The sequence below is a fragment of the Amblyomma mixtum genome, chromosome 2 (genome assembly GCF_055824585.1).
Source record: "Amblyomma mixtum isolate Tamu chromosome 2, ASM5582458v1, whole genome shotgun sequence".
NCBI lineage: Eukaryota > Metazoa > Arthropoda > Arachnida > Ixodida > Ixodidae > Amblyomma > Amblyomma mixtum.
Window position 1 is genome coordinate 244,578,389 of NC_143013.1, and position 72,089 is coordinate 244,650,477.

General features: G+C 47.8%; 1 protein-coding gene across 1 annotated transcript; it reads right to left on the reverse strand.

The window, feature by feature from the left end:
- Positions 1-255: 255 nt before the first annotated feature.
- On the reverse strand, positions 256-43,554 carry LOC149363290 (scoloptoxin SSD14-like). The gene is made up of 9 exons (XM_089568450.1): positions 43,497-43,554; positions 41,706-41,898; positions 39,484-39,620; positions 38,145-38,304; positions 28,820-28,886; positions 25,673-25,830; positions 21,382-21,610; positions 2,645-2,752; positions 256-402 (listed from the first exon to the last, which is right to left on the reverse strand). The coding sequence occupies exons 1-9, from the start codon at positions 43,552-43,554 to the stop codon at positions 256-258; spliced, it is 1,257 nt and encodes a 418-aa protein (XP_089424576.1).
- Positions 43,555-72,089: the final 28,535 nt, after the last annotated feature.

A 72,089-nucleotide genomic window follows, 5' to 3' on the forward strand; every position in this document is an offset into this window, starting at 1 on the left:
GATGACCTCGATCTAGCAGTATTTGAGGAACTCAAAGACCTGACTCTAAACCGTAGCCTAGTCTCCCTCGGTCGTTCAATCGGGAGTGTAAACTACGTGTTGTAATTGTGAAATTTTGTCCAAAATTGTGTTTGAAGTTGGCAAAGGTGGTAGCAGTCCGTGCACGCCTAGAGGTTAATGCAAGACATGCACCGTGTCGACTTTTCCGAACATTCAAAATGCAGCCGTCCCAACGTGCGACCAGACAGTGGACATTTAATTTTCTTTGAATTTCTCATAAGCCTGCATCTTTTCATCCACGGTCACCGTCCCTCCGCCGCTACTTCCGTCGCAGTGCACATTGTCGCTCGGAGCCAGCCAGGACACAAATGGCTTTTTGGCAAATATTCCGCTGGCAGTGGGCTGCAAAAAAAAAAAAAAAATGGATGACGCTTTGCTGAACCCACCGATACAAACTGACAGAAACGGCTTGCCCATTGCGTTAACCGTGTTTGTGAATGCATGGAAAATTAGTTTAACTAAAGTTGTCATGCGGCGAAGCGAATAGCAGACGTGTCGAATAGCGAACACGGCTTCCTGGCGCAGTGTCCGCCAGTCATTTCTCCTTTACCCTTGGCCCCTTCCACCAGAAGAATAGAGAACCTTTACTACAAAACGCCACGACAATTAGCCTGAATTAGCTAAACACTCGCGCAAGTGCTGTACAAAGTTAACAGAATATGTATACTATGACAAGATGCACTTCAGACGTATGTCTGCCGTCAAACCCTGACATCAAGCAATGACCTGCGTCACGCCGAAGTGGTTCTCGTAAAGAAGCCTCTACACGAAGAGCAGCAGATGTATACCACTTCAAGATGCACTTGCGGTGTATACTACAGCCAAAACTTATCAAGGGTTAGTCTACGTCTTGCCGGAACGCGTGTTCGCCAAATGCAGCCGGTACAGCCAGCGATGACAGCGCCGCCCACCGGCAGGTAGCAGCCACATTAAGGCTGGTTATAAATATTCATTCAGAACGACGGCTTGCCATCGCCGCTATGGCGCAGTGGATTAGAGGCACGTGTTGCGTATGGAAGGTCGGCCGTTCGACTCCGCTCTCTGTACTGTAATTTTATTGTTTTTTTTTTAATTTCATTTTTTTCAATTTTTTCCCTTTTAGGTCGCAAATCGTGATGCTTAGTGGCATATAACGCCATTTAAGAGGATTTATTATCCCTTTTAGGTAAGCCGTTGTGACAATCTTCAGTCACCGTGATCAATTCACCGTGGTTTCAAGCCTTGTGGCTGTACAGGCTGCAGTTGGCGAATACGCTGCCGGAACGGTTCTCGTAAACAAGCTGCAGAACCTTCGGTTCTCAGAAGCTTGCGATCACTTGTGTCCCGCCAACAGTGCGCTAAAATAGAGAACTTCGCAGCAGCTTCGATATGCACTACTTGTGCTCTGGACGATCTCTACTCTCATTTCTGTTGCTGCATAGCCTCATAGGCTCCACTTGTCTAAGCATGGCGTTGAACTTGAGTTGCGCCTTGGAAAATTTTTCTAGTCAGCCTTGGTAATGAAAATGACGAAAAAGTTGTAACTTCAAGAATTTTGTCTTTACTGGCGTTCGTATTGCAGAAATGTGAGCAAGAAACTGGAATATTAACAAAGAAAAGCATTACTGTACAGATAAAAAATATCAAATTCAAACAATTTTGTGCTTGACAAAGAACAGTGAAGTGCTCGTACGTGCACAGACGGGTTGAGTCCTGGATCAAACGTTAGTAAATGCCAGTTCGCTGTGATGTCAGTCAAAACAACTTGCTGAAAATCCCAGAAGCCTGAGGGGACATAGCCCGACACAAATACGAGCAGAGAAAGTAGCAAGAGTACGCAGAAGTGAATTTTCTTGCGCGCCTGCATCCGAATAATTTTTTTTTTCGGACGGCGAAATACAGAAATAGTATATTTTTAAAAAAGTCATCATCTAGTGATCTCAGTACACCAGCCGAAATTTTAGATTTCTTTGTCTCGGAAATCTGCGTCATACGGGGTGTACGGCAGGCATCATAGGGGTAACTGTGCAGACGTCAAAAATGTAGCAAAATATCTCCACCCATACAAAAATGGCTGCGGCTTAGCTCGGCTAAGCCCGGTTATGCAAGCGAAAGCTTTGATATGCCGCGTTACTAAGCTAGGTTACAGTGTTTAGCCTTCGAGAACACTGTAGCCAGGTTGTACTCAACCTCTTCGTCCATCACTGAAGTATTGGCTGGCGGAGGCAGAAGCAGCAGCGACTGCCTCCACAGCTCATCGCTGCCGCCTTTCGGCATCCTTCAACAGCCGTTGAGCCAGTCGTTTTTCAGTACTTACAGTTTCATGTTGTAATTGAACAGGAATAACTGGATTGGTCACGATATTTGCTCCTTCTAAATGGGGTGTTGTGTTTTTTTTTGTTTTTTTTAACAAAGACTTCTCCCGACCTCCGTCTCGAGTGGTGCAAATGCCATCAAGCTGCCCATAGCGCAATGCATTGTCCCCAGAGCCCGTCCGGATTCCGGCAACTTTTACTGGCCAGCAAAGAATGTGGAAAAAGAAAACCCTGCTGGCAAACCCGCTCAGTGTAGACGCGAGGGCTGAACGGATGCGTACACAACGTACCTGGATATCCTTAACCGTGTCGTCCGTGCCTGCTGGGAATACGGGTGCCATTCTCTCTTTTTCTCGGACGCAGACGGAAGCCTGGATGCCCTGTAAGCAGCCCAGAAGCTGCGAGGAAAAAAAAAAAACGAGGCGTCCGCTGCAGCGTCTGTCGGAGCAAAGTGCATGCAATACGAAAGCTGTGTTTAGCGGAAATTTCGTGTCGCTTATTTCCCGAACAAATGACGGTTGATTTGCATGGTTAGGCCAAATGCGAATTAGGTGTGCTAGCAGTTCGGTTCCGGTGTTCAGATCCAGTGTTCACCGATTGCATTTCTTCGGATAGCGAAAACGGGCAGATGTCCATATGTGCGGAATAGGTCATGCTCTCCATTCGCAGATCCCCGGGAACCTTCCTACCACTCCTCCTGGCGCAGTGGTGCAGCGGTGAAGCGATGCGCCACTGCCCTTCCAAGGTAGGTGCTGCCATCGGACGCGTAATTCGGAGGTCGTGGGTTCGGATCCCACCGGCGGCATATGGTTGTTTTTTCTTCTGCTTTCCTAATCAATTAGTTTTAAGCGATAACATATTCAGTGATATTCTAAATTGATCAACACCACAAAATAAATAAATAAAAAAATTGAAAATCCCCTGTGCCCCTTGGTTTCTGTGGCTGTTGGCTTCTTTCATATTTATAACGAGCCCCTCATTCCCCTTCTCTTGTTTGCTTAATTGCTTAGCGAGGGCCTCGGTTCTGGCAGCCTTGACGCCATAGGAAGCATAAGAGGGTTCTCACGCAGCTTCCACCCTCTCCGTTCGATGACGTTCTACGTCACACCTGCGGTAACTCAGGACGTTCCACGTCCGCCGCTTATGAACTTGGGTGGCGCTGATGAACACTCTCAAGGTTAGGTTACTTGTAAACATAAATACCCCCGAAGGCAGAATTGACAGCCGTCGCCGTAGCTCAGAGGTAGAGCACCGGACGCGTAATTCGGAGGTCGTGGGTTCGGATCCCACCGGCGGCATATGGTTGTTTTTTCTTCTGCTTTCGTAATCAATTAGTTTTAAGCGATAACATATTCAGTAATATTCTAAATTGATCAACACCACAAAATAAATAAATAAAAAAATTGAAAATCCCCTGTGCCCCTTGGTTTCTGTGGCTGTTGGCTTCTTTCATATATATATATATATATATATATATATATATATATATATATGACGTTCTACGTCCGCCGCTTATGAACGTGGGTGGCGCTGATGAACACTCTCAAGGTTAGATTACTTGTAAACATAAATACCCCCGAAAGCAGAAGATTTGACAGCCGTCGCCGTAGCTCAGAGGTAGAGCACCGGACGCGTAATTCGGAGGTCGTGGGTTCGGATCCCACCGGCGGCAGTGGTTGTTTTTTCTTCTGCTTTTCTAATCAATTAGCTTTAAGCGATAACATATTCAGTAATATTCTAAAAGTGATCAACACCACAAAGTAAATAAATTAAAAATCCCCTTTGCCCCTTGGTTTCTGTGGCTGTTGGCTTCTTTCATATATATATATATATATATATATATATATATATATATATATATATATATATATATATATATATATATATATATATATATATATATATATATTGTTACGGGATTGGAGAAACGCAGGAAGGGCAAGGCCGGAGAACAAAGGAAGAAGAGGTTGAGAGTGTTGTGCCCCGCTGGACGCTGATTCCCGCTCGCCGATCGAACCTCTCGCCGCTGGCCTGTTGAACCAGCTAGAACACCCCGGCTATAAAGATTATAGCCGTAACATCTTGGTGGAGGAGCCGGGTAACGATCTCAGCAACAAAACGGCGCAGCAACAACTGGAGCAGCCCCGCCGGCGTCGTCGCCTTGCCGGCCTGGAACCGCTGACCGAAACCATGCAGTCTCCCGAAGAGCCATCCGCAGCACGAAGTGACGCTGCGATCCAAGTTTCAGACCAGCGTGTGGCCACAGCGACCGGTTCAACGCAGCACTATCGGGAGCCTCGCAGTTTCGCCGGAGCAGCAGGCGAGGACGTGGAGGAATGGCTGACCCATTACAAAAGGGTGAGCCGCTATAACCGCTGGGACGCCGCCACTCAGCTAGCCAACGTGGTCTTCTTTCTGACCCATACAGCTTTGGTGTAGTTTGAGAACCACGAGGACTCCTTCACCACCTGGGACCGCTTCGTAACTGAACTGCGACAGTGTTTTGGCGATTGCCTCGCGCGCCGCAAGCGGGCCGAACAAACGCTGGCACACAGGGCTCAGTTACCGGGCGAAACTTGCACGACCTACATAGAAGAAATACTTAAGTTATGCAAAACAACGAACGCTAATATGACCGAGGATGATAAAGTAGGACATCTTCTGAAGGGAATTGCAGAAGATGTGTACAATTTTCTAATCACCAAAGATGACTTGGGGGCCGTCTCAGACGTCATTCGGCACGTCCGCACATTCGAGACGTTGAAGACTCGTCGTATTACGCCTAAATTTGGGCGACTGGCTAACGTTCCAACTGTGGCCAGCGTCGAAGAGCGTTTTACGGATCTCTCAACGACGATCCGCCAGATTGTTCGCGAGGAACTTCTGAGATTCGAGCCCCATGCACGGTGTCCTCCATCTGTGCCGTCTGAAGTTCCCGTTTAGCGAGCAATAGCGAGCAATGTGCCCCTCGATGCCGCAGCGGCGGCAAACGGGAGCGGTGCGACGACGAGCTTGTTCGCTTGAAGACTCTGACGAGGCGGGAAGCACTGAATACCCACGCGCGTCCTCAGGCCTTCTGGCTGGGCGCCGGAAGGAGGGTGCAGGCGGTCTTGAACGATGTTCATAATCTGGATCGTAGTTCAATTCGAAGTCCGCCGAGCGTGGGTAGGAGTGATAGGGATGACTGGGTCCACCGAACCTGGACGTGTGTGCAGTGTTTACAGAACTCAGCCCAGGCATCGAGGGGACTACTAATGGAGAACTTTGATAAACGGGAACTTCAGACGGCACAGATGGAGGACCCAGTTGTGGGCCATCAACTGTTCTTCGCAACCAGTTGTTTTACCAGTTCACATGAAGGTCGCCACGTGTAATCAAGATGTCCCTGCCTCGGTGGCTTTAGTTGCTGACGCACCAGACGCAGTAGCTGCTACTCCAGCCACTGACTCACAGCTGCGTCGGATGATCAGCAAGTCTCTGAACAGTGTCGAGCGTGATGCCTTAGAAGCCTTGCTGGTCAAATACTCGTCTATCTTTGACTTTTCAGAGCCCAGTGGTTCCCGTAGCATTCCCGTGTCACGTACACGGCATAGGATTGACACCGGTTACTCACACCCAATTCGACAGAAGCCGTACAGAGTGTCCCCAACAGAACGACAGGTCATCAATCAACAAGTTCGGGATATGCTGCAAAAGGGTGTTATACAAGAGTCCTGCAGTCCTTGGGCCGCTCCTGTCATTCTGGTCAAAAAGAAAGATGGTACATGGCGCTTTTGTGTGGACTATCGCCGCCTGAATGCTGTAACAAAGAAAGACGTGTACCCGCTTCCTCGGATTGATGATGCCATTGACTGCCTGTTCTCTGCATCGTACTTCTCATCCGTTGACCTACGGTCGGGCTACTGGCAGATCCCTATGCATCCCTAGGACAAAGAGAAGACCGCTTTTATCACACCGGACGGCCTTTTTGAATTTAACGTAATGCCTTTTGGGCTCTGCAATGCTCCTGCAACGTTTGAGCGATTTATGGACGCGATCTTACGGGGCTTGAAATGGCATATTTGTATGTGCTATCTCGATGATGTCGTCATTTTTGGCCGGACATTCAATGAGCACAACGAACGCCTCGCCCTTGTGCTGGATTGCCTGAAACGCGCTGGTCTGGTGCTTAATTCGAAGAAATGTCGTTTCGGTGAACGTCAGACGTTGGTGCTCGGACACCTCGTCGACAGTGAAGGTGTCCGCCCTGACCCGCAGAAGACCGCGGCTGTAGCATCATTTCGAACACCTCAGACTGCAAAGGAACTTCGCAGCTTCCTCGGACTTTGTTCGTATTTTCGCCGCTTTATTCCCCGTTTCGCTGACATCGCTCACCCGCTCACGAGCTTGCTCCACAAAGACGCTCCCTATGATTGGACGTCTGAGTGCGATTCTTCTTTTCGTCAGCTTAAGTTTCTCCTCACATCGCATCCAATTCTCCGCCATTTCAATCCTTCTGCCCCAACAGAAGTGCATACTGATGCCAGTGGTGTTGGCATTGGTGCCGTGTTAATTCAGCGTTATGGCGACAAGGAACACGTCATTGCTTATGCCAGCCGTTGCCTGAGCAAATCTGAGCGTAACTATACCATTACTGAACAGGAGTGCCTTGCGGTAGTTTTTGCCGTTCAGCGGTTTCGCTGCTACCTCTATGGGCGACCTTTCACAGTGGTTACCGACCACCATTCCCTCTGTTGGCTGATCAACCTCCGTGACCCATCTGGCCGTCTTGCACGGTGGGCAATCCGTTTGCAAGAGTTTGATTATACAGTGTCGTACAAGAGTGGACGCCGACACGCTGACGCAGACTGTCTCTCTCGGTTGCCGCTTGCAACGACGGAATGTGACGCCGACGACTTTGACCACTACATCGCATCCGTAGAGCCTAAATTCCCCGATGCCTGTACATTCCATGAGGAGCAACGGAAGGATCAGCATCTCACGTCATTCTTTACCGCTGCGCAGGCCCCTACAACCTCCTGTGCATTCTGTGTACGCGATGGTTTTCTCTACAAGAAGGTCTACGCCGCAACTGGTCTCCGTTTCCTTCTGGTTGTGCCTGAAAGTCTACGCTCATCTGTTTTGCGTGTCATGCATGACGATCCCACTTCGGGACACCTGGGTTCTGCGAGGACACTCCACCGCATCCAAGAGCGCTTTTACTGGCCACGTATGCGCGATACGACTGAGAAGTATGTGGCTAGTTGTGCACAGTGTGCGAGTCACAAACGTTCCACCGGTCCTACTCCTGGTCTTCTTCACCCGGTGACGCCTCCCAGATCTCCTTTTGAGAAGGTTGGGATAGACCTCTTGGGACCTTTTCCCAAGTCCCATGGCTGCAACCGTTGGATTGTCGTCTGTACAGATTACCACACTCGTTACTGTGAGACAGCTGCTCTCCCCTCGGCTACTGCATTTAACGTCTCTGTCTTTCTGCTGCATTCTGTGATCCTGCGCCATGGACCCCCGCGAGTCGTAATCAGCGACCATGGCCGCCAGTTCACCGCCGATATTGTTGAAGCACTCCTTCGATTGTGCACAGTGCAGTTCAGACATTCTACCCCCTATCATCCACAAACCAATGGTTTAACGGAGCGAACCAACCGGACACTCACCAACATGCTTTCCATGTACGTCGCTCCTGACCACAAAAACTGGGACTCCATCCTACCTTTTATCACATACGCATACAACACCGCTCAACACGAAACTACGGGTTACAGTCCGTTCTTCCTCCTCTATGCCCGCTCTCCACGACACACCCTGGACACTATACTTCCGTTCTCCACCGACGATTGCCCTGGCATCGCTGAGATCCTCTGCAATGCTGAAGAAGCCCGCCAACTAACCCGCCTGAGAACTCTCGCCTCACAGGACCGCTCCAAAGCCCGCTACGACGACCATCATCGCCGAGTCACCTACCTCCCTGGCGAGTTGGTCTGGGTTTGGCGTCCACTCAGGAAGCGTGGCTTAAGCCAGAAACTGCTCGCGAACTATACCGGTCCCTATGTCATCTTGGAGCGACTCAGTGACCTCACTTATAGGATTGCGCGCGTCACCGCAAGCGGCCGACGTTCTGCCCGCACAGAACTCACCCATGTCGCGCGGCTGAAACTTTGTCATCCACGTGCCGATGCCTGACTCGCCCAGCGGGCTTCGCCTGCGACGGGGGAAGTGTTACGGGATTGGAGAAACGCAGGAAGGGCAAGGCCGGAGAACAAAGGAAGAAGAGGTTGAGAGTGTTGTGCCCCGCTGGACGCCGATCGAACCTCTCGCCGCTGGCCTGTTGAACCAGCTAGAACACCCCGGCTATAAAGATTATAGCCGTAACAATATATATATATATATATATATATATATATATATATATATATATATATATATATATATATATATATATGTCACAAGCTGCCTCACTTGTAGAGCGGAAGATATGAGATCTCGCCGCTCCTCTGAGCAGCGGAAACTACGGGATCTCCCAGCTCCTGCGAGCATGCCTCGACATGATCCTCGGGGGCAGCGACGGGACGGCGCGCGTCCGGACGAGGGGGCACCGCTCGACCCGGAGAGGGAATAAAAGGGGAGACCGCCGCCTGCCCTGGCAGTGGGCTCTGGGGAGGTGTAGCCTCTCGGGTCACTCAAACGGCCGTTCGCTCGGGGAAAGTTTTTTTTTTTTCTTCGCCGATCCCGCGATCAACTCCTCGTTCTTCCTCCTCTGGCACGACCGCCGCTACTGAACTCTGCAGCTACGACGCTCCATCGAACAAGAAAGCTGTGAGAACTCTTTTTTTTTTGCAAAAGACTCTCGTTCAATTGAACAGTGTTTTCGCATTTGTTTAAACCTTGATCTAGCTTAGTATTTTACAGTTTTATTCTGTGCAACCCTTGCCCCTACTTACTATATCTGTTAAATTCACTTCGTTTTCGTTACATTCTTCTTTCATCGCAGTGTTTGTTCATCGTCGTTTTTTTTCTGTTTGTTCGATTATTATGCAGTGTAATTTGGACTACCAGCTGTAAATATCCAATTGTTTAAGAGAACGGTGACTTACTGTGAACTTATTCGTCAATCCCACACCGACACACGTGCTTCACGGGTTGACCGGCCTAACTTTTAACTGTGTACTCAAATTTCATAGAGGTTCGACGGGTAACCGTAATGGGGATCCCGCGCCTCTGTTGACCTGAATGGCGGGGGTTTGCGACAATATATTAAGAGAAGCCAACAGCCACAGAAACCAAGGAACACAGGGAATTTTATTTATATTTATTTTGTGGTGTTGATCAATGGAGAATATTACTGAATATCTTATCCCTTAAAGATAATTGTATATATATATATATATATATATATATATATATATATATATATATATATATATATATATATATATATATATATATATATATATATATATATATATATAGCCCCTCATTCCCCTTCCCTTGTTTAATTGCTTAGCGAGGGCCTCGGTTCTGGTAGCCTTGATGCCATAGGAGGCATAAGAGGGTTCTCACGCAGCTTCCACCCACTCCGTTCGATGACGTTCTACGTCACACTCTGCGGTAACTCAGGACGTTCTAAGTCCGCCGCTTATGAACGTGGGTGGCGCTGATGAACACTCTCAAGGTTAGGTTACTTGTAAACATAAATACCCCCGAAAGCAGAAGATTTGACAGCCGTCGCCGTAGCTCAGAGGTAGAGCACCGGACGCGTAATTCGGAGGTCGTGGGTTCGGATCCCACCGGCGGCATGTGGTTGTTTTTTCTTCTGCTTTTCTAATCAATTTTCTTTAAGCGATAACATATTCAGTAATATTCTAAATTGATCAACACCACAAAATAAATAAAAAAAATCCCCTGTGCCCCTTGGTTTATGTGGCTGTTGGCTTCTGTCATATATATATATATATATAATATATAATCTGAGGAGTAGTCTTAATGGAAAGGCGCACACAAGAAGGGCGAATCAAGAAGGATGCAATGGCAGTTTCAGACAGACCAAGATTGATTCTGAAATTTAACGCCTTTAAGTTTGGAGCGAGGGCTACGTAGCGCAAACTATATTCGGACACTAGCTAGGAACAGTATCAAACGCTGTAGCGGTAACCTTTAAAGGAACACTGAGAATTACTCAACCTGGTTTTTGTTCTTAATAAGATGCGAGGCGGTCTTTACTCCGCTCTGTTAACGTTTGTCGGGAAGCGTAAGTCACTTTCATTGTTTAGAGTTTTGGAGTAAAATGTTTGAGCATTTTTTCACATTTCTCAAGCCAAATTTCTGAAGAAGCCCAATGCGATGAGTTTGTCCGTTTTTTTGTTTTTTTTTCCTTCCGTGCCCGATAAAAGTCCATCAGAGGCAGAGATACCAAAGCTACCTCAATATCAACGCGTTTCCTGAGCGTTTTTAAGTATGCTGAATATTCAGTAGCATGTTGGGGTTTACATGTGGGGTTTACAAGAAGCTCCCATAGATAGCGACAGCCACATCAGGGGCGCATCGGATCTTCAGCGATCGGAGCAGCCGTGAGCAACGCGCCAAGCGCACGGGCCATCGGCCGCCGTCTTCCTCCTATCCAGCTGCAACGCGGCAGACTCATCGCTGTATTCCTAATAACCGCGCATATGTAACTTACACACGAATCGAACCCGTGACCTTCGGGTTATGAGTCAGACACGCTACCACTACACCACGCAGGCACGTTCGTACGGTGATGCGGGGGTTTGACCAGATTCTTTTACCCTCACACGCAGGCTGCTGGCGCGCTCCTACTCTCGACACCAGCCGCCATCTATCGGCGCGCGCGGCACGATGGACTGCGGGCAGGGTGTCGAACCGGAACTGAACCCGAACCCGAAACCGGAACCGAACCCGAATTTTCGCCCGGAACAGGAACCGAACCGAACCCATATTTTTTTCGCCATCTTGGAACTGAACCCGAACCGGAACGATTCAAAGGAACCGTTCCGAACCGGTTCGGGACCCGGTTCAGCCCCACTTTTTTTGCATCCCGGCATACGTCTTGTTTTCCGCCAAAATGATATGATCTATCGCATAGACTTACCCACCCGTATAAGTCTGCGCTGGGAAGTGCGAAAATGGTACCCAGTATATGCGACAGCAAACTTACAGGAGGTCTGGTGCCTGGGAAGAAGCTTAATTGACGCTTCTGTAATGTACTGCCGCCAATTTTAAACACTTGTACATCAGGTGTATGCGAAATCTTGAGTTATTACTCCTCCCTTTTACATATTTGCGTAAATCTTTATTCAAAGTGTTAGGACTGCTCTAACTCAGTAAAGTACTATAGACACGAACTTTTTCTTGCGTGCTTTCTTCTTTCAAACGATGCTTTAGACGTCGGTGTACATGGAGCACCGAGTGGTATTCACCAATACATAATAAATAATTTATGCTTGAATTTCTTCTTGATCCTGTTTCGGGTTCACCAACATAACAATGGCTGTGACGTGTAGTGGAAATTAGGTCGCGTGAGGTGCTGTAAACGGCAATATAACTGCTGATACGTCGTTCGTTGTAATCATATGTGTTGAAGTCGGCTGATATAAGTGCTACAGTGAGTCAAAACAACGTATCAGCGTTTGTATTAGTTTTCCCGTGCCTCACGTGACCTAATGCTGAACTCACGTCAAAGCCATCATTCGGTTGATGAAACCGACACAGCATGGGAGAAAAAATTATTTTCTAAATTATTTAGTGGCAGTAGGCGAATACCACCCGGTGATCCATGTATTCTAATATCTATGGCGTTATTTGAAAGGAGACTTCCAGGTAAAGTATGCGAAGTCCTTTTGGCCTAGTATTTGAAACGGTGACGTAATCACCTATTGAAATTGCGACGGCCTTCAAACTTCTCCGCAGCGCACAACGCTAAGTGGGGGACGCATGATGACGTCATCGAACCTACCCGTACATTTTCAACGCATAAACGCCTGCTTTGAAGGAAAAAAATACCAACGGAACCGAAGTCAAAGCCCGCCGAACGTTGTATGGAAGCGTCCAACGAGGCACGGCAGGGCGTGGTTGACGGCAGCAGTAATTTAAAATCATACTGTTGTATCGCCGGCTGGCACACGCAGAGCAGCAGCCAGGCAAGCAAGCACGACGCCAGTAGCCGAACGAAGAAGACCTTTTTAATGGATTATTTGCGTCATTATATACACAGCTAGGGTAGCCCGTGGCGCCCTCCAGGATAGGTTAACATAACTATAACACATACCTTCCGTGACATCACACTGAACTTCCCCGCACTCCTTTGTTGCTTTGAGGAGAAGTGCAAAATTTAATCGTCGATTACGTCACTATTTTAAATGATAGTGCAAAAAACTTAGTATCCTTTACATACAACCTGTGTAGATTTGAGTCCTTGAGTATCGCGAAATTCTCAAAAGGTGACGCAGTTGCCTTTTAGCTTGCACTGACATCGCGCAGCATACGGTGCCTTTTGCGTTTCGCCTCCATCGAAACGTGGCCGCCGGGAACGAGTTCGAACCTTCGTACATCGAATAAGTAACCGAGCGCCCTTACCACTGAGCAACCGCAGTGGGTAGTGCAACATTTACTTTTGTAGGCGCTCATTGTCTTAGACAGCAAGTTCTAAATAAAACCCCTCACAATGAGCCTGTAGGGCAATAAAGAAAAAAAATGGGTCAATGGCTGTAGAGCTCGGCTGCTGATTCCAAAAATACAAAAACCAGCGTGCTCTGTCGCGCGTCGAAAATCCCCAGCTGGTCTCCGTTAATCTGGAGCCCTCCACTACACCGTCTGTCATATAGCCCCAATGTCTACTCGACACGTTAAACCTGAGATATTACTACTAGTATTACCAAAAGAAGGATGTATAAATTAGTGCAGCTTCTTTTTTTTTTTAGAATCCGCATATTCTTGTTTGCGCGCGACGGAAATAAGCAATGAAAGGCGGGTTCTTGGCAACTGCGGAGATGTACTAAAGAGGAAAAAATTAAATATCGATTACACAAAAGGGCAATGCGGAAATACATGTGCTCGCTGGCATGCGATGGTGATTACGCAGAAAAAGATGCTACTGCGATGCAATGTAAATACGATGAAGTGATTTCGTTATGCCGATTCGCTGAAATTGTTCTGCTTCTAAGAAAAAATGTCTGCCAGTCGCCAGCGCGCGGCTCCCTCCGCTGTTCTCGCACTGCTCGATCTTGAATTCTCTGTCTGGCGACTTATATCTACTTTTCGCAGTCATATTTCCCGTTCTTAGTGTCTGACGCGACAGGCTTATGATTGTTAGTGTTTTTTTTTCTTAGAACGCTTGGGCGATTGAATACGTTGAGCCTTCAAAACAATCTGCCTCGGCTATATCGGGTACAGGTGGGAATTGGGGGGTCCTGAGATGGGTGGAAGTTCTTGAAGGTGCATTTTTACCAGTGAATGCCCTGATGTGTCGTCCACCGGAGTGTGCGTCAAGGATGGAGGATGCACGCACGCAGCGGGGTTATTTTTGGGAAAGCAGGCTATACTGCTAACGCAGTAAAAAGAACAACTAAAAGAGTATGCATAGTCTTACCTCTGACTCCTAGCGAGATTCGCACTAATGGAGGCGCAACAGAAAACTCTGTTTGCAAATGCTTTAGGCTATTCGGCTATCTTGTAGGCTTCTTTTTATGGTTATTGCATGGAATATTTGGAACCTCTCTGACCCTCCTCATGCCTAACTTGACCACGTCGAATTCAGCGATCTCGGCATAAGGCCTGATGCCACCATAACTCCCTGCGTCCGCCCACACGTGAAAATACCAAACGGTGCACACGCCATGAAAGGGGAACCAGTCAGGAGGTTGAACTTGCGCAGCACATTCCTCCTGCGTTAAAGTGCACTGTTGCCTGAACAGTGACCTCGTGGAACGCGATGGTTCTGCGTCCTATGAGCACGAAGGGTTCGCACGGAATTCTGGAGTTTTTCATCACAGACATAAATGTTATAGTGAAATGTATGATGTCAATGGTTTTTTTAAGAGACTGCTTAGGTATGTCCCAAAAGAATACAGCATCATGACAAAAAAATTATTTTATTGGTGAAATTGTTTCTCGTTGCTCGCACAGGTTGAAATGCACTGACTACGGCACAAACGCCCCTTTGGCGCGAAGGTAGTACGTCCAAACATGTAAGGTTTATGTCTGAAGGGTGAAAAGGTTTTTGTGGCCGATTAAAACTAAGTCGAGCCCACTTATAGCGAACCTGACGGTCCCGCAGGTTCCATTCGTTATATCTGATGTTCGTAGCATGTGGATTCTTCTTACAACAGCTAAAAATACTAAGGCCGCTAAAAGTGGCAATTATTTCTTACAAAGCTGCGTTATGCGTGCCTACTTGTGCAAAGCAGAGCCTGCCGCGGCTCTTTCCAGGCTATCTAGGGCGGTCATTGATTGCTCGTCGAGACCTTGCTGCCAACTATCAAATTTAGGGACGGGGTATAACTAATCATGGATGAAGTGTGCATGGCAACTGGTGGCAGGTCGGCCACGTAAATGAGATTCCTGGCAGTAGGAAGAGCTCGCACTTGGTGTTCAACGTCTCCGTTAGAGCATGCGCTTCTGCGATTTTGTGGTCCGCAGGAACGTAGTTATCCGAGGAAACATCCGGTCGGCTATGGATCAACGAAGCGTTGCCAGAAATCTGCAATCATCTGGTCACGCGTGTTTTCTAGTTTCTTCTGTCGTTACTGGGCTTATGCAGCGACGAAGTAGTGCAGCGCTTGTGGCGCAGAATGCATCCATTGCACTGTCAGCTATATGACAATGCCTGCACATTGCAGCGGCGCCAAAGACTGAGACGACTGGGCAGGCTATACACACCACGTGACTGGGATGGCCAGCAAGGATTTCAAAAATTATCTAATCGCTCTTTTAGTTGACCCGCGAGACTGGTCAGTAGCTTCTCTTTTGACGATGCCCCTGTCTCACGCGCACCGCGCTTATTCTACGCAGGGTGCTTCGCCGAGCCGGTGAACGCGTAGGCAATGGTTGCCCTCGTTGGCCATCGACGCGCACAGCAGTGCCGCCTCTTAATTCCATTTCTGGGTTTACATGTTCTTTCCGAGGCGGTGTAATGAAGGTTGAGAGGCGCTATGTCATCTGCGTGCTTAGCGGAAGAACGACCTCTACAACCTCGGGGTAGTTCACCACGCCACCTCGTCGGCTATAACCGAGTGGTGTGGCCAGAGTTGTTCGTTGTATCTGCGACGAATTTCCGTTGCCCTTATGCATATTTTCACGGTAGCACCACACCCGCTCGAAATAAGCGAGCGTTCGTTATATCTGTGGCCATTAAAGTGGGCTCCACTGTACATCCGCTGACTTCGCTTTAATATACTAGTATCAAGAAAGTTTAGGTAAGACTGTAGATGTATGGGTAGAGGAAGTAATGACCGATCGCAACATTTGTCATCTGCCTTGTGGAGAGGCAGTACAGGTAAGTAAAAGCCAAGAGTGAGAAAACAGAATGAGTCAGCACTCGCGAGCATATCCCGAAAAGCCAGGCAAGCGCTTACTCACCTAATAAGCATAGCTGCCAGAAAGGAGTTGTTTGTAGCTTTGGAAATAAATGCCTGAAACAAGTTGGTGGACAAATGGTGCACGCCAGATTAACCCCTCTGTATCACTCTGTCAAGGGCGCAAAAAATTCTGTGGACGCAACGGTTGCCTTTGATAGCGCCCCAGGAAGAGTCCCAAACATTCTATCACGAACAAATGTCTTACTTTACTATAGTGAGAAGCCACGATTAGCTGAGTTTTTGAAGATACTGAGCTATAGGGGTTCAGGATATATAACGTGAGTCATAAAGGCGATGTAGAGTAGGTGATTTAAATAAAATATGTTTGGTAAGTTCTTTATGTTAGGGAGAGCCAGTGCTCCCACGAGGCTCTCGTTGGGTGGGGGATGGGCGGTGGAGGGATTCTCGAACATTTACCATGTAGTAAAGGAGGGGGGACTGGCAAGTCGGTTTCGATGTGACGGAAAGGTATCTGTCTGTATGTATACCTGCCAATACATGACAGTTTCATTTCTCAGTAGCGCGCGGGAACGTAGCGGGCGTGTGCGGCGGCAATTTTGGGGCCCCGTAAGTACACTGCGTTCAAGATCTATTACTCGCGCTACGGGGTCTCCCAAACTGCTCAAGCAGAAGGGTCTTGTAGGTGCAGAATGTATCGGCTTTTCGTCCTACACCTCATAAGGAATATTATAGCGTATATACACAGCCGATTTTCATTTATTTCAAGTTCATTTTATTTTGCGGCTCTTACCGTAAATTCGTCTTTTTTCTGCGGACAATCAATAAAATGGGCGAAGTGAGAACATCTCGCATTAAACAATTTTTTCGTTCTCAAGTAACGCAGTAAACACCACAAAAGGAAGAAAGGAGATGACACGAGCGCTGACTAGCAACTGGTTATTTTATTCTGGAAAAAGTATATAAAGGAGCAGGGCACAAGAAGCAACCCCCCCCCCCCCCAAAAAAAAAAAAAACAGAACAAAGGCTAAAACTTAAAAACCATACTGCGCATGTACATCACAGTCGAGTCGTGACGTCTTTTTCAACGAAATTCGAAGAGTATCCTCGATAGTAGACGGCACTCCCCTATCTCCTGGACCTCGCACAATGCCAAGAAAGCCTGACCCCTTAACTACCAAACTGATAGATGGTGTAGCAACACGCTCATCTGCTTCCCCACTTAGAAAGACAAGTCTCCTGTTTAATCGCTCTGATCGAACTTTTAGGGAGATGAGGGAGGCCTTTATGATCAGGAAGGATGCAGATGATTCACTTGCCACATAGCGCTAAAAAGACACGGACACACAGGGAGACACACAGGACGGGCGCTAGCGCCCGTCCTGTGTCTCTTTTGTGTCTGTGTCTTTTTAGCGCTATGTGGCAAGTGAACCATCACCAACTCGCCCAAGCTTCTACCCTGACTATACTGATGCAGATGAGCGTGTTTCTTCACCATACATCAATTTCGTACATAAGGAGCCAAGCTTTCGTGGCAACTGTATAAGGTCAAGGAGATAGGGGAGTGCCGTCTACTATGGAATATAGTCTTCGAATTTCATTGAAAAAGAAGTCATGACTCGACTACGATGTGCATGCGCAGTATGTTTTAGTTTTAATTTTTGCTCTTATGTTTTCTGGATTGTTCACTGTGTACTGCGCCTTCATATACTTTTCCGAGAATGTAATAACCAGTTGTTAGTCGGCGTCTGTGTCGTCTCCAGACTTCCGTTTGTCCTGTTTCCTGCGCTACTTAAGCAACCGTCACCAACTAGCCCACTTTTATGTTCTCGTAAATAAATCTCTGCATTTTTTATTTTGTATAGCAATGTGCAAGAAAAAAGAAAGCGCATATCATTGAAACCCATCTGCGTTCTAATGTTTTTTGTCCTGAACCCGTTTGAACCCGTTTGAACCGGTTCGAGACGGTCCGAACCGGTTCGAACCGGAACGGAATGGCCCTCTGGAGCTGAACCCGGAACTGAACCCGAAAGGCGTGAACCCGAACCCGAACCGAACCCGAAAAAATACCGGTTCGACACCCTGACTGCGGGTCGCGCCGGCGCCGCGCGTAGAATGCATGTTTACGTGTTCGCTTCTGTCGTTGTAGTGCTTCATCATAACGTATGAGGGTGTGTGCTGTGCGTCACTACTCATATTTTCCCTCTACCAGACAGTACTGCGGTTATCTTGCGCGCAGTTAGGCGTTAACGTAACATCTCCGAGTTTTTTTTTTCGTTCATTTGGGTGTGAGTGAGTGCGGCGAGGCAGTGCGCGTCTGTCTCGTTGTTTGTGCCCACCATGATGATATTGATATTGATGATTAGCGCTCGTGTCCTGTCGTCACCTTTTCTGTGTCTCGTTTTTCGCTCTACGTTTTTCAATGATGATATTCTGCTGACTCAGGATTCTAAACGCTGGCACCGCAGCGGCGACGCTGCTCCACCAAGCCGCTGGCGCAGCGGCGCTGCTCAGGGAAATTCTGGAATACTTATGCAAACAGCAAGGATTTTTCCCGCGGAGTAGTTGGCCAGGTAGCGTACGGACTGGAAACCGGCACTTCTAAGTATATTTCTGCGCTGAGTGTCGTTTGTTGCCGTCTTTTACGTGCGCTATCATCTATGATAATTTTAGGCACAGAAATGTGGATTTATTGATTTGATTCAATGGTGTAGTAACTGGATAGTCGAGCTGCAGACTGAAGGTTGTGACGAAGCGCGTGTTTTCGATCACCTCCTTGCGCTGAGCTTGCTCTAGTTCCCATTAAACTCATTTCATGCACAGGATTATAAGCACGACCGCTACCGATTTCAGTTGCTCTTTCCGCACGCATGTCATAGGGATCAGGGGGGGGGGGGGGGGGGGGGGGGTAAAGTGTTTACTGTAGTGTCTTTCTGCTTTTGGTATCTACCTTAATCATAGGAAAATATGCGCGATTTTAATCCATTCATTCACACTTAGCCAAACGCCTAAGCAACGCTGTCACACGCGGCGAGAGCTACCGAATAAAATGAACGCGACTTCGGACCTCAGATTTCGTGAAAGCTGGATTCGCAGCTAATATCTATTCAAGCTTTGATAATTTGAGCAAAAGTACGTTTTTATGCACAGGTTGCATAAACCATGACAAATTTTGTTTTTTGTTGGCGCTGCGACTCAGTTAAGCTCACAGCGGTAATTTGTTGATAAACCGGCGCACCACGCATGCATGCGACAAGAAAGCCCTGTTTGTGGGTGGTACTTTATGGCCGAAGGATTAAGAGTGCATGGGAATTGGAAATGCATGCTAGCCGCACACCTAATACTTGATATTGAACGAAAAGTTTTTTTTTGCAGTGGAGCACTAAGACGGTAGCGATATAAGCATGAGCGCGTTCTAAGCGTCAGCACAATTCACGTGAATGTCAAACTAAATGTCATTCAAACGCATCAATGTGCTCCCTTTGATAACGTGAATACTTACTGCAACACAGCCACGCTGCGGAAGTATGCTCGGCAATTTTTTTTTAGCGCCCGAAGCGCGGCTATATGCAGGCGCGGCCGCGGAGTTGCCGCAGCCCCGCAGTCCCCAAAGAAACGCCCGCACCGCGGAGCGCCAGTCGGTGCAAAATGGCCGCGCCCAGGAGCGGCTCTGGATTCTGGTCTATATATTGTCAAGGAGGCGACAGTGTCCACGTCTGCGTGGGCAAGAGGAACCGCTCTCGCGTCATGCCCTCAAAGCCGGGCTTAAGTGCCTCCCCAACTTTCCTGCGAAGTCGGCTTCTTTGCAATTCGAAAATGGCAATCCCTTAACCAAGTGAAACTTCAATTCGTGTTCAGGGTTAGTTTCGCCAACATTTCTTTACTACCTAACCCATATAAGCCTAGCGTCCTACGTGTTCTAGGACACCACTTTTTTGCGCAATACCTCTCAAAGTTCATTGCTTAAAGGACTATAAACACTAAAATTTTGCTTTTTTGTTTTCTTCTGTCAAAAGATCCATTAGACGATGGTATACATGAAGCACTCCGTGGTTATCTGCCTGCGACCGTAAAAATAATTTCTAATTGAATTTCTTCTTTACAATGTATCGGTTTCATCAACCAAACGATGGGTGTGGTCACGTAAGGTTACAAAACGCATTATAAATGCTGATACGTCATTTGTTGTAATTCTAGCTCTGGAAGCAGGCTGGAACTACTCATAAGCGTTTATATTGCAGTTTATTTTTCCGTGCCTCACGTGGCTTAAAGTTCGACTGCACGTCACAGCCACCGTTCAAGCGTTGATTAAACCGAAACAGCATGAGAGAAGAAATTCGGTTGTAAATCATCATCATCATTATCAGCCTGATTACACCCACTGCAGGGCAAAGGCCTCTCCCCTGTCTCTCCAATTAACCCTGTGATCCATGTATCCATGTATCGCGATGTGCAACGCATCATTTTAAGGAAAACATGCCATAAAATTAGATGTCGATAGTCCTTTAAAAGCTCGAGCCCGCTCGTGCAGGTAGACTCTCAACTTTTCCTATGAAAGCGTCGCATTGTGTGCGTTCAGATTTGCGCGTTGTGTTCGTTGGGAGAGAACCGCCAGTCTTCTCTGGAAGCAGGGAGCAGATTCGACCAAATCAACCTCACTGGGATTCCGCAGGACAAATAGATAACATGCGCATAGTCATAAAACCACCCCGCGTGATGAGCCAATGCGATTATAAGGTCAATGAGTAATGTTTGTGACTTTACCACGCGTGATAGGTAGCGTATTTCCCTAGTATTCTGCAACGTATGATGGCTCAAAAGCCTCTGTTAAGAAAACTATTTCCATGAATAAAAAGACTCATTTCAACGTATATGCATTCTCTGAACAACAAATCAGTCTGTCGTAACAACAGGGCCGTCTTCTTTCGAACCAGCGCCTCGCCTATTGTAAAAATAGAGGAGGCGCTGGTCGAACAAAAGCTTAATCTGTCGTACAACAGGGCAGTATGTCGTATGAACAGGGCACGGCCCACTTCTGTTGTACAAAACAGCTCAGTCTGCAGTACAACAAAGCAGTGTTTTGTCGTACAACACAGGTTTTCGTTGTAACAGGACCTTGTGTCGTTACAACAGGATATTCTGTTGTTTTTTGCGATAGGGTGGGCTAAACACGCGCCAAAGAATGTTGAGGCCGGCTCGCGATTTAGGTGACCAAGTTTTAGGGCTCCCTTTTCAAAACGGAGCATTTCGTAGGGTAAGAGTGAGGGCTGGTTGGTGATCCATTTTATATGTCACAGGCAAATATATTTTCTTTTTGTTGTTTAGAAATCAGTATTTAAGCACTTTTTTCACCCATTAAACGTCCATTGGAAGTCAGCGCTTGTGTGTCCTCGTTCTTCGTCGTGTGTCTTGCTGGTTTGCGCTGGCACTTATATGTAGCAGAGCATTTAGGGTTCCTTCAAAAAAGAACTCTCTTTACTTACCTCAGCCAAGGCCCACATTCCTTTGAGGCCTCCGCCGGCTCCTGCTGCAAGGCGAATCATTTTCTCACCCTTACGCTTCGCCATAAGGGGGATAAGCGATGTCCTCGGCTCCTTGCCTGCCGCCAGCTCGTTCGGTATAATTTTTGTCTCATCAGCAGCTTTCGAGGCAAAGGCGTTGACATAGTTGTTCATGATGAGCCCATCCAGCACAACTTTCTTGCTTCCGAACCTGCAAACACAGTAGGAAAACCTTAGGTGTTCCAGGGAATTTAGTTAATGTACTGGACATACTGGGTAAGCGAGCATGTCAGTGATTTAATGAATGAATGTGTGCATGAAGGGTGAAACGAAACGATAAGGCATTTGGAGCACTGCACAAAGTAAATAATCTTTGTTATGTCTGACCTTGTCTCAAGCACATTGCCTCGTTGACATTACCGGGGACAGTACAGTAACAAACAGGATTAGAACATGAACATCTCAAGGCTCTAATTGTCGGGCTGGTGCGCTACACGGGACTATGTTTTTTCAGAGGGGCTACAATTCTGCTCATAGAGCGCGCAAAGAACAATCACACACGCACATTCACGAGGAAAGGCTTTTTTGGGCTCGGTTACGTACAGGGAAGGAAAAGGTCAGCCGGGTCAGCGAACGATGTATTGACTTTTCAACCGCGAGACCGGCCTTTCTGAGACGGCCGTTCCTAACAATGCGACCGACTTTAACACCAGGCTAACTTGTGTGTATATTGGGTTAAAGGAAAAATAAATATTTCAAAAGCTAGTTTCCAAGAAATCGTTACTTCCTGTAGAAAAAAAAGATATGATAGTTTTACGATGGTAAAAACTGACAAAATACAGGACAAGAGATTCCTTTTTTAAGAGTATCCTCTAAATGCATCCTCGAATGGAAAGCGGTGTATTCGTCGCACAATACAGTGAATTGTTCTTTTTTTTTTTTCATAACTTCCCAGGTTTTCTGCACTTAGGGATTTTTGGCAAGCGTATTTTTTCCCAATAGGAAGTTGTTTATGAGAGCAGTCTTTTCTTTCATATCGTAAGATTGCAGCATAACAATATATCCGGAGATCCCTCCTTGGAGCACTTGCAGTTTACTCCTGTTTATTCTCAAATATGAATCCTATTGGTTGACCATGGCAGTCTTAAGTACGCGGTACGAGCTCGGGACAAACTTTAAAAGCAAGGTTTCGCTACGCACCGGAGGTTAGACTGTTCTAATCAATTTGTGCATAACAGTATCATATAATATTTCACAGTTGCCTCTCAATAAAAAGTGATGCTCAAGAGAGCTAGACTTGTGTATACACAATGTTTACTCTGACCAAGCCTTCATGTGCTTCACGTAGAGGTTTCTCTTTTACTGAGGATGAAATTGATTAAAAATTATGATAGATGCGAAGACAGCACAGTAAAATCAATTCAATAAAACGTTCATGATTTCTCGGTGCCTACATCTCTTCCGTTCTTTCCAGATCGGCCTTGCTAGGTAAAGCTTACTGCATTCTTCATGTCCCACGTACTTTTTTCTCGAACTCATTCTCTACTAGCTTTTAGCAGTCTTTGTGGGGCGTGATGCTTTCTAGACTGCCAGCAACTGACAGGTGCCCTCACTGCGGCGCTGCACCGGACATTTGTGATGTGCGGCACCTGTTGTGGACTTGCCCAGCGACGGCCCCAATTAGAAAACGGCTCCTCAGGGAGGTCGGCCTGTGGTGGAACCGCGACGGGGACTATGTGAAGTGGACTATGGACAATCACTTCACCAGCAGCCTATGCGAGTACCTCGCCGAAACTGGTCTACACTCCTTCTTTTAACTTTCTGTAACCTACATTCCACTCCCCCTTTTCTCAACTTATGCCTCATGGCAGACTTCTCGAATAAAAAAAAAGGAAAGATAGGTACAAATGGTCGACTTTTGGCTTAAGCAAACCATATATTAAAGATGCGAGTACATCTACATGATTTGCCGATAAATTTAGCTAAAAATATCTGATTTCGGTGCTGTTTTAGTGTGCTTAAGTGCTGCATCAGTTTTAACCTCCGCGAATTATGCAAGTACTTGTCAGGCCTTTTCTTTCATCAGGGGCACGCCTCCAAATCTGGCGCCAAACTCTCGAGCATACGTCCCTTTTCTCCGCTACACAGCTGTTCTCTTGGTTGTCTTCACTTATGAGACCTTGCAAACTCTATGCGACAGGAACCTGCGATGACGGCCAATTCAGAGCCCTAAACGTGACAGAAAACATTCATTAGTAGCCCAACCTAGATCGCAAGATTCGAACTGCAACATACGCACCAAATTAAAAGTAACCGCAAGCATTCTTGTGATTTTCAATACGTATACCGCTTCGGCTTCCAACCGAAAGTTTAAAGGTTTGACTCCCGCTCACCCTGCTTTCTTTCCTAAAGTGCCCCGGCTGAGAGAAGAGTAATTTTACTCTTTAATGAAGTGCGTTACACGCGCATTTCTCTCCAGTTCAAGTACAGCGGAAAATATAGAAAAACGAGTTAAATATGGCGAACGCATTTACTTCCCTAATAGAATCTCTGGAGTTTTTTTTTTTTTTTACTTCTAACAGTGTACATCGTGCAAGCCATTGCTAGCTGCAGTGACTGCAGATGGGTGATGATAATTTTGTTCCGAGGAGAGGATAGGAGCAGTGTCTCTCATTCAGACTGTACACTTGGACTGCGCCTTGAGGGAAGTGATGAAAGATCGGGTGACTTTCGCCGTAGTGGAGAGGTGAGGATTAATTTAAACCGCTCGACGTTCTTTAAAGTGCACTGCACACGGGCGTCTTTTGCCTTTTTGGATTCAGATTTGCGCTCTGAAGTCGAACTAGCCTATATTGGTGGTGGTGGTGGTGGCGAAACTTTATTTCCAGGGGATACAGAGAAGCGACCCGAAGTCGCCCCCCGCTAAACGGCGGCCGCTATCCCTTGGGCAGCGGCGGCGGCTTCAGCCAGCTGGAAGAGCTTGATCTGTGTCCCCGGGTTGGGGCTAAACGATAGAGCCTGCCAATGATAAGAGTCGGTAATGAATTGACTCTCGGGTAGGGACTGCGGGCAATTCCAGATCTGATTTAGATCGGCTTTGGTATCACAATTTTTGCATTTGTCTGAGTAGAATCCTTCCGAATAGAAGCTACACAATTGGGGATTTGGATAGGTGTTAGTTCGAGGTTAACGCCAAGCTTTGGCCTGTTAATTGGAGAGCGTTTTATCTGCTGGGGGGAATCGGAGTCTTGCAAGTCTGTAGTACTGCAGGATTCCTCTGTAAGAAAACAACCTTTCCTTGCCGGAGTATAGGGCGGGTGGGCTGCACGACCCTGCGGCGCCTGTGTTTGTCTCTGTGTCTCTTCTTTGTGGTTCGTACCGTGTTTGCGCAACCTCCACCTTCACAGCAGCAACATGTACCATCTAGGCTCAACTGAAGTTTTATTGACCCTGCTCGGCGGGACAGTTCTCGAGCTAGGTTATGAGCCGCCCATGGGAGTAAAAAGTGTGTAAGCGGTCCTTTAGCGCACCCCCTATTGGGAGCAGGGTGCTCACGCCCAAGCTCTGCGGCAGATTTTAATCACTAAAAATACGGAATACTCCCTGCAGGCAACGGAAGCTTTTCTGCCTAGTTACGAAGGAGTTAAAAAGATTTTGTCGCAAGTTTCATTCCCCTCTATATGCTAACATCACGACCCCCGATGCCACGTTTAACAGCTTACTCCCTTTTGCTAATTGCACCAAGTTATGCTTTGAGGTGGAATTATGTCTCCATTGACGCCAGTAAACATTTCGCATTTTTAGTGATTGAAATCCACCCCTGGACTTGGGCATCATCATCATCATCATCGTCATCAGCCTGACTACGCCCACTGCAGGGCAAAGGCCTCTCCCATGTCTCTCCTATTAACCCTGTCCTGCGCCAGCCGCGGCCACCATACTCCCGCAAATTTCTTAATCTCATCCGCCCACCTAATTTTCTGCAACCCCCTGCTACGTTTGCCTTCTCTTGGAATCCACTCCGTTACCCTTAAGGACCAGCGGTTATCTTGCCTTCGCATTACATGCCCTGCCCAAGCCCACTTCTTCCTCTTGATTTCGACTAGGATGTCATTAACGCGCGTTTGTTCTCTCACCCGCCCGCTTCCGATCTCTTAACGTTACACCTACCCCCTAAAAGGGTGGGCGCTAGATGATATCTCACTTTCTTTTTACTCCTGTAAAGGGGGTGCTTAGAGTGTGAGAAGCCGTGCTCAGTAGCTCAACAGCTTACGGTTCGTTCAGGCCTGACACGATGCTCAAGGCACCCTCCTCGTTGATGATGGAGAGGTGGACGCCGCCGTAGTCTTGAACTAGGGTGTACTTCGGTGGTGTGGGTTCCTTTTCGCTCTTAATGCCGTCCATGATTTGCTTGACCAAATCTGGAAAGTTCTGCAAAGGCGCGTTTATGGGGGAATGAAAACACGCAATAAGCCAAATGGTCCTTCTGAATATACAGCGGAATCGTTTGGACGTCTCTGCTAGCAGAGGAAACGAAAGAAATCAGTCACGTGAGCTTGGGGTTTCTGGCAGCGCCACCGGAAGGAGGAAAACTTGGTGGAGTGTGCCTCTACGCGGTAAGCACTTGAGGTCTTAATGCTCGGCTGCACGCTGAACTGAACAATTATAAAAGCAGTTGCATAATCATGCGCGCGAAATTTAATTCTTTAAGTCTGTTGCAAGAAAAAGCCAACCTATACCAAAACTGGCGCACGCACAAGTAGTAAGACCTTACGGCATATCGACGATGCGCGCACTTGGTCAACCTCAATATGAAGGCGATCGTTTTCCTGCCGGCTGAACAGAGCCAATAATTTTTTTTTCTGGTCTGACGATCTTTGATTTTTCAGAAAGCGTAGCAGGAAGGAGCCGGCTATTCTTGGGTATTTTGTTTAGTTTTCCTCTCAATATGAGCGACGCCGGAGCACTTAACAGGTTTGCCCTAAAATGATTCCCTTCATATTGGTTCCCACCGTACACGAAAAACACTGAGCTACGCCTCTTTTCTGCACAGGCAGACCTGTGTATTTAGGCGAAAACATCAAGTAAGGCTCGCTTAAAACGCCAGAAGCAGTATTTTAAGTTGGAACCGCATGGCGCAATTTCAGGCGCGATTGCCGCGTGGATGGTGGGACGCGCGCGTCATTCTGACGCGTGCCCAGCATAATCCATCACGAAATCGCGCCGCCGCGCGCTTCTACGCGAAGTAGAAAAAAACGCCTCGCGCGGCGCGTCCATTGACGTCACGGCCGGTGACCACCAATCAGCGTGAAGTCACGTGCTATTTTGGGTTTTAAAGCGAAAGCTTTACTACTTGCACTTTCAGCCTTTGCCGTGGCGCGGCGGTGCCACCATTGACCTTTAGTTGACCTCTGTGTGACGTCATGTGTGACATCACGCCGAAGAGAAGGGCGACCGACTCGCGCCGTCGCAAGCCGCGGCGGTGCCACCACCGGCGCCTAACTCCTGCGCTCTCCGCTAGGAGCGCAACAAGTGCTTTGTGACGTCACACCGAAGAGAAGGGTGACCGACTCGCGCCGTCGCAAGCCGCGGCGGTGCCACCACCGGCGCCTAACTCTTGCGCTCTCCGCTAGGAGCGCAACAAGTGCTTTGTGACGTCACACCGAAGAGAAGGGCGACCGACTCGCGCCGTCGCAAGCCGCAGCGGTGCCACCACCAGCCCCTAACTCCTGCGCTCACCGCTAGGAGCGTAACAGGCGTTGTGACGTCACGCCGAAGAGAAGGGCGACCGACTCGCGCCGTCGCTAGCCGCGGCGGTGCCACCACCGGCGCCTAACTCCTGCACTCTCCGCTAGGAGCGCGATTGTGGCGTTACGTTGAAGAGATTAGGCTCGACTCACGTCGCTAGAAAGCAGTAGCTGTGCCAACCACCAGTGGCTTAACATTGCTTCGCGATCTCGCGCCGTCCGTGTGCGACGGCGGTGCACATGAACGGCGGCCTGACTGGACTGGATTGTGCTGGTCTGGACTGGATTGGATTGGATTATAATAGATTAGGTTAGATTACATTAGATTACATTGGATTGGATTGGATTGTATAACAGATGCATCGCCACAAGTCTAACCACAAGCATCACCACAACAAGCACTACCAGCTGAACCATGGCGTAGGTACGGATGTTGCTTTCGCAATTACCGGGCTTAACCAAGCTAAGCCACAGCGAATTTTTTTTGGATTGCCCACAGATGGCTCTGCTCTCCGCTCATCTCTACTCATCTCGGCGGAATTTTGTTGTTTTCTCGGCAGAGCTGCGAGCTGGCTAAAACGCGCAACTGTCGCCCCGGCCTTGTCCCAACCCGGCGGCTACCTGCAAGAAAACTAAGCGACAAAAATAGTCGATGTTGGAGGACCAAGCGCTAAAATTGTCCTGTCGGATCACCCAGCCACAAAAGCGGGTGGCGGGAGTGGCATGTGCCCAATGTTGGTGGCGCGAAGCCCGTGGGCACTTTTGAGCCGCTACACTCTAAACAGAAAGGAAGAAGACGGGAGTGCGCTAGAGGAGCGCTTAGTCACTCCAATACAGGCGTATTCATGTCTAGGGTGTGGGTAGCGCAGCGGGTAAGGCCGAATTACTTTTAAGCAACACCGGTGGAACGTTTAATTCGACTGAATAAAGAAATCGGCCGCACAGGAAGTAATTCGCAGTTTCTAAGAATGCTCGGAGCGTGTAGATCGAGTTCCCGCGGTAAAAAGACGAGCTCAGAATCCTCTTTAGTGCACCTTGAGCAGTGCGTTAAAAGGGCTCTGACAAAGTTGCTGTATGCCTGGGATGTTAAAACACGACTTAACGAGTATTCTCCAGCAAGAATTTTTCTTAGTGCGTTTTGTGGAAGCTGAGTTATCTGTATTCAAAATTTGAATTTCAGCGTCTTCGCGCCTTTCTTCTTCTCTCGCCACTTTTTACACGTCGGAAAGTGGGCGCACCTTTCTCGGCCCCACCTCCGGGGGCGGAGCTTCCTGACCCGGCTGAGCTACGCGGCTTATTGGCCGCGACCATGGCAGCTGCTTGACGTCTAGAAGGATCTAACCAATCGCCAACTCTCAAATTGTACACGCAGGTGTGAGTGACGGCGGACGGTGCAAGCATGAAAGAGTCGCCGGGAAGGGCTTTCCAACTTTCGCGCCTAAGTGTGGGTTCTCTGCTGCGTGTAGAAGGGTATTATTGGGCTCAGGCGTTGATGGCAACACAATGTATTGTTTCAGCGAGTTGATGTGCTCTCGTCGGAAGGTGTTTCAGAGCCCTTTTAAGTGTAACCCAAGTTGTTAACGTACACACACCAGTATCGGCAAGAAAGTTGTTCGGAAAAGCCGTTTGCAGTAATAAGAAACCCAGGCATAAGTGATGCGCTGTCAACTTACTACGTCTGATCCTTTTCCATCCAGCTCAGGTATCGCGGAGAGCACGTGCTGCATTCGCTTCTGCCAGCTGGGTTTTGAGTGAAAGCAAAGATCAGTGCAGGCGCCCCAGTAACGAGAAATGTTGGCGGCAAGGCAGTTTTCTTAGCACGATGGGCTTCTATATTCGCAAAGAACAATGTCTCCCGCATGCATTTTTTTTAGAATCTGCAATAAGAGCGTAAATACTGGGACCATCGACAATGCACTTCGGGAATATATTCTACTCGCTTATTGTACAAATTTTTTGTTTTACGCACGCCATTCCTGTATCGTTTTGACGTCATTCTCATCGTACTGCCCGAAAGTATACCTCGATATCTAGACTTTTTCATAATGATTGAGAAACATTTTCTGTGTATGCTGAGCAGGCCTAAGACTAGCTGTACCTGACTACGACGGCAGGAGAGCAAATTTTTAAAACAACATGTAGCCGTGGTTCGGGCGTTGCGTTTTAAGCGGAATAAATCAGCTTGGTTCTTGCGACATCACAACGTGTTCCTGTACAGCAGTACCATCAGCGTTGAGTACGTCATCAAAGATTTACTAATGGCTAGTGACATCATAATTAGGAACAAGTGAAATGAAAGGAAGCCAGCTTTCCAAATTATAAAAAAAGATCTAGATACAAAGAGGTACAAATTAGTCGGCCCAGCGAAAACAAAATAAAATTCTGTAAAACTGCAGCATTGAAGACATACAGTACAAAAGAAGCATCAAGGCGAAGTCAGCTGATGTCCGTGTACAAAATGTTTTGTAGTTGTCTCTTCAAATTCAGATGCAGTGACAATTTAGTTTGGCAGCATTTTGCAGTCGGTAGTATTTTTCGGGTAAACTGCATATTTAAATGCATTAATGCGACACCAATAGCATCATAGTTCCTAGTACAGCCTATAAACACCGTAATGAGGTTGTTGAAAAAGTTTTTAATGCGTTTGCATTACAGCCCTCAAGTTGGGGGGAAGAATCTATTAGTCCGTCTGTATGTCTAAAGCATCAGTTGGCGGGTGGGTGAGCGGAGGGAGGGAATACCCATCTCCACTTTCAAATGAGATAAGGGAGAGGAAAAGTGGAAGAGACAAGAAGAAAATGAGAGGGTGGGAGGCGACGGTTAGGGAGAGGGACAGTACAGTGGCCAATCAGAGTCGGGAGGTTGGAGGGAGTCAGATGAAGGGGGAGGGAGTAAAACACATATGTACACCCAGTTTCACTGCTGTCGTGTGCTGCTTTGCGCGCGGATGGACGCATCAAGGGGCTGAGCAGCTGCTATCCACGTGGTGGCATAGTGCGAGAGAAACTGGTTTGGTTTGGTTTTTGGGGTTTAACGTCCCAAAGCGACTAGGGCTATAAAAGACGCCGTAGTGGAGGGCTCCGGAAATTTCGACCACCTGGGAAATTGGATTGAAATATATGGAATAAAGCAGTTGTATCGCATTCGCAGTGAACATGCAACCGCCATGCACTCACTCTGGGCGCAATCGTTTCAAATCTCCGGCTCCTAACTTGTTTGGCTCATGTTTGTTTGTGAACCTGCGAAGGAAAAAAAGAAATGTACTGGACGATTGCGATACTCGATAATGCAAATTTTGAGCGCCGCTGTCGAGGTATTTTCATTTCGCGATATTTTGAGGTACAGATTTTCAGAGGCATGAACATATGTACAGCCTTTGTCAAAAGTTTAGAGCCAAAGGGGTTTGCTTCTGGGCCACTTTGCTTCGCTCGTACTGCGTCCCCAGCGTCCCAGATCTCCTGAAGGTAAGAAGATTTTTGGTCCTGCTCCCTCCGATGCGTAGGACTTTCAGTAGTGCTACAGGAGCGCCACAATAGTGCTTAGAAGCAAACCCCCTGGGCTCTAAACTTTTGACAAAGGCTGTACGTTTATAGACCACTCTTTTTTTTTTTCTACACATACTGGTTAGTCGACTAGCACGCCTCTCCATTCCTGTGCGGCTGAGCCTCTCCACTAGGGGGTGCGTTTGGCGCGGACGGAGTAGGGTGCCTAGGGTGCCTCGATGCCAGCGCTGCTTTTCATGGTGGGGACAGCCTTTGTATCACCCTGCGCCGCCTGTCGTCGCCATGTTGGTTCTTTCGAGCCGACCGTCGACCCGAACCAAGACCCGAACGGACCTGCGTGCGTGCGTTCTGTTTCACTGTCCTGGTGGCGTTGTGGAGCGATAGATCGTGTTTTGTGTAGCGCCTTGTGACGTGCGTGCTTGTTAACAAAACATGACTGGCTGTTGTGTCCCTCTGTGCACTGGATCGAGCGCGAAGGGCAACATCTATCTGCGATGGCTTAACACTACTGAAAAAACAGCCTAGTGTTACGCTAGCAAGATTGTAGCAGGTACGAGTCTACAGTAAGGCAAGCACATTTTAACCAGATAACCTTCCCGACAGCTTATAATTTTGTTTCTTTTTATTGATTTCTAATCATATTTCTGTAACTGGAAGAAAAATGACACGTTTCAGGAGTAGGCTGACAGAAGGGCCTATTGAAGAGGAAAAAAATACTAAGAACATTTTTCAGCAATCAGACACAATTTATTCGCAATATTAAGTAGTCATTTCACTTTATATGCTCTCAGGAAGGTTATCTGGTTAAAATGTGCTTGCCTTACTGTAGGCTCGTACCTGCTACAGTCTTACTAGCGTAACACTCGGCCTCGCATATTTTCGTTGTGTCCCTCGGTGCCCAGTTGCCGCGTTTTACTTGCGGCAACCTTCCTGAGAGCTTATAAAGTGAAATGACTACTTAATATTGTAAATAAATTGTGTTTGATTGATGAAAAGTGTTCTTATTAATTGTTTACTCAACTAAAAGAATGTCTAAGGTGGCAGAAATTTAATTTATGCAAGCAGACAAGTTCTGGACTTTGTCTTTCAGTGTGAGAGTGCTTTCAAGTCCTTTGCGGAAGCTCAAGATGTGACCCGTCTTAGAACGCCTTTGAAAGTTACCCCTTTCTTTATAAACTTTTTTTCACTTGTACATTTTCCACAAACATCACTGGAATTATTACAATTATTATTACACTTGGATGCAGTTTTGAGTTCACAGCACTTGTAATAATAATTTTGTTTCTTGTTATAGATTTCTAATCATATTTATGTGACTAGAAGAAAAATGACGCCTTGCGTAAGTAAGCCGACAGCAGTTAAAGTGCCTATTGAAGAGGAAAAAAAATTACTAAGAACATTTTTCAGCAATCAAACACAGTTTATTTACAATATTAAGTAGTCATTCCACTTTATAAGCTCTCAGGAAGGTTATCTGGTTGAAATGTGCTTGCCTTACTGTAGGCTCGTACATGCTGCAGTATGGCTAGTGTAACAATCGGCTGGTTTTTCAGGAGTGTTAAGCAATCGCAGATAGATGCGAAGACGTGTGGAGACGAAGCGCTCAAGAAATTTTCCAATCACATCTTTGTGGAAGCAACATAGGTTTTCTGGCAAGGTTACATGCTTTCCAATAATTTTCTTCAGTGCTCGCAAGAAAAAAATTCCACCTTCAGGTTGCGAAACAAGGGAAATGTGTCGCACACCCTCTTTGGAAACGAACTGTTAGGTAAGCAGACTGCTAACCAGATGGCAAAGAAGAAAATTTACGTCACGGTGGTATTGCCTTTACACGCCCGTCCCCTTCTCTCTGACCGATAGATAACCAGCTGCTGCAACACACCTAGCGCATTCGAAAGAACTAAGATGGCGCCGAAAGGACTGGGTGGCCCCACCCTGAAAAGCGGCGCTGGCATCGAGGCACCCTAGGACGGAGCATGCCGCATTCCTCCGCTCTCGCCATACCCTACTCCTACGCTAGCTCTGCCGGTTACTACAGAGGCCTACTACCACGAATCCGACGCCCAACCTAAGGAAGGGGCGTTTAACAGCTGCGCTGTAAAAAGAGAATAGTTATTTATATCTATTTATTTGTACAAAATACCCCTAAGGGCCCTCGGTTCGAGGGTATTACATAAGGGGGAGGGGGCATGTAATCAAAAGTAAACAAATAAACCACAATTTCAAGAAACTACAACGAAACAGGTAAGAGCATATGAGTCAATGCAAGAAAAATTCAAAACATAAAATTAAACATTGAAGAATAAAGGGGAAAAACAAAAACACGAACACAGCAGCAGACATTAACGTTAATACAAGTTTAGCAATGTCTCATAAACAACGGCATAAAAGAAAACGAAAATCGTGAATAACAGAAATACAAGACAGAAACCTAATGCGCTAGTAAGTTAACAATGAACCCAGAAAATTTAAGCAGAGGTAGTTGCAGCCAATAGATCATAAAATTTATCCGCATCAGGGACGGTAGCAGCTTGTGGAGGCAGAGCGTTCCAGTCAATTATAGTATTTCGTATGAATGAATGTGCATATTTAGATGTACGAGATGACAAGCGCTTAACATTAAACGGATGGTCGCGGTGGTTAAAAACGGAAGATGCAAAGAAAAAAGTCATTATGAAGCGTTGAGTGATGATACAATTTATGAAAAAGTGACAAATGTGTCACTTTACGACGAAGACATCCTGAAGATCAGAGCGTTTCCTGAAGACTGTGATACTGGTATGACGAGAAAAATCAGAGAAGATAAAACGAACCGCGTGACTCTGCAAAGATTCGACGTTATTTATTAAGTATGCTTGATGAGGCTCCCAAATAGCCGAAGCATTACCAATTTTAGGTCGAATAAGAGTGGTGTAAGCACGTAATCGGAGGTGGGAGGGAGCAGGGTTTAAGTTATATTTTAAGAGACCTAAAGACCGATTAGCGGATGCAAGGTTAAGGTTAATATGCTGGTTCCATGTTAGATCAGGAAGAACGTGAAGACCGAGGTATTTATACGTGGTTACCAACTCAACTGGAGTGTTATTTAAAGAATACGCTGTTTGAAGTCTAGACGATCGGTTAGTAAAAGACAAATTCTGTTTTAGAAAGGTTAAGTTGCATAAGCCAGGTAGAGCACCATGCTGTTACTCTGTCGAGGTCGTGTTAAAGGGCTAGGCGATCTCATTTAGTATAAATTTTGCCACAAATCACGCAATAATAAGCGAAAACTCTGATTTGGGAAGAAACTGAGTTCGGTAAATCTTTAATAAAAATCACGAAAAGCATGGTTATTGACAGCGGCAAAGTGAAACCTGTAACAGAGAAAATCTTTGACCAGTACAATAACAAGAAATTGAATATTAAGAAGTGTTAATTTATATAATAACCCGTTGTGAGGTACCCCGTCAAACGCTTTGGAAAAATCAAGAAATATGGATTCAACTCGAATACCAGCATCAACAGACGAATGAAGGTCTTGGATGAAACCAGCAAGTTCCGTTTCACACGAGTACCCTTTACGGAAGTCGTGTTGGTTTTTAAATTGGTGTTGTGTTGTCCTAAAACGTTAAATAGCTGGGAATGAATCACGTGTTCAATGAGTTTACAAATCGGGCTAGTTAATGAAATTGGTCGATAATTTAGTGATAAAGAACGATCACCGGACTTCAAAATGGGCGCAACATTAGCTGGGTGCGAGTCACGTGGAACCAAACCAGTTGAAAGGGACAGCAAAAAATAGTGGGCAACATGCGATGGATACCTTGAGATGAATTCTTGAGTATTTTGTGATTAAAACTAAGGTGATCAGACGCTGATGTTTTAATTTTTTTCAGTAAAGATAGGATTCCAGTTTCGCTAACAATTATTTCCTACATTGAGGTATTAGAATTAGTAGCAGGGGCTAAATAAACCTCTTCTCGGGTAATGACTGGCGGGAAAAGTTCAGGGGGCACTTTGTTGACCTAAAGTGCGGTGAGGCGAAAGCCTTAAGCGCAGTGTTGCTGCTTGTGTCACTGATGTTTGGTTAAGATGTTAAGCTTCGCCTCTGAGAGTGGAACGCAACAGTGTCTTGCAACGCTGCCAGGGAGTCCTCAGAACGCCATCGCCCGTACGGTTTTACACCTTGCTCGTCGGTAAATTGTTTTTTGAGGAAAGGGAATGTATCTGTCTCGCATACCTCGGTGGACACCTGAACCTCGCCGTAACGGGAAGGGAGGAAGATGGGAGTGAACGTAGACACCGTATTCACCAGACGCGCCTTTGTTCATTCCAAACCATCGAGCTGGCATGGCGGAGTGGTAGCGTGCTCGTCTCGCACTCCGGAGACCGGGGTTCGATTCCCGAGCTCGACCAGTTTCTTACTTGGTTTAATTTATTTATCTCACCTGACCAGAAAGGTTACTTAGGCTAATTAGGTAATTAAGCAATTAACTCAACTCATTCCCACTTACTTGGAGCATCACTATACGATCCCTGTAATTGGTTGCATGGTTACTAGCCAAAGTACAATTGGCCTCGTTTGAAATTCACGCGCTGTGACGTCACGACCGTTTCGACCAATTCAAAAGCGTGACATTCCTGTCGACAACTTCTGCTTACAACGATGAGGCATTAAAGGCTTCCGCCTTAATACGTCGTTGAGAGCTTTGCGCATTCAGCCACAGGAACGCTGCCTCCCCCGGCATTGGTTAGAGTTTATCAGGATGACTGAAGGGTTGTCTCCGAGAACTTACGAGTGAAGAAATTGAGACAAGCAGATTTAAGCGCCGTCTGATATTCCTTATCACATACTTTGTAGCTTTGCCAGAGAGCCTGTTTTTGTTGGCCTGTCTGTAAAGACGATTCTTCTTATTGTTCAGGCAACGTAGATGACTGTTAAACCAAGGCACGGTGTTAGTGTGTGGTATAGTGATAACAAGGATGAATCGGTCGATAAGCGCAGCAAGTTTCTTCCTGAAAAGGTTCCAGTTGTCCTCAACTGAACGTGTTGCAGAAACTGAAGGGAGTGCTCAGCAAAAACTGACAACTCAGCGTTTATTACACGGGTTGTAGCACCTGATTTGCTACTTGCGAGTTGTTTTTATATGGGGTGTGAAATTAAGCTTTCCGGTGATTATGGAATGGTCCGAAAGGCCTTCTAAGAGGTGATGGTGGTTCCGATGGTGATGGTGGTTGCAGTGGTGGTGAATCTTTATGGCGCAAGGCGAACTTTGGCAAAAGACTGCCATGACACAAGGTATTTCTGTCGACGCGAGGTGGGATCAGAATCAGTTTACACCAGTCAAGCTGCGCACCAGGCCAGGTGAAAGCTTGTACCCATTCTATCGGAGGGGAGGGGGAGCGAGGCTACCCGGCGGCACTGGAGGTCAAAACCGCCACCTCCTCCATGCAAGGCGGACGACACCGCTGAGAGCAGTGAGAACGATGTAGATGTGGACCGAACAAAAGGTGAATGAAAATCCTATAGACAGTGATGTTTTAAACGGGAAACTCTCTTTTTCGGATACTTTTCCAACAAATTAACGCTAAAGGGTTAAGACGATCTTGGCGTGTTTAAAGGGATTATAAGAATGATCAAGGAAATTAAGGCACTTTTCGCGGCCAGAGAGAACTTTGGCTGAGGAGAGGTCACCGCCTGGGCAAGGCGCAAGCCCAGACACAGATATAGAGCAGAATGGGACAGAACTTCGCAGTCGATGCCAGTGCCGAAATCCTTTCCATGCGGCCGTCTTGTAGCTCTCTCAAAGTACAACAGCTACTACCACTGCTACGGCACTCACGTTCCGCGCCGAGCCTCTTTTTAACATAGCTGCGTTTCAAGAGAAGGTCAATATGGCGATCAGCACTGAGCCTGGCGGCGCCCACACTTCATAGATAGCGTTGGTCAAATGTTTAGGGGCATCCCCCAAGGTGGAGTAGATTTGTAATAAGGGAGTAATTACTCATTGACATCCACCCAAGCGCAGTCATACGGCTACAAAGATACGGCTACATAGATAGCGTGTTCGCACTACCGCTCGTTGTTCGGCGGCATCGTTGAGGGCTTAGGCGTTTACTTTGTCTAAAAAATTTAATACAACGAAAACAGGGTGATTGAATCTCGCGTATTCGCTCACCTAATATGCAATGTGCTTAGGGAATTATCTGAAATGGACATTTATTTGAAAGAAGCGAGTAATCATGAAGCAATAAAAAATTGTCTTTTTTGGGACGATCATAACAAAGTGAAAATAGCGATGCCAACCGTAAGGCGAAGAAGGAAAACAAGACGTTTCTGTTACCTTTCAGGAGCCTTGTAATTACTCAAGGGAGTAATTATTTACTGGCCTCCGCCCAAGCGCAGCCATGCGGTTACATAAGAAAAGATATATCGACAGTTTTTGAAGAGTTCGTAGTTATAAAAAAATTGATCCTGCTCCGGTGGTCGAACCCGGGACCATCGCCTGTCACTGGAAGATTCTGTACTAGCTAAGCAAACTAGGACTCTAAAAGAGTAGCCATTTCCTTGTTACAAATCTATTCCACCCTGGAGTATCTCGTAAACGTTGGATTAAAACAGTTTCCACTTCAAGCGGTAGATCAAAGCACCCTCTGCCTACCGCCTGCTGCCAGTATTGGTCAACTTCTTCAATACCGAGATTGCCTCAACCATGCTGTGGTTCCGGGTTTGATCCTCGGACCAGTGCAAATTTTTCTTCAGATACGAAGTTTCTGCGAAAACTGCGTAGCTTTTCTCTGTAGCCGTACGGCTGCGCTTGGGTGGACGTTAATGATTACTTACTCCCTTATTTCTCTTGTATCTTTACCGGGAATTCATGAAAGTGATTTAGTTCATTTGTTTTTGCACCAAGTGGCGCATAACAAGAAACTCATAATTATCATCATCATTATCATCATCACCAGCCTGACCACGCCCACTCCAGTGCAAAGCGCTCTTCTTACCGTACGTGGCACACTCTTCTCGAATATGTGTGATCAACTCTGCCCTCCAAAACCTAAGGGGCACAGCCTTCACCTTTCACTCGATTACTTTTCCCAGTTATAAAAAAAACAACAAAACCGTGTCATAATGTGACAAAATATTGTCATTTTGTCATAACGACAGATTACTGTTGTTTTGCATTTTTTTTTCTGTAGTACTGTCTGTAGTTCAGTAATACTTTTGTGTAGTAAGTACACAATATTCTTTTGTTGTTACAGGTTCGTCGGAAAAATCAACAGTGTTTTGACGACAAACAATTTTGTTGTGTTTTTTAACTGTCTTGCACCTCCAATCGGTCCGCGATTCACTCTTCCAATCAGTGTGGGATACAGGTGCTTCGTACTCAAGCCAAGCGTGTTCTCATCTTTTGCTGTTGCCTGCGTCACCGCTCAATTCTTACTGACCGATATTTGCTCCAACCGCGCATCGTTTCATGAGATGGCCACGGCTGCGTTCGCAGGAAGCGCTCACCCAACAGAAAGTCTCTCGATGCCGGGGGTAAGCAGGACACCGCTGGACGGGAATGGCGCTGCGAAAAACTCCTCTTCAGGATACGTCATTTGCACCACAGGGTCAACCCATTTGGCCATGTAGTCCTGGAAGTCTTTTGTGCTTACAGTTGCTTCGCCACCTACGAAACGAAATGACCTTTTGGAGGCCACGCCGCGTGTGCACGTCGGCATTGTCGCCAGGCGCCCAGGAAAAGCCCCTGGTGGAGTGCGTCGCCGCAGCAGATAAATCGGGCTACGTTATCACGAGGCAGTAGCGCAGCAGTAGACATGGGACGGATAGACGACATCGACATCAATTAGGGCGCTGTGACATCGTTTTTCTACGCCGCTACAATGACAAAAAATTAACCTTACGGGTTCTGTTAAGCTGCCCCCTTTCACCTCCTGAAATGACTGTCAAGTATGGCTTCCACAGTCACAGATTGTGATAGACACAGTTCCACCCTTTTTGCCGAGTGCAGTTCACAGGTTTTGATTGCTGATTACAGTTGCACAAGTATCGACTGCTCTGAAAGTCCGTGAACCGCTTCCGCGCGTCGTCAGTGCGAACGCGCTGATTTGTCCCGACGCAACAGGCGGGCCCGCAGGGTTGGATGTATGGAAGATAGGAGCGTTTCCTTTGAAACGGGGTGGTGGTAATTGCCAACATGCTTGCTTTTTATTTTTGTTTAACTGTGTTGCAAACTGTTATTAAAATTCGCCATTTTCTTTCAATACGGTATCCTACACTGCGGTAGCCTTACTGCTCTTGAGCCGTCAAACTTCCAATCGCCTTTGGCTGACTTCCACCGCAGCTTTATTTACATTACTGTTGTTATCTCTAAACCATAGGGCCTCAGGAAGAGTGAATGTGCCTAAATCGACATCCGGATGGATACCGTCACATTTGAGTGGTGTTCAATTGTTTATACAGATCTACCACACACAGCACATGTGCCCCAGCTTGCCGACACCTGGCGCCATCTGGCGCTCCCTGGGCGATCAGCGCATGCATGCGTAGTGGCGATTCGCAGAGGATCATGCTAGCGGATCACGTATCGCGCTATGCTAAAACTCTCTAGCGTTCCTGTGCACTATAGCGCCGCACTTCTCGCTCCAGATGAGCTCGAAAACCGCTTTCGCTGCTTCAGCCATAGCTGAGTGTTCCAAAAGACTATAGCGGGGTCGAAGTTACGATACGGGCCGACGTTATCAACTGCGTCATAAATATTTTAGCAGAGTTTGTCGCGTTTCAGTTAAGCGAGTACCGACGCTGACAGACTGCCGTGCCCTGACGTAGACGCGACAGCAGTACGCACCAAGGCCATTGATGATACCATCGGCCGTCTTTACGTAAAAGTCCTCCGGTTTGCCCTTCGAAATCTCCGTCAGTATTTTGGCGAGGCCCCCTTGCACGAGCTTGTCGCCTTCTTTCTTGACATCTTTGAAAATGTCCCTGTGTGAAAAATGAGTGGTAATTTGCACTGAATTCTCAGGACACAAACACACATGTCTTGCACTGCAAATGTCCAACACTAGAGAACACCAGGCAATCAGTTCCCTTTCTTTCGGATTGGAGTAACGTTAGCGTTCTTCCAAGATTCATGCTCGAAGTTCTGAGGCACTGTGTATACAGGGCGTCAAGTTTTCTTTACCACAACCTCCCCACCATTTTTTCATCAGGTGTGCAGTTACCTGATCCTCAACAGCTGCCTTCTTTTCTTCCTCTTTCGTTACCCTCTGGATGTCCAATGCCTCCACGTCAATGCCTCCGCCATTAGCGCCCTAATTATTTTTGGCAATATATAGAACTGTGCAGAATTCCTCAGCTGCTTTATCCCACTCATTTTGGTAATGTCACTGCCCTCCTTGCCAATGATGCATACATCTGATTGTTGCTTATGCCTGGTTACGCACCCTTCCCCACTATTATATTATCACTGTTCTTAAAAGCATGTTGGAATCTCTCCATATTATATTTACTTATCTCGGCTGTTTTACGATAATTGATGAGGTCTAATAGTCATGCCAGTTATAGTCTCTCTGCGGGGTTAGATGCTTCCACGTTTTGGCATTTATTACTCAGATATTTCGTCACCTTAGAAAGCTTGCCAGCATCCTGCCTAGCTACCCTAACCCCCACTTTTTTTTGCAACCGTAATGATATAAGTTTGATTATCATTAATCGCTTGAGCGCTATAAGGTGGTCGTCCTCAGTTAAAACCGAATATCTGCTCTCCAGCGAGATCCTGAATTCCTCCACTTCTCCTTTTACCGCAGACTCGTTGATGGGATTCTTGCTCAGTGGTTTCTTCCATTCCCTCTTCAATTCGAGGCTAATTCCAGACCTTACCGTCATATGGCCACTGGACGTACCCTTCCAAACACCTCCACATACTGCACTATGCCAGGATACGCGCACGACATGAACACTATTTCACTGAAAGCCTCAACGCTGAAGCCCTTCCACATACCCGAAATTCTCGACAAGCGTATTTTTTAACGGGAAGTTGTTGATGAACGCCATTTTTTCATATACATGGTACGTTACCACTGTAACATGCTGCGGAGCTCACCGTTCCTCGCCACTTCGAAGCTCCAGCGCGGACGAAGCAGAGGTAGATACTTTTAGAGCAGGGTGAAGCTGTCGGTTAGGGGCATAGGGGTGTAGCGGGAGGGGGGGGGGGGGGGGGGGCTGATTGTGCGCCGGCGCAGTACAATAGCGCCCCTCCCGCCGGTTATTGTCCTGCGTCTGAGTACTGGCATTCAGCTATTGCGTTGTGCCCCTAGCCGACAGCGTCGCCCTATTCTAAATGTCTTTATCACCGCGTGCTACGTGCCTCATGGAGTGACGCGGTTTTCGAATGGCGCAAAAAATGGCCCAAATTAGTTGAGCCACAGCGGCGAAGTTAACCGGGGATTTCGTAAATTCTAAAAACTGATGTAGCTATTACTAACAGCCGGCTACAAATCTCAAATTGGAATCGGGCGCCTATTGATAATAGTTAAAAAGTTACCCGCTAGAATTTAGTTGATCACTTTACTGGTTAATATTATTCGCCTGTTTTTTGACATCCGCCAACAACTATCCCTCAAACAGCTTCTGTCTACCACAAAAACCCTATTCCTAAAACTAGTGGCGGGCTTCCCTGAAACACTTGGTATAAGCCACAATATGGCTAGATAAGGTTCATGTTTTCAGTTATGCCTCAAGCTTAAGACCACCGGTAAGACGTTAAGCTTTAGGCCGCTACTCCAGCTGTGCACGTGGGCAGTTGTGAAATGTGTGCTGCAACGATCATTGAAGGCCGCCTCATTCTCCGAATCCCGCCGAGGGCCTTCGATGAGGTACGTAACGTTAAGTTAGCGCAGACATAAAGCATGCGCCAGCCAAAATATCTTATCCTGTGGTTTATCTTTGCCTGCGATGACAATAAACGCGTATACGGGAAACGACAGTGAACACAATAAAAGTGGCGAAAAATCGAAACTCCGACGTTCGCTACGGTTCCAAACAGGCCGCTGTCAAATGGATGCTTACTTGAGGTCGCTCGACGCTATTTCGGATTCATGGCTCTTCAAGATGTCCGCAAAGTGCTTTTGGATGGGAAAGCCTTTGTTGGCTAAATTAATGGCGGGCGCGAACAGCTGTTCCCACGAAAACTTTCCGCCCAGATCTTTATGCAATGTCTCATAGCCTCGCACAGCACCCGGAACAATCGATGCTTTCCCGCCTGAAAAGTTGAACGGCACAATGAGAGATACTTTGCGTAAAGGCCTAGAAGGAAACGGAAAGATCGAAAATGGCAATGCTCTCAATACTCTTCTTCCTCTTGAAAACTTCTGTTTGGTTTTGACAGAAATCTGGCGTTGATGGGGCTTTCTTTATTTTGCAGATTAGTTTTATGGGGCTTTAACGCCCCAAAGGGCTAAGGAAATGAGGCACGCCGTAGCGAAGGGCGCCATAAATTTCGACCACCTTGTGTTCTTTAACGCTTTTCACCAGTTCGACACCCTCAACCGCCGAGGTACGCTGCAGCTTTTCTGCGACAGCGGTAAAGGATTACTGCATAGTCAAGCCTACCAGTCCTCAAAGATGCGACATCAATGACATGTTCCTGAGCATGCGCACTTGGGCATCACCACCTGCCGGACTTTCTTTGCCGTCGTCGGTTACGTCACCGTTCTGGCAGCGTAAAAGAGCGGCCACTTCACGGATCCCGGCCAGTGGGCGCGGCGGAGGCATAGCGACAATGCCGCTCACGAATCCTTTCTTGTTTTTCGTCCAGGTGAGAGATGATCGTCTTGCGTACGCCTATCGCAGTAACAATGTCTGCATTTTGCTTCTGCCGTGCCCACGGTCTCTGAGTGATTTGCTTATAATGATTTACCATTGCTTTGCGAACCTGCTGCCTCCTTGCGGTGATGTAGAGATGAATCCGGGACTGTCTACCGAGGAGATACTTTCAACTCTAATTGAGGATGTTCGGGAACTCAAACAAACTTTAAAAGACATTAACAGCAAGCTGATCGATACGTGTAATAAGCTGTCTTCAATTGAGCAGAAGATTGATGAGATTTCGGCCACGGCGACTGATTACACTAGTAAAGTAGATGAACTTCAGTCAACTGTCGAGAAACTTACTTTGAAGTTAGATGATTTAGAGAATAGGAGTAGAAGAAACAGCCTGATTGTGTATGGAATAAAAGAAGAGATAGAAGAAAACCATCAGAGCCTTGAGAAGATCGTTTGCGAAACCATTCTGGCCGACACACTGAAGGTTCCAAATGTGGCTATTGAGCGTATTCATAGAATCGGTCGTCCGGCTGAAGACAAGTGCCGACCTGTCATTTTTAAGCTTGAGGACGGCAGAAAGAAGGCTAACATTCTCATTAATTGCAAGAAGCTGAAGGGCACAGAATATAGTATATCGGAGGACTTCTCCCAGCGGATACAGTCAAGCCGAAAAAAAAAAACTGTGGACTGCTACGGCTGAAAACAGAACCAAGGGAGACAAAGTCATGCTGTCGTTCGATAAAATTAAAATCAATGGTAAGCTGTTCCAGTGGGATGAAGCGCAAGATAAATTAGTTCCACTTGATTCAAGATGACAGCCTCAATACAACATCAGAAGGAAATATGGTCGTGTAAATCGAACACCAAGCCGCACTGACGCAGTTAAAAAGGAATTTCGTGTTCTGAATATTAATGCTCGCAGTATTCTGAATAAAACTGAGGAACTAGAAAGTGTTCTTTTAGCGTATGAGCCGGACGTTGCAGTGATCACTGAAACCTGGCTGCATGATAACATTCCTGATAAAGACGTGGTACCTGATTCGCACGAGATTGTCCGCCACGACCGCAGCTCCAGAGGTGGTGGCGTAGCCATTGTGATAAAGAAAGGAACAGATTATACGCTTCTACCACATGGCAGTACTGCAGAAATGGTCTGGATTCTGCTTCATACTTCCAAACACAGCATTCTCGTTGGCGCCGTGTACAGGCCACCAAATTCAGATTTGAGTGCACTTGAGACACTGTATGATTTTTTGCATGAACACAAAAAGCGATGCGCGCATATCATTTTGTGCGGTGATTTTAACTTACCAAAGATAAACTGGGAATCGTTGAGTGTCTCGTCTGCATGCCGGCATTCTGATTTGCTACTTGATATTGTTTTTTCATTTAATTTGAAGCAAGTCGTAGTTGAACCATCGCGGGTGACTGCGACCACGAGTTCTCTTTTAGAACTTGTGTTTGTATCTGATGTTATTGAACGGCTGGGGTTTACGGTAGATATTATGCCTGGTATATCCGACCACGGTTTAGTGCTCTTAAAAACCAAAATGGCACGTCCAATTACACGCAGAACAACGAAACTATTTTATGACTTCAATAACGCTGAGGATTAAAGTATTTTAGATCTTCTTGAACAAGACTACGACAAATTTTCTGCTATGCACATTGACAGCGACATGAGTCCGAATGACTTGTGGTTGTGTTTTAAAAATACAGTGCACAGGTGTAGGCATCGGTACGTCCCGCTGAGAAATAAAAAAATCCCTAGCCAGAGTCCTTGGATTACACGTGAAATACTTCATTTAAAGCGCCGTATAAAACGCCTTTCCCACAATACGCCAAACGTGGGACACAATACTATGGCATCACTTCGCAGAGACTTAAGAAACAAAATAAATGTATCAGAATTTCAATACTTTCATGTTAAACTGCACAAATTCCTCGCTAATGACCCGCGAAAATTCTGGGCTCATCTAACAGGAAAAAAAGACGCCGTAAACAAACTGACAATAAATGATGTGGATTTTAGTGATAAACAAAAAACAGCGACAAAATTTAATGACTATTTCTCTTCCGGTGCTTCTGGTCGGTGATGACCGGACAACTGATTTTAGACCAAGAAATCTTCATGTTCCCGACCTTACTATCAGTGAACCAGGCATTTTATCCGCTCTTCTTCACCTAAATATAAAGAAATCATCTGGGCCAGCTGATATTCCTAATACGTTTCTTTACAGGTACGCGGAATGGGGCGCGAAATACCTTTTTATTATTTTCAATGCTAGTCTGCGTAAAGGTGGGGTCCCCAGTGACTGGAAACTGGCTAAAGTTGTCCCAGTGCATAAATATGGTAATAGGCTCCGCGTCACAAATTACAGGCCAACAAGATTGCTGTGAACTGCAGGTAAAGTAATGGAACACTTCATTTCTAAACATATCATAACGTTCTTGGAGGAAAACAACTTTTTATCTGAGTCACAACATGGTTTTCGCCGTGGCTTATCGACTACGACACAGTTATTACACACTACCAACGATTTCTTCTCAATTCTTGATACAGCAGGACAAATTGATGCCAGTTTTCTCGATTTTGAAAAAGCGTTCGACCGAGTACTCCACTGTAAACTTTTCCTTAAACTTAAGCATATCTTACAAAATAAACAAATACTACAATGGCTTGATTCATACTTATCCCACCGGCAGCAGTAAGTGCAGATCTCTGGTTCAAGTTCGTCGATCACTCCAGTGCTTTCAGGGGTGCCGCAGGGCTCTGTACTCGGGCCACTTCTTTTTATTATATATTTAAATGACCTCAAGTTCGATTATCCCGTGCAGGCTCGTTTTTTTGCAGACGACTGAGTAATTTACCACACAATTCTCTCCGAAAGCGATCAGCTAATTATAGATAACTATTTAGGTGCTGTTAATAATTGGTGCAACCACTGGAAAATGTCATTAAATGTGAGTAAGTGCAAACAAATGACCATAACCAGGAAAAAAGTTCTATTGCTGCACTCTTACAAAATTAACAGCGTCCCTCTTGAACGGGTAGATGAATTCAAGTACCTTGGCGTAACGATCAGTTCGAATCTAAGTTGGAGCCCGCACATTAATAATATAACCTCAGTGGCATCTAAAAGACTATGGCTAATAAGATACCGGCTAAAACATGCTTCCACTAAAACAAAGCTTGTGGCGTATACTTCCCTAGTGCGTCCACTACTCGAATATGCTGACGTAGTATGGAACCCGCATACTAAAACGGATGCCAAAAGCTTATGTCCAAAGAAGAGCGCTACGCTTCATTTTCAACGCCTACAGAAGACATGCATCGATATGTGATCTTCTAAGCCGTTCCGGTTTGCCCACCTTGGAATCTCGTCGCAAAAAGTTATCCGACTTCAATGCTTTCAGGCAGTGTACTGGTGATGAAAGTGAGGATGCGGTGTTTAGTGTCTATTTCTTTGTTATCCTTCCTGATATTTATTCGCTGAACATTTATGACATCTTGGTCGGTAAGGCCCTCAAGCATTTCTTTTTCTGAGAGGTTGACAAAGTCGATTTCAAATATGACGTCTAGGGCAGTGTTTAGAGACCGATCTGAAGTAACGGAGACGGGAATCTCGCCTATGGGCACGAGGTTTAGGAGTTTAGAGTACTGGACGGTGTGATACAGTTCGAGCAGTAAGTCACTGCTGGCCATTTTTCATACCTTGTACCCAAGGCCAAAGGTATCTGTCAAGCACTTTGTTACCAGGAACGGGGATATGAGTCTTGCTTGTTTTTCTTCTGCATTGCTATGAACAATATGGAATTTAGGGAAAGATACCTTTCTTTTCTGAAAAAAGTCGTCTGCGTCGTTCCGCCCTCTTTTCAGAGAGCGATCATGTTCAGAAAGAGAGGGGGGGGGGAGCAATAAAAAAACTCTAGTTTTTCTGTCATAGGGCCAGCCACCCACCGCAGAGCCCAACGAGGGGACGGAAAAGGACCTTGCGAGGAAGTCTTGCCCACGCCAGCTATCCAGCTCAATTATAACCAAGTATGACAACTCAGGGTGGTTGGCCACACAAGGATAACCATCGCAGCCAGGAAAAAAGGACAGACGAAAAAGTAAGGAAGAGACAGGAAAATTCAGGGGGCACTTTGACTGTCTAAAGTGGGTAGAGGCGGAAGCGTTTTCCGCACCACCTTAGCTGTTTCTGTGGCACCGGTGGCGTCACATATAATTGACTACTAATTACTAAGTGATGACAAATCACTAATTAATGGTTAATTACTGATTAATGCCTAAATACTAATTAACTGCTAATTAATGAGGTTTAAGCTTCGCCTTTAGGAGTGGAACGCGACAGCGCGCTGCCAGGGAGTCCACGGAACACCACCCGTTCAGCGCGATGCCTTGCCCTTTGAACGCAACGCTTTTTGAGGAAAGGAAATGGCGCAGTAATTCTCTGTCATCTCGGTGGACACCTGAACCGCACCGTAGAGGAAGGGAGGAAGTGGGAGTGAAAGAAGATATATAAAGAGGATCCGTAATGAAGAAAATGAAAATTGTATTTGAGGAAAGGAAATTACGCAATAACTGTCTCACAAAATTCAGGGGGGCACTTTTTTGACCTAAAGTGTGGTCACTGATGCCCCTAAGAGTGGAACGCGACAGCGTCTTGCAACGCTGCTAAGGAGTCCATAGAACGCCATCGCCCATTCGGTTCTACGCCTCGCTCGTCAGTAAATTGGTTTTTGAGGAAAGGAAATTATCTGTCTCTCATTTGTCGGTGGACACGTAAACCTCGCGGGAAGGGAATGGAGGAGGATGAGAGTGAGTGAAGACACCGTATTCACTAGACGCGCCTTTGTTCATTCCGAACCATCGAGCAGGCATGGCGGAGTGGGTAGCATGCTCGTCTCTCACGCCGAAGACCGGGGTTCGATTCCTGAGCTCGACCAATTTCTTAATCGGTTTTATTTATTTATATGGCCTGACTAGTAAAGCTAATTAGGCTAATTGAGTAATTAAGCAATTAACTAAGCTCAGTCCCACTTACTTGGAGCATCACTATACTTCCCTTCAATTGGTTGCATGGTTACTAGCCAAAGTACAATTGGCCCGGTTTGAAATTCGCGCACTGTGACGTCACGACCGTTTCCACCAATTGAAAAGCGTGACATTTTCTGTCGACAACTGCTGCTTACAACGATGAGACATTAAAGGCTTCCGCCTTAATAATATGTTCTATCGTTTGGATGTCTTGCGTGCAGCAAGAGCAAACGTCATATCTGGTGTCAGATTTTTGCCGCTAACACTTCGTCCTCAAGCTCTGAGCCCTGGCCTCGAAAAATAAGCCACTCCCTTTGGAAAATCGTAAGAGAAGTTTTCCCTTTTGATCTTACGTTTAGCCTTTCTGTAGAGCTCCCGTGTAGGCTTTCTTTTTTTTTTTTTGACAGTGAGTATTTTCTGAGATCGCACTTTGTTGCAATGTTAACTTACTATCGGTTTCTTCCCTTTGACATTTGTATTTATTAGCATGTCATATAGTTCTTCGCCTCCGTGTATAGTCGGAAACAAGTTAAGTCTGAAGCACGGTGTATATTCATACACCGTGGTCTGGAGTGATGCCCCGCCCACACTCCGGACCGCCGTACAGAATTCTTCCACGACAAAAAAGTAGTACTTAGACTTTTTCTTGTTACCTAAACAAGAAACTAATCAAAAGAAAAAAAATAAAACCTCTAGAATTTCGATACCTGACTTGTTTAATAAAGTCGAGCAATAAAAGCCGATTTCATTTACTGTAATGATTATCCAACAGAGTACTACAGGACGCCACGGATCGCGGCCCAGTGTTAACTGCTGTTTTTTAAAGTTGTATCCTAGAATAGTACGACACCATCAGCGTCTGCACCCTATCGGTGGATGTGCGGGCGAGTCTCGCTTCAGTAGCGTGTACAGAAGTGTACTCGCATTCGGGAAACACAGTCTGGTAAACTAGCTCTCCGACGCTTACTAGATGATTAGCGAATGAGAGAGTACCTCGTTTGGCGTCCTTTGGCTTGACATTTCCAAGATTGGAACCTGCCGTTCCCAAGGCGTTCAAGGCCCTTATTTGGTCCTTCTTCCTGCAAAACAACAGCAGCAGAAGAAAGGACGTACAAGGCTGAGCATAAGTTCAGCAAATGTAAACAATACGTGATTATCAGCAGCAGCTTGCCGACGCCCACTGCACGAGAAATGACTCTCTGGTATCTCGCTAATTAACCCAGTCCTGTGCCAGCTAAGGCCACCCTATCCCTTCAAACTTCCTAATCCTATCCGTTCACATAGCAATACCCCCCCCCCCCCCCCCCCCCTTCTCCTGCTATGTTTGCTGGGAGTCAAGTCCTTTCTCTCAGATCATGAATGGTAGCTTACCAATATCCCTGAGGAGAAAAGTATACAACAGCTGTATCCTACCGGTACTCACCTATGGGGCAGAAACGTGGAGGCTAACAAAGAGGGTTCAGCTTAAGTTAAGGATAAGGCAGTGAGCTATGGAAAGGAAAATTATAGGTGTAACGTTAAGAGATCGGAAGAGGGCAGAGTAGGTGAGGAACAAACGCGGGTTAATGACATCTTAGTTGAAATCAAGAGGAAGAAATGGGCTTGGGCAGGGCATGTAATGCGAAGGCAAGATAACCGCTGGTCCTTAAGGGTAACGGAGTGGATTCCAAGAGAAAGCAAACGTAGCAGGGGACGGCAGAAAGTTAGGTGGGCGGATGAGATTAAGAAGTTTGCGGGGATACAGTGGCGGCAACTAACAAAGGACAGGGTTAATTGGAGAGATATGGGAGAGGCCTTTGCCCTGCAGTGGGTGTAGTCAGGCTAATGATGATGGTGAAGTCCTTTTGCCTTAGCGCTTGTTCTATGACCCACTCTGCCCTCTTCCTATCTCGTAACGTTACACCTATCATTTTCCTTTCCATATCTCGCTGCGTTGTCCTCAGTTTAAATAGAAGCGTTCTAGTTGTTCTCCAGGCTTCTGCCCCGTAGGTAACGTACCGGTAGATGCAGCTGATGTATCTCTTCCTCTAGAGGGATATTGATAAACTGTCATTGATATGAGAGTGTCTGCCAAATGCTCTCCACTCCTTTCTTATGTTAGAGCGAAAGCTATACTTCACGACCAAAGCTGCATAAGTCAGGTCATCGCAGAAGCCGTTACCTTTAGCTTGGTCTTAAATAAATAAATAAATAAATAAATAAACAATACATTGCCGCAACTGGGATTCGAACTCGTGGCGGCGCGAACAGATCAGCTTCGCTGGCCACGCACGAGGGCACTACTCTATCGCCGTAGCCGATCGCGCCTCGTATTAAAATGCAACACACACTCACGCTGTGCGCTACACACCGTCGTCTTCATCAGCTTCCGTCTGCGGCTCGAACAGATCAGATAGCTTAGCCTCGATCAGAGCTTAACCTCAGTCTAATGTCGTCGCCAGACGTGCCGACGACCCAGCAAAGCTAAACCATCAGCCAACCAGGCTAAACATATGGTTTCGCACGTCTGCACGGTTTCACTACGTTAAAAACGTACCATTTCTTTCCAGTTATTTTACTCTCGTGGTCGTGATCTGCTGTCACTACTTACCCCAAGCAAACGTATTCCCTTACCACTTCCAGCACCTAAGCCGCCGCGGTGGCTCAGTGGCTATGGTGCTCGGCTGCTGGCCCGAAAGACGCGGGTTCGATCCCGGCCGCGGCGGCTGAATTTCTTTGGAGGAGAAATTCGAGGCCCGTGTACTGTGCGATGTCAATGCACGTTAAATAACCCCAGGTGGTCGAAATTTCCGGAGCCCTCCACTACGGCGTCTCTCATAGCCTTAGTCGCTTTGGGACGTTAAACCAACCGACCGACCGACCGACCGACTTCCAGTACCTCGGTACCAATGGTAAACTGCTGTTCTCTTGCGAGACTGTCCAACATTATTTTGGTTTTCTGCATATTAATTTTTAGATCAACTGTTCTACTCTAAGTCATTGATCACGCTTTTGAATATATCTCCTGAGTAACTCAGCAAGGAAATGTCGTCAGTGAATCACAGATATAGTAAGGTGTTCTACATTAACTTTCTCAATTGTACCTAATCCAGGTCTCTGAATACCTCCTGTAGGCACGTGGTGAATAGCATTGCAAAAGATTGTCTCCCTGCTTGACACTTTACCTCATTGGGGTTTTATTACTTTCTTTGTGTATGACTAGGGTGGCTGTGCAGCCGCTGTAGACATACCAAACTATTCTGGGCAAACGCATTTTTGAACGGGGGTCAGTTTGAGAACAATTTTCTCCACATATTGTAAGATTGCGCTATTGCAATAAATATATCAGCATATCTCCCGTCGGAACGCCTCAATGTTTTTTGCTATTAACGTTTTTGCTATCGTCAAAAGCGTTCCCCATTGGTATTCTATGGCAGTCTAACTGCTCGATGCGAGCATTGGAAACAATAAAAAAGAAAGATTTTGCTACATATCGGAAGAATGGACCATTACATTCAATCTTTCTAGACCAGTACTTTACTGTTTTCCAATATTCAAAATATTTGTCCAAGAATGCTGTACATGTATATTTAAATATGGCTGTTCTACAATGTGATGCCGCAATGCCTTCATGACTGCAGATGTTTTGAATGAGTCAAATGCTTCCGCCGAATCTGTGAAGTCTATATATAAGGGTTAGTTATATTCTGCGCATTTCTCAATCACCTGATTGATAGTGTGAATATGGTATGTTGTCGAGTAACCTTTACAAAAGCCAGCTGAGTACTTTGACTGATAGAAGTCTAAGGTTCTCCTGATTATTTTAACGATTACCTTAGTGAATACGATGTAGGCAACGGACATTAAGTTGATCGGACAGTAGTTTTCAACTCTTTGACGTCCCCTTTGTTATGAAATAAAATAATGTTAGCCTTCTTCGAAGATTCAGGTACGGTCGAGGCCATGAGGCATTGCGTACACGGGAATTCTCAGTTTCTTTAGCACTATATCCCCACCATCCTTCAACGAATCTGCTGTTACTTGGTACTCACCAGCTGTTTTCTTCCTTTGCATTGCTTCTAAGTCTCTGCTTCCTCTTTCGTTACCGGCGGGATGTCCAATTGGACCGCGGCGAAATAACGTTGCCTTATTGGTGCACCTGTGTATTTCGTTTCCAGTATTTCGCTACCAACTTGCCGCACTCCAAAAGAAAGGGAAGCTCGTAAGCTCAATCCCTTTCAGCGGCCAGTGACGTGTGCGCGCGTTTCGCAGGTGCTATAGGGCCGGACCCGAGAGGGCGCTAGTTCCCTCATTTCGCGCCTTGAAAGAGAACTATTTTGGAAAATAGATGTGGTCGAAGCCAAAAGATGCTTTTTCCTGACTAGAGACTTCGCCATAAGGCGAAATAAGAAAATAACCGAACTGCATTTCCTGTCAACGCGTCATTCGGAGCCCAGTGCCTTCACAGAAAGTGCAATCCGCGACTTGAAGATGACCTTTTTTAACACCCTAAACCTCGAGGGCTGATTTAAATGCAAGCTGGAAACAGCATGTTGCCATTCGTAACTGTTCTATTGCCTCTGGCCTTCGGAGCAGTTCGTACACGCTGCGTTTCGGAAAGCGGCATTGTCAACCGCCGAGTACGAACTTGATATCATGAGAAAGGTGTCTTGCGAGAAAAAGAGATGACCCCAGCGGAAAAGAAGAACTAGTGAAATGTGATTAAAAGGAACCTTGACGAGTGTTACCGATTCACATTCCCCGGCATTGAGCAATTGCTAGTATAGCGGAAGTGTCCACTGAGCGAGTTCGCCTAATGGGCGTGGTTTAAAGTCGGCCTGATGAGGTTCAGAAAGAGGCCTTTCTGGATATACATAGAATTGAATGCCGAAAACCGTAGTGAAGACCACAAGTACAGTTTTTAAATGCACGAAACATAGGAAAAAATATTTTAAAGAATTATTAACTCTCTTGTAAAAAGGGAGTAATAACTCACTGACATCCACCCGAGCGCAGCCGTACGGCTACAAAGGAAAGTTTTCCTTTGTAGCCGTATGGCTCCGCTCGGGTGGATGTCAGTGGGTAATTACTCCCTGATTACAAATCTACTCCACCTTGGGGGATTCCCATAAACACTGGACCAATATTGACTCTCTTCAGGTGTTCTACGAATGAGCACAAAATTTAACCCCTCCTTCTTGGCCGCGTAATGCCTTATGTAGACGAAGGTAAATTCGCGGATCCCGCTTTGCAATAAAAAATACTGCTTACGAAGGCAACTGAAGTTGTCATAATAGTTAAACTTCCTTAGGGGTAATTCTGAGATGTGGATTACTAAACTGGTAGTGAACTGTTTCATCTGAAGATAACGACCATTTTCGACAGATTTTTTGCAACGTGAAATGTTTTATTCACTTCCTTCCGCAGCGAACACAGGAATCTTGCTAAACGAATTAATCTAATCGAAATAATTGGTCTGCTCCTGTGTGTAGCCGAGTAAAAAGTAGCCGCACACGCGGAACGTTGAGCACAATGGCTACAAAAATGCATTCTTACGGACCACCATATAAGTCCCTGTATGTTGTCGTGGCTTTTTTAATCTTTGTTTACTGCTTTTTTCTCCATTTCATCTTAATATCCTTCCAATCTCACCTCGATAACACACTATATACTTAGCCTTAAACGTACGCGGCAGTTTATGTCCTCTATGTTGTACGCGGCCGCGGTAACAGTGTTCGTTGTATACATCCGTCCTTTCTTCTATCCAGACGAGCTCTACAGTGCGGACAAAGAAAAAGTGCTCTCGCAAAGTGCACAAACAAACGTGGGTGATAATCTGTCGCTCGAGCCTTAGAATTTATATCTGCTACGAAAACCATACTGTGGCGTGAACCTACATCAGACAACTCAATGCTGAGCGTCACGATCAAGCGCCTGAAATCCCTTGCCAGTAGTGATCACAAGTGTTCGGTGTTACGCAGCACAGACTATAAAAGGGATTGATAGGTGTGGTTTAGTGTGGTATGGTATGGTATCGTATTATATGGTTTGGTAGATGCGGTTTAGCGACCTGAAGCTGCAAAGAGCTATGGCGTTGTGGAGGGTTTCGGTTTAATGTCGACCACCTTGCGTTGTTTAACGTGCACGGACTTCGGAATAAAAACGAGTTAATTACACTCCAGCCGTCATTAAGAAGAAATGAGCTTCTGCAGGACGTGAGTGTGGACCAAGTAACCAATTATCTGTCACTGTGACAGAACATAATGAAGAAAGGAAAACGAAGGTGGTGGCAGACGGCGGAATCGGACGGATTGGCTCCATTGGGAAATATGCAGAAACCGGACTAATACTGCGTGACTGGGGCAAGAGGGGCCAGTTGGGAAGTGTCTTTGTCACGACGGGAAACTGTTTGGGATGAAGACAGTAAACACAAGAGTTGCCTTCAGTGCATGCGCTTGAATCCTACAGTCTTCATCAGAACCACACTACGTCGTGCACGTTCTTCGAGTTCTTCGCTGGAACCGTTCTGCGGCTGGGCGTGTGTAATAAGCGAGTGCGTACTGATACAAGCGCCAGCAGGTTCTCGTGCGCTTCAGAAGGCTCACTGGTCGTAGTGGAGTGCGATGAAGCCGCCCCCGATGCCCATCAGGTGCGGAGCTGCCACTCCCATGCAGAGGAGCGTCGACACTGCAGCGTCGGCAAGCTTTCCGCCTCTATTGAAGGCATCCCTGCACGAAAGATCCAAGAAGACGAAAGATTACAAAAAACTGCCGGGCTTCCGCAGCACGTGAAAAAAAAAGGCCACAGACGATGATGGCGATGCATGCGACACAGTATAAGTTAGAATTAGTGCTCCCCCTGACGATGGCGGGTGGCGTGATCCCGTCCCATCAATTATCACGTGACACGCCGTACGCCCTTTCCACCCTCCCGATACAATACAGCAATCATAGTGCGCCTTACCGTACCCCCTTGCCATTCTTCCCACCCCTCGACTGTGATTGGCGGCAGTGGTTTCCCTCTCGCCACCGTTGCCTCCTACCAACTCGCCCTCTCTCCACCTCACCCGGCCTCTTTCTCTCCCTACCTCCACTCCTTCAGTCTCGCCCTTTTCTTTTCTCCACTCTCCTCTCGCCCCCGAGACTTCACACACCGGTGCCAAAGCCGGACACTTTTTTTGCGCGAATTGGGGTTCTATTGCTAACGCATTAAAAATAGTAGAGTTACACGAACGTGCAAGAAATATTTGAGAACTGTGTGTCGGATGCTGATTTATCGTTCCCTGAGAGTGCTCTTGCCGGAAACCTTGTAGGGTGTCGCTGAGACGAACCTATACGGTACGATCAGGGAGTCGTGGTTTGAGATAACCAGCTTAAGTTATCTTAAAAAATGAGTTAAGTGGCACTGGCCTAATGTGAAAGCGTTTCAGTGTCAGCTCTTAAGGAAGTGTGGTCACGTGACTCATAGGTCCGGTGACCAAAGGCAATGGATCATGTGATCTTGTTTGTTTGATAGTTATGGGGGTTTAACGTCCCAAAGCGGCTCAGGCTATGAGGGACCCCGTAAAGAAGGGCTCCGGAAATTTCGACCACCTGGGGTTCTTTATCGTGCGCTGACATCGCATGTTAAAGTGTGAAAGTCTGTGTGCGGGAGGCCTAGGCATAGCCCAAAAGAACTCTCTCCATCGACTAACACCAGAGACACTGTGTCTGGCTTCAAAATTATCGCCCTGCCCCGTCGGCGAAGGCGGTTGTGTGGAATGCGGCGGGCGCAGCAGAAAGACGTGTGAAGTAGCCAGAGGGCAACGGAGGAGAGGCCGCGCGGGGAGCCCAGCGCGACCACAGATCCCTGCGACCCATTTTGCAGCGCGTCCCCAACTCCCCCCCCCCCCCCCCCCCCCTTTTTGGCGCAGAGACAGGAACGTTTGTGCGTTTGTGTGTGCGCGCATGCACGCCTGCAGACGGCCTTGTTGTGAGGTACGGGCTGCGTACTCAGAGAAGGCTGGGAGTTGGGTCTTTATTAAGAGAAGTTAACCAAAAAGAAAAGAGGGCCCCAGGCCCTTGGAAAGTACAGACTGGCTCCCCGAGCAGCTGCTCTCTTCCGCTACTAGAGGAAGACTCGCTTTGTCCGTTGACGGCCGAGTTTGCGAATGCCGTGGTCGCGTGACCAAGCCGCGGTTCTTGGAAGAGACCACCCCGGGTTCTGATGCGAGAGGAGAGAGGACAGCCGTGACCCTCATAAATATGTCAACTTCGAGAGGAGTGCGTCTTCGGCTGAACATGAGCTCCGCGTTCGCGAAGAGGCCGGCACCCTGCGGCGCCGAGGGTAGGCCGGAACGCTCGCAGCACAAACAGTTTCCCGGAGTTCGTGGGCCCACAGGCCAGCAGTGTTTTGCAGCGCAACGGCCTTACTAACGACTCGAGGTGGCGGGGGAGGCCGGCAAGCTAGCACCAGGAGGGCTCCCAGCAAAGGAGACGAGGCGCTGGTTTAGGGGAACCGCTGCCCTCCGAGGGACACCTGATCCCCTTCGACAGATCCCCAACGGGGCCGCCGGCCTTCGCGTCTTCGGCCGCGGCTTCGTGGAAAAATCGGCGGGCGCCCTTGGTCGGCTGCATGAGCAGCGACGGCGAAAAACCGTTGGGCGAGGAGGACACCGAAGGAAAGAAAGAGAGTCCTCAGAGAGACGCGTTGGACAGAAGAGACAAAGGACAGAACGAGCAGAGACGGCGAAGTAAACGGACGGAGATCGCGCTGGTCTGTAGTCGGTGAGGCCGGACCCGAGGGCATCCGCTGCAAACTGACCGCCAGCCGAGACGCCCAAGAAGCCGGACGCCACAACCCGTCAAAGTACCGCCAGTCGAGACGCCCAAGAAGCCTGACGCCACAACCCGTCACAGTCACCGAAACGTGGGACCGCCACCAGGCAGAGCGCCACCCCCGCCAGAGCAGCCGAGAGCGAGGCAGCGGTGACAGCGATGAGCGGAAGACAGCGGTGAGCGGAACTCCCAGTTTCACCTTCAGGCAGAGTGAGAATAAATTAGGTTGATTCGGAGGCGTTGTGTGTTGGCTCATTTGTCCTCGCTTCAGCAGAACCCGTAGATAGCAACAAATATTGTGTTGCATTGTGACTGACCCCCGACAGGCGGGAACGTCACAAGTGGTGGCAGCGGTGGGATGTTTGCTGAAGTTGTGGTGCGAGACCATTAACCCTCGTACCGGAGGAGAAAGGGGCCAACATGTCGCTATAGGAATCACCGAGTCTTTACGAGGGGGTGATAGGAGCAAATGAGATGCTGTTGGGAGCTGTGATTCCATCATTCACGGGGGGTGATAACGGTCCCAAAATAAGGGACGTTCTGAAAATTTTAGAGCAGGTCGGTAATCTGGGCGGATGGCAGGAGAAACAGTTAGTCGGGATGGCGAGATGCAAGATGGTCGGGGCTGCTCTGGACTTTGCATGGTTGGATGAGGAGGTGGCAGGCGTGACTTCGTATAAATCGTTTAAAGCGCTCGCGCTGAAACGATATGATACTGAGCCGGCGTGCAGGAAGTTTGAGAAGTTTCTAAGCGCAAGGCAGAACATTGGCGAGAAGGTACGCTCGTTTGCGAGCCGGTTGCGTAGGCTTGGAACAGAGGCTTTTGAGGACGTTGATGGCGATGACACGTCGAAGAGAGAAGCGAGGCGCGAAATCCTTAGGGAGCAGCTGGCCTCTATTTTTCTGAATGGGCTCTGCGATCCGGTAAGGAGATTTGCTCTGTCACACGTTCCCAAGACATTCGAAGAGGCAGTGGAGGTAGCGTCTAGAGAAGAGCAGTTAGAGGAAGTGACGAGCACGAGCACCGGGACTGTCCGACTTGTAGAAAGCAGAGGGGAGACGGGTGATTTTTGTGAACGTCTGGATCGGCTGGAGAAGCTGCTCGAAGAGGTCCTTCGGATACGTGAGGGCTCTCCATCTGGGCAGGCGCGAGAATTGAATCAACGCGTCAAATCAATCGCCTGCTTCTCGTGCGGCAGGTTAGGGCACATCTCACGTTTTTGTCGTCTGCGTCAGATATCGCACGGGCACATTTCAGGGCGCTTGGACCGCTCCGAGCAGCGTAAGAAGGAAGGCGAGGACAGCCCTGAAGGTATCAAGGAGCTAGATAAAACATCTACTGAGAGCCGCCACGAGCGAGGGTGCTCAGAAGCAGTAGTGAGCCTATGCACGGACAAAGCAGAAGGAGTTCGCGAGCCAAGGGAGACCAATCGCCATTCAGACGCGCTCAGCAGCGCGGCGGACGCAAGGCTAACCGAGGTTCCCCCTGTGATTGAGCAAACCCGCCTGTACGTGGAGCAAAGGAAAGATTTGTCTGTGCTAAAATTGATAAACGAGTGCGACAGCTCAGAACGAAAAGAGTCAAGATTGTATCATTTAGACTCTTGTGGTTTACTGCATTTCAGAGACAAAGCGCACGGTGCCTCAAACCGAGTAGTTGTCCCTTTGCTAATGAGGAGTGAAATTGTGAGATTATGCCATGATATCGGAGGCGGAGGACATTTAGGATTTCAAAAGACCCGCCGGGCGGTTAGCAAAGGCTATTTCTGGCATGGAATGAGACAAGATGTTGCAGAACACTGCAGAAACTGCCAATGGAGAGAGAAACCGAGGGTGAGCGAATTGCATGGACCACCTCCTGATCTTAGTGTGACTTAAGGGAAGACTGGGAGTTGCCACGACCATTGAACTGTGCTCATGATTTCTGCGGTTGCGTGTTTTACATATAGAGGGCGGAGTTGTCCGCCGTTTGAAATTTACTCCTCTGCCTGGGGGGACTGAGGGTCCGCCCACATTGTGCGGTGTTGTGAAACCAGTGCTTGTGCGCGAGGACAATGTTTAGCAGCTTTGACGTACTCGAAATGTGACTGCTGCCATAAGATTGAGTTGCGAACTTTGCGACGTACTGTTGGTTGTGAAAGTAAGGTGACCACGAATTTTTCATAGAAAATTTCTTTATAAGAAGAGGGGGTTGTGAAAGTCTGTGTACGGGAGGCCTAGGCATGGCCCAAAAGAACTCTCTCCATCGACTAACACCAGAGACACTGTGTCTGGCTTCAAAATTATCGCCCTGCCCCGTCGGCGAAGGCGGTTGTGTGGAATGCGGCGGGCGCAGCAGAAAGACGTGTGAAGTAGCCAGAGGGCAACGGAGGAGAGGCCGCGCGGGGAGCCCAGCGCGACCACAGATCCCTGCGACCCATTTTGCAGCGCGTCCCCAACTCCCCCCCCCCCCCCCCCTTTTGGCGCAGAGACAGGAACGTTTGTGCGTTTGTGTGTGCGCGCATGCACGCCTGCAGACGGCCTCGTTGTGAGGTACGGGCTGCGGACTCGGAGAAGGCTGGGAGTTGGGTCTTTATTAAGAGAAGTTAACCAAAAAGAAAAGAGGGCCCCAGGCCCTTGGAAAGTACAGACTGGCTCCCCGAGCAGCTGCTCTCTTCCGCTACTAGAGGAAGACTCGCTTTGTCCGTTGACGGTCGAGTTTGCGAATGCCGTGGTCGCGTGACCAAGCCGCGGTTCTTGGAAGAGACCACCCCTGGTTCTGATGCGAGAGGAGAGAGGACAGCCGTGACCCTCATAAATATGTCAACTTCGAGAGGAGTGCGTCTTCGGCTGAACATGAGCTCCGCGTTCGCGAAGAGGCCGGCACCCTGCGGCGCCGAGGGTAGGCCGGAACGCTCGCAGCACAAACAGTTTCCCGGAGTTCGTGGGCCCACAGGCCAGCAGTGTTTTGCAGCGCAACGGCCTTACTAACGACTCGAGGTGGCGGGGGAGGCCGGCAAGCTAGCACCAGGAGGGCTCCCAGCAAAGGAGACGAGGCGCTGGTTTAGGGGAACCGCTGCCCTCCGAGGGACACCTGATCCCCTTCGACAGATCCCCAACGGGGCCGCCGGCCTTCGCGTCTTCGGCCGCGGCTTCGTGGAAAAATCGGCGGGCGCCCTTGGTCGGCTGCATGAGCAGCGACGGCGAAAAACCGTTGGGCGAGGAGGACACCGAAGGAAAGAAGAGAGTCCTCAGAGAGACGCGTTGGACAGAAGAGACAAAGGACAGAACGAGCAGAGACGGCGAAGTAAACGGACGGAGATCGCGCTGGTCTGTAGTCGGTGAGGCCGGACCCGAGGGCATCCGCTGCAAACTGACCGCCAGCCGAGACGCCCAAGAAGCCGGACGCCACAACCCGTCAGAGTACCGCCAGTCGAGACGCCCAAGAAGCCTGACGCCACAACCCGTCACAGTCACCGAAACGTGGGACCGCCACCAGGCAGAGCGCCACCCCCGCCAGAGCAGCCGAGAGCGAGGCAGCGGTGACAGCGATGAGCGGAAGACAGCGGTGAGCGGAACTCCCAGTTTCACCTTCAGGCAGAGTGAGAATAAATTAGGTTGATTCGGAGGCGTTGTGTGTTGGCTCATTTGTCCTCGCTTCAGCAGAACCCGTAGATAGCAACAAATATCGTGTTGCATTGTGACTGACCCCCGACAGGCGGGAACGTCACAAAAGAACCCCAGGTGGTCGAAATTTCCGGAGCCCTTCACTGCGGCGTGGATGATGTCGTTAAAAGTTAGCAACGACCGGGGATCTCGGAAGACGGCCTGGCCTCTAACAGCTAACGATGTGAAAACTTTCACTCCGATGAACTATTAAGCAGACACGTACAAGCGCAAAAAAACACGGACAGAGAAGAGACTTGGACAACACGAGCGCTTACGTTCAACTGAAGGTTTATTGATACACAAGCACAATTATATACACCTTTCTGCATGACGTCAAACTGATAGCCCTGCCGACATCACGTGGCTGCTCCCAAAAACATTATTTCCTTTTTAGTCAGTGTGACAGATGGTGCGCTGACGCAGGATGGACCGGCTTTTCTAATTAAATCTGCCTCTATTATCTCTCTCACATCCTGTTTGGCCACAATCACATGTTTGGCCACAATCTTGCATGCGCTGAAGACAGGTTTACATGGTTTCTTGTTCTTTTCAGCGCAATCATGACAATGTTCAGAAAGATTACCGTCTCTATAATTGCCTACCTTCCTCCTGTGTTCCAGTAATCTTTCATTCAGACATCGGCCAGTTTGACCGATGTACCTAGAGCCACACGATAGAGGAATTTCATAAACCACACCAGAAACACATGCTACAAAAGAATCCCGGTGCTTGATACCGCATGGTTATTTAGGCTTTGGAAAAGGATTAGTCAACTTGACTATTTTTTCCAACTTCTCAGACGCCGAGAACACTACTCTGACGTCACTGCGTTTCGCAATCTTCTTTAGGCGATGCGAGGTGTTGTGCAAATAGGGGATGACTACCGTTCTGTTTCCATTTGCTTCGATTTGGTTCTTGTCTTTTCTCTTTACGGTTTTCGATATTCCTTCAGATACGGATACAGTGAGGCTTGTCGGATACCCAGCTGACTGAAGACGCGTCACTTGCTTTTGGAAACCATGGCCCAGTGAATGGCAACACGACTTTTTCAGTGCATTATTTAGGCATTGCTTAGCGATTGCTCTCTTAACAAGTTTTGTATGAGATGAATGAAACGGTAAGAGGGGTTTGTTAGCTCTTGAATGATACTCCCAACACGTAGATTTGTCAGTGAGAATTAGCTTCAAATCTAAAAACTGTAAAATACCATCTCTTGGAATTTCATGCGTCAGTACTAAAGGATTAAAACACTCACCAAAAAGGGCTAGAAGCTGATTGACAGTGGTCGAAAAATCACTGCACCCTTGTAATAAAATAAAAAAAATCATCGACGTATCTAAAAACAGTCACATTGTTAAAAACCTTCAGGCGGTCAGAAACGACTCTGTCACAATGAGCCAAAACTATGTCGCTAAGAACTGGGGCAATACAAGAGCCTATACAAACCCTTTGCTTTTGAATGAAAACCTGGTCATTCCATTCAATGTAAGTTGACCTGAGGAATTGCTTTCATTTTATCATTTTACGAGTCCCCTAGCGGAGCCACGTAGGCGAACGTCGAAACCTCCACTTCTGCAAGTTTTATACGGCTTATGCTTGAGTACTTGAGCTTTCTCTCCTCGCTCGTGGTAGCGGGCTCCGGAATAATTTCGACCACCTGGGCATCTTTAACGTGCACTATCACACAGCACACGGGCTCCTTTGCGTTTTGCCTACATCGAAACAACGCCGCCGCGGCAGGGTTCGAACACGAGAACTTCGGCTCAGTAGCGAAGCGCCCTAACGAGGTCGAAATTTACCCGCATCACGGTGGATGGTACACGGTCGTGGTAGTTCACAACAGCAACACAGTTAACGGCTTCACCTTCAGAGCACGCAGTGCAACGCACGCAGAAGAGATTGCGATTGCTGTCGCAGCCTCAAATTTCGATTCAAAATACATAATCACCGACTCGCGAGGGACCTGTCGGAACGTCGAACAAGGCTGCACTCCATTCCTAGCCTATTGAATCTGCCAAAATTGCGTACGGGATACGGAGCCCGCAAGTTACCAGATATGGGCCCCTACTCATCAGTGGTTGGCAGGAAACGAGGCAGCAGACGCAACCGCCAGCGCGCTCTCTCAGCGGGCTGTTTTCTCCTCCCCACCCGATCAGGAACCCGATTTTAATCCGGTCTATACCTTCAAAGACATTACAACCTACTATCAAGATAGTCATCGCCTTTACCGTCGCCCATGTAAACGCCTCCAGAAGGTGGATGAGAGGCTCCTTCTACGCCTTCTCACCAATACATTGCTGTTACCGGCAGCACTAAAACATTCTGAGCCCTCCTTTAATGGCAGCTGCCCGCATTGTAGTGCGGTGTATTCTGACACCTATCACATGCTGTGGAGCTTTCCTTATAACCCGGCTAATCCCCCTAACCCAACCCGGGAGGACTGGGAGGCGATCCTGCTCAGCTGCCACGACTTACAGGCCCAACAAGCCTTACTAGGGCGTGCATGGGCGGCGGCCACCACCACCGCCACTGGGGTCCCAAACTACGGACCTCCACCTAGTGCTTGTAAGGATTGGTCCCTTACGGGCTGATCCAAATGTACCTCCTGTCGCTTCCTAAAAATGTTTCCACCACCACCTCACACACCGCTTGCCAATTTCAAAACACGTGCACAAACACATAATTGTCCATCCTATCTGCCCCGAAACATGTATCCTCACTACGATACGGACAGAAGAAAGGCTATGGAACAAAAACTTCACGAAATATTTTCAGTTCAGAAAGACACAGCGCACGTGGACGTAGCAGGACATGCGGATAGAGACGCCTTTTCCCTGGAAGTTGTCGACCATCGAGGTTCTCCCCTTGAATGGGCGACGATCGATAAAACGAAATTTCCGGAGGAGGCCGAAGAAGGTGCTATAGCTTTAGCCATTACTTCCACCACCACTGCCAAATACATCACCAGCGACTTTATTACCGCAATGCGAAATTTTTCAAACGTAAGGGCCCACACCGCAGCCATCGAAATTTTTTTGTCCAGTACCCGCCAGATCACATTGATCTGGGTAACCGCCTATTCGGACGATTCTGGAAACAAGGCGGCGCACCAATCTGCCCGAGGATTCGAATTTAATTGGGAGGTGCGTTACCCCGAGCTCACGTCGGCCAAGGAGCGAGTGACAACATACAAAGAAATTACAACCCAATTCAAGAAAGAGCGACAAATCTTCCCAGAACCACGCAGATCTCTAAGTAAAACACAACAGGCCAGTTGGCGGCAGCTCCAAACAGACACTTCCTTTAATCCGTACATGTTCTCCATTTGGTTTCCAGAGCATTTCAGCCCCGCCTGTTCTCTCTGTGGACATCAGAAGGCAGACACACCGCACATCCTATACCCATGTAATCAAGACAAGCTCTGATGAACCGGTTTCTTAAAATGGCTCTGGGTCCACACTGGGCATGAGGAGTTTCTTGCACAGACTCCAAGAATGATTTTAGAATATGATTTCATTAATGGATCTGGCTTGATGCCGCTTACGGGAAGGTTCAGTAAGGCTCGTCCACGCCGGGGCTGAGTCAGCTTGCTGTGGCACGGGCTCGACGAATGGCTGGATGTCTGCTGCGGCCGGGCTGGGGGTTCTTCGCGGCTGTGCGGCTCTCGTTCTCGGCCAGGAATTGGAGGAGCTGCCAGGTGCTGAAGCGTTCTGTCGGAGGCCGAAGGCGAGCGAAGGCTAGACCCCGGGCTCCGTGGTCCATGCGCCGCCCCGGTCTTCTGCCTTCCTCCGTCTCGTCCGCCCGCTCCCCGCTTCCTTTTGTTCACTCCGCGCAGATCTCCCTCCTCGTGACAGCGTCGAGCCCCCCTCCGTGGCGACACGACGCCAGGATGGCGCGGTCTGCCGCTTCCCGGGAAAGTCGCTGACCGGGTTCACTCCACGCAGCTCTTCCCTGGAATCTTCGTGACAGGCTTAATCCCCACCGTAGGAGTCTTCGACGGCCATCTCATGCGCTATGTAGCCTTGCCTCTCCGTGGCGACACGACGCCAGGAAGGCGCGGTGGGCCGCTTCCAGGGAGTCACTGACCGGATTTGTGCGGCCACTGGTGTACGCGCACGAATTGTCACAAAGCCACTGCAGAGTCTGCTGCTCTCTACCCAACCGCAGTGGGAGGCCGCGCTGCATGCTCAGCTCGGAGCCGGAGGTTAAACTCCGTGTCACGGAGCGAGGCGAAGAGGTCGCCGAACGACATCGTCGGTCGGCCACCTGGCGTCCGGCTTAGAAGAGGAGCCCACCGCGGGGAGGGGAACATCACCCCGACCCGCGCCTAAGACCTCTTCTTGAATAAAGTTTCCTCCTCCTCCTGGCCCCCCAGGGACAGTGGACACCTTAGTCGTGCTTTAAGCTACGAAAGCGATGAAGATCGGGAAGCTTGGAAAGCAAAGGAAAGGCCCATAACTGCCCCCTTGGAACAGTGGAGACCCCAGTCATGCTTTAAGCTATGTGGCGGTAGTGACAGACGTGCGCTGCATGCGTTGGCATTGACAACGTTGTGCCAGTAACGCGGCACTGAAGCCATAGGCTGTCGGCGCTCATTGTGTTCGCTGGCGTTCGCGTTGTTGTTTTAGAATCCCATGATTTTAATGAAAGGAAGTGACAACGCTCCCTGCGTGAGTGGCCGCCTGAATCATGCTTTGAGGTGCGTGGGTGGGGGGGGGGGGGTGGGGTGAGAAAGAGATGTGGCCTGCTTGCGTTAGCGCATACAACGTTGTGACAGACACGTGGCACTACAGCAGTATGCCGCAGCCTTCAGTGGGTAAGCAAACTGTCTCAATCAGCCATTAACCGTCCCCTGCCAGGGTGTGCGCGCTGCCTATCCAGGGTCACAACGCACTCAACGTTACAGACGCCAAGCCGCGTATAGTTGCCCGATATTCCATAGCTTTCGCTGGCTAGCTCAGCAGTAGTTAAAGCGCAGCTAATTTTTTGCAATAACGACCTCATCTTGTAGCACGTAAATGTGCTCTGAGAGGCAGCACAAAGCGCGGTGATCTACACAGGAGCTCGTGTCGTGGAAAATCCAGCGTCGCCGCGGGTGTAGTTGACCGTGAGCGAAAAATCCCGAATGAAGCCTCTTAGAAGGCAGGTGGGCCACCTAGGTCACGTGACCTTGCGGCGCCATCACCACCTGCCCACCGGAATTTCAGCGAACTGCACAGCGTGGTAGGTGGCAGTTAAATTAATGATTGGTCGCTTGGGAAGAGCAACCTGGGTCGTACAAGCCCTACCTGAGGCAGCACCTGCCATCGTAGGTCAGTGGAGCATCGCTTAACCGCTGAGTGTTGGTGAAAACATTTCTTTAATCATAGGGAGATGTGTTGGGGGTCGTGACCTGAAGGGTCTCTTACAACCACTATACTCCGTTTCATACATCAGGTGCAACGCTGTCAAAGCTAGCGCTCTTTTTTGCGCAGCCTGCATCCGTGACAGAAAATAGTGCGTTGCTTGTGGTGAGCGAAAAATAACAAATGCATTGCCGACAGGCTTCGTGGGTAATACATTTGTCATCAGCGTGACAAAAAACGATGATATTGCGAATGAATCGGTCGAGATCTGTGATTTTGTATTTTGCGTGTGTCGTCTTTTTCCATTTCACGTTTTCGCTGTCCCCGCTGGCCGCCGTGTTTACTCTTTCTGTCCGCCTCCCTTTTACTTTTGAGAAAACGGCGTCCAGCTCAGCGGCGTGACGACAATTTGGACCAATCTGAAACACGGACAAATACGCCTTGCTCGTCGGTAAATTGGTTTTTAAGGAAAGGAAATGTATCTGTCATACCTCGGTGGACACCTAAACCTCGCCGTAACGGGCAGGGAGGAAGATGGAGCGACGCGTTAGACCGCACGGCCACAAAACAGCGCGGAGGGATACACCTCTCTTTATTTTTTTCTGCGGACTACTTCCGTAGCCTTCACCGCGTTGCACATGATGTATGAAACTGAGTATAGGTGGGATGCCTAGTCAGGCACACCATTGGCGGTTGCCGCAGCCCGGGCGCGCTGCGTTAAGGCCCTTTGGGCCTCGAGGGTGCAGCAACCGGACAGGGTCGCCTCCCAGTCCTCTCCAGTGGGGTTTGCGATAGGGGGTAGGGATGGGTTCTGCTGGCAGGCCCACACCATGTGGTAGGTGTCAGACACCTCCACACAGTGTGAGCACCGCCCGTCGAATTGAGGATTGAAATGCTGTAGAGTTGCCGGGCACAGCATCGTGTTGGTGAGCAGGAGTACCCGCTCGTTGGCCTGCCCCAGCCCTTTGCACGGGGTGGGAAGAGTTTGGTGCGTGGATTTTTAATAATCGGATATTTCCTTAAAAGTGTAAACCGGTTTGAAATCGAAGCCCTGGTCGGCGTCGGGTCTCGTGGGAAATGCCCGGAGAGAGAGCGCGCGGGCGGCGGCGTCGGCTGCCTCATTTCCGTGGACGCCTTGGTGACCTGGAGCCCAAACGAGAGATCGGTGCGTGGGATCCGAGTCTCGGCTACAATTTTGGTAAATGCGATAAGCTGAGGAAGTAACCCACCCTTGCTCAACGTGTCGACAAGCCCCTCGCGAGTCGGTGATTATGTATTTAGAGGAGGTGTCAGAGGCTGCCAAAGCGATGGCAACCTCTTCTGCGTGAATTGTTGCGCCACTGCGCCAGGAGAGGTATGATGGCTCCCAGGCATCTATGAATGCAAAGCAGGGAATGAGCCTGAGCGTACATGGGAATTAACTAATTACGCTATAGCGTCATATCCATAAGGGGGAGCTCAAGTGTCCCCTCCAAATTTTTACATGACTCACATGGCCTCAAATCGTCTGTTATCTCCCAGATGAAGAGAAATTCTGAAGTTTGGTTAAATTTACTTTTAGGTCTTACACTTTTATACGCATGGTTGAAATATTGTTTTGTATATATTACGTAATTACGTATGCTCTCTATAAGTAAAACGTCTGCGAGCTTGGTCATGCTCTTTCTATTCATACCCTCCGTTGAAACACCATATGCTGTATTTTACGTATGCTGTATTTAACCATATGCTGTATTTAACCATATTCTGTATTAACCATATGCTGTATTTAACAAAATACGTAAAAAGTAATTCCACAAGGCAATACATATTCACCAAGTGAATTAATCTCTAATTTTCTTAACCTAGCGTCGTCCAGCTGCTAATGGGGTACAGCTGTGCTGACAAGGTCCTTAGCTTCCGACATACAGTGAGCCGGTTATCTTAGCTCTACAACTTCGTTATACCAATGACAGGCTGCCAGACGAACCAAGAGTAGCACAGATCGAGCCCTGTTACTGCGAGGGAACGGTGTGTCCGATTGCACTCGTTTTCACCCGAGCACCAAATAGATTGGCTTCTTCCTTCCTTTTCCCCCCGCGCGATTCCGCAAGGGGCGCTTACCGTACGACGTTGGAGCACTCGCTCACGTCGGAGACGGTCGCCCACTCGCCGTACTCGAACTTCTCTGGCATGAGCTGCTGCCTCAACTCCGCGTACACCTCCCAGAAGGCCAGCAGGGTGGAAATGGCGATGACCGCGATGAAGGTGCAGCAGCAACAGCCGCACAGGCCCAGCGCCACCGTCGCCGAGCTGTAGCCTGAGGGAGCCTTGGTCTCGCCGGCTGTGCTCGTGGGGGGCACGTCACCTTCGGCGCCTCCGGTTGCCGTCGGGCTTTTGCCTTCGTCACCCCTGCGCAAGCAGTAGAGCTGGACGCTGAGTGCGTTGAGTTTGTTCACAGAGAGAGGGCATTTCACCTCTAGCTGTTTCGCCAAGTGATTTAACTTAGTGATATAACGCTACACGGCGGCCAATTAATGCCACTTAACAATCACGAATTGCCGTATAGTCTGCATGCCAGGGTGTCTCAGAGAAGATTTGCAATAATTCTCAAAAATAACTTTTCTGAGGTAAAAATATGGCTTTTTAGCATAGCGCTACCAGTGTTGGCGGACACAAGAAAACCGGTTTGTAGACTGAAGTAGTAAGCTGGTTAACTGGTTAACTGATTTTTTAATAATTAACTTTTTGACTAGTAGACTTAGGCGCCTAGGGGTAATTAGATGTTTGCAACCGGACGTAATTTCGAAAACGAGATTACACTTGGCGCTGTGGCTCCATAAAATTTGGCTTTTTTGACTACTTACGTGCACTGGAAAGGTTGCTTTGCCTGCATCCTTTTCGAAAGTGCATGTATTTTAGCACGATGCAACCAAATTTTGTCGAGCCACAGCGACATGGATAATCGCGTTTTCGAAATTCTAAAGACTGATATGGCTATTATTAACGACCGGTTAAAATGTCTAACTAGAACTAGGCCTCTAACCCTACTAGTTCATCATCATCATCAGCCTGACTACACCCACTGCAGGGCAAAGGCCTCTCCCATGTCTCTCCAATTAACCCTGTCCTTTGCTAGTTGCCGCCACTGTATCCCCGCAAACTTCTTAATCTCATCCGCCCACCTAACTTTCTGCCGTCCCCTGCTACGTTTGCTTTCTCTTGGAATCCACTCCGTTACCCTTAAGGACCAGCGGTTATCTTGCTTTCGCATTACATGCCCTGCCCAAGCCCACTTCTTCCTCTTGATTTCAACTAGGATGTCATTAACCCGCGTTTGTTCCCTCACCCACTCTGCCCCCTTCCGATCTCTTAACGTTACACCTATCATTTTCCTTTCCATAGCTCGCTGCGTTGTTCTTAACTTAAGCTGAACCCTCTTTCTTAGCCTCCACGTTTCTGCCGCATAGGTGAGTACCGGTAGGATACAGCTGTTAGATACTTTTCTCTTCAGGGATATTGGTAAGCTACCGTTCATGATCTGAGTGAACCTGCCATACGCGCTCCACCCCATTCTTATTCTTCTAGTTATTTCCCTCTCATGATCCGGATCTCCGGTCACTACCTGCCCTAAGTAGACATATTCTCTTACTACTTCCAGCACCTCGCTACCAATTGCGAACTGCTGTTCCCTTGCAAGGCTATTGAACATTACTTTGGTTTTCTGCATGTTAATTCTTAGCCCCGCCGTTCTACTCTGCCTGTCTAGCTGATTGATCATGCTTTGCAATTCTTGTCCTGAGTGGCTTAGCAAGGCAATGTCATCAGCGAATCGCAAATTACTCAGGTATTCTCCATTAACTCTTATCCCCAACTCTTCCCATTCTAGTCCCCGGAATACCTCCTGTAAGCAGGCAGTGAAGAGCATTGGCGAGATCGTGTCTCCCTGCCTGACACCTTTCCGTATTGGAATTTTATTGCTGACTTTATGGAGAACTATAGTAGCTGTGCAATCGTTATAAATATCTTCCAATATTTTCACATAGCACTCTTCCACACCCTGATTCCGCAATGCCTGCATGACAGCTGAGGTTTCTACTGAGTCGAATGCTTTCTCGTAATCAATGAAGGCTATATATAGGGGTTGGTTATATTCTGCGCATTTCTCTATCACCTGATTGATAGTGTGAATGTGGTCTATTATCGAGTATCCTTTACGAAAGCCTGCCTGATCATTTGGTTGACTAAAGTCCAAGGTTGTCCTGACTCTATTAGCGATCACCTTAGTAAATACCTTGTAGGCAACGGACAATAAGCTGATCGGTCTGTAATTCTTCAAGTCCTTGACGTCTCCTTTCTTATGAATTAATATAATGTTAGCGTTCTTCCAAGCTTCTGGTACTCTCGAGGTCACAAGGCATTGCGTATACAGGGTGGCTAGTTTTTGTAGCACAATCTCTCCTCCGTCCTTCAGCAAATCTGCTGTTTCCTGATCCCCACCAGCTGCTTTCCCTCTGTGCATTCCTCCTAAGGCGGTATGTCCCATTGCTGTGCTCGACTGCCTCCCTCAGTAACTTGATGATTACATTCGCTACTGTATAGATTTATGTAGAACTCTTCGGCTAATTCAACTATCTTATCCATATTGCTGATGACATTGCCCTGTTTGTCTTTTAGCGCATACATCTGGTTTTTACCTATGCCCAGTTTTCTCCTCCCTACTAGTTATAACTTAATTATTCAGATTAGTTAGCCCGCTTATTACTTAACAGATTCACCGGTTTTCTGGTGTCTGTGAACACTGATAACACTATACTGAGAAAGCCACTTTTTCCTCAAAAATCTATTTTTGAGAATTATTGGGTCTTTTCTGAAATACCGGGTATATAAATGGCTGCGTGGGTTCGGGGTTGAAAGGAAGTCTACTCTACGTCAGGGTCCGGGTTTGGGCTTCAGGTGCGGTTACCTAACTTCACCTTCGCCAGAGTAAACAGTCCGTATCACGGAGCCGGCAGCTTTGTACAGTCAGGGCCAATATTTATATGAAAACATTAAAAAATCACAGCCGAAAAATGAAAAATGTGCCGTCGGTCAAAGTTCGCCCATTGCTTGCGGGGAAATTACGTCACCATACCACTAGAGAAGTCGCTTCCAAATGCATCAATAGCTTATAATGCCATTGAATTGCCAATACATAAGCAGAGCTCCCTGCAAATTTTAATAGCACGAAGCACGCCTCGACGATCAAATTCTTTTCACTCCTTATGTAGCAAATATTGGAATGCACATACTTCACACATATTCCAGAAAATGCCTGTGGTGTGCTGCCGTGTAAGGTCCCCCTCCTCGTCCCACCAAATCACACTTTGTCCAGAATGGTCCCTCCCCTCGGGACGACCCTTCAGTTCACCTCCCTTCGGGCCCGATTAGAGAGGCCATGGGGCCTCTTTATTCACCGACAACGCAGACCAGACACAGCACTCGCGAAACTCCGCATGTATGGCGACCAGGTGGAACGTGTGGTGCGCCGGGTCTCCAATAAACGTGTGGGGTGGGGGGGGGGGGGGGGGGGGGCGGGTAATGAAGCAAAGATGCCTTGCGGCTGGCACATGCCTTCGTAACGAGTAGAATTCGCAACTCAACCCCTTACCTTCGCATGCGCAAACACGACGAGGATCAACTTTAAGTCATACACCGCAGTCATCAAAAGGCTCTTGACCTTCCCATTACCACATCGGAATCCAGTTCTCGTGAACGCAATGTTCTCCCAATTAAGATCGGCTCAGTGTTAACAGTGTGACGAGAGGGGTTCCCTCGACCACACTGTCTGGAAATTCTCTTTTTCCCCAGGAAGGGCACTGAATATCGAAGTGAAGTAGCTTGGTAAGCCCTGCTGCGGAGCTAGGACTTTCACACCCAGCGGAAACTCGTCCGACTGGCTGAGGAGACCGCCGAGGAACAACAGCATATCCCGGCCAGAATCCAAGGCGGTGTCTTTCCCTGACATCCTCGGCCTGCAGCCGTGGGTGTTGGGGCCCGCACCTTCTCTGTTGGACATTAAATGTTTGATCTCTCTCTCTCTCCAATTCGTATCGGATGGCTCGTCCACGTGCATTGTACGAGCGAATTTGGACTTACGAGGTCTGTTAGAAAAGTATCCGACCTTATTTTTTTTTTGCGAACACCTGATGAATATGAAACAAGCGCGCTTGCACCAGCAGACCTTGAACCGTCGTGCGCATGCACGAATTTTTTCCCGCCTGCCGATAGCGTCAGTCGCTGGGAGGCAGCGTTTGAGTGAGGTAGGTAGTGCGCAGTGCTCTCGTCGGTTTTTTAGTGCAAGCAAAATGGCGGTGTGACAGGAGCAGCGCTAATGCATCAAATTTTGCCAGAAATGGGGCGACAGCCAAGTGGAAACCATTCGGAATATTTAGACGGTTTTCGGTGATGATGCTTAGAGCAGCACACAATTTGAGCAATAGTACAACTGGTTTAAAGATGGCCGCACATCGGAGGAGAGCGAGCCACGCTCTGGTCGGCCATCAACATGCCGAAATGGCCAGGCCATTGCCGAAGTGAACGCTCTGGTGATGTGGGACCGTCGTGTGACTATCCGAGAAATTGCGGAAGAGGTGGACATCAGTAGTTTTTCAGCACATTCTATTATCACCGAAGATTTGGCCATGAAGAGAGCTGCGGCGAAATTCGCGCCGAAGCTGCTCACGCTGGAGCAAAAGCAGCTTCGTATTGAAGTCTCACAGGACACGCTGGATTCCACAAACAGTGACCCCGACTTCATCAACACCATAGTCACTGGTGA

Excerpts from the sequence above, each read along its gene's own strand:
- LOC149363290 (XM_089568450.1), bottom strand. The coding sequence starts at position 43,554 with ATGGCTACGCCACCACCTCTGGAGCTGCGGTCGTGGCGGACAATCTCG. Across the intron at positions 28,887-38,144 it reads ATCGAGAGACTTTCTGTTGG|CTGGCAGAAGCGAATGCAGC; the intron begins GTGAGCGCTTCC and ends CTCAAAACCCAG. Across the intron at positions 403-2,644 it reads ACACGGTTAAGGATATCCAG|CCCACTGCCAGCGGAATATT; the intron begins GTACGTTGTGTA and ends TTTTTTTTGCAG.